The sequence below is a fragment of the Micropterus dolomieu genome, linkage group LG12 (assembly GCF_021292245.1).
Source record: "Micropterus dolomieu isolate WLL.071019.BEF.003 ecotype Adirondacks linkage group LG12, ASM2129224v1, whole genome shotgun sequence".
Lineage (NCBI taxonomy): Eukaryota > Metazoa > Chordata > Actinopteri > Centrarchiformes > Centrarchidae > Micropterus > Micropterus dolomieu.
In genome coordinates, this window is record NC_060161.1 from 16,736,379 (window position 1) to 16,796,607 (window position 60,229).

Genomic DNA, 60,229 nt, shown 5'->3' on the forward strand with positions numbered 1-60,229 from the left:
GGGGGGGGACTGGTTTTGCTGCTCCAGAAAATTCTACCTGTGTGTCACCAGCCAAACCCCCACCCACCCACCCACCCCTCCACTCTCCCCTGATGCTGTTTTAACGTGGAGTTCTACAAGGCACAATGCACTTCAGCTGACCTAATTCTTACCTGGCGCTCTTCCAGTGCTAAGAGTACATAAGGACTGCGCTGTCAAGGTATTCAGCCCTGCCTCTCTATTATTTTAGAAATCAAGCAACATCTGTTGTGCTCTGGGCCCTCCTCGTGACTCGCGGGAGGTTTTTTGCAGTTTGCAGAAAGATGCACCTAAATTCGCCTGTAGCCAGTGATGAGATCTCGTTAATGCATTTTTCACATTCCAGAGTTCAGTTTGACTCCTGCTGCTGTTTAGTTTTTTGAATTTTGTTTTAATATTTTAACATGCAGTTCACAATCCAAACGTGATCTAGTAAACATATGCGTGTCAAAAAAGAGTTCATTCCTTTAACGCCTGGATATTACCTAGATTACACTACTGCAAACATCTTTTACAGGGCATGGCTTGTGACTCACTAAGTTTGAGGATTATATTAAACTTCAAAAAGTGCCTTACTGGATATTCAGCATGACAACAAGCACTTCACTTCTTTTCATGTGCCCTTTCAGTAGAAAAAGATTTAACTGCATCTCCTCCGCACAAACTCTAGTTTCATTGCATGCGGCATCTGTTGGAATTTTACAGCAGTTTCAAAGTTCGGGGTTTGAAGCATTTTAAGCACAGGGTCTCAAGTCTTGTTTATGTATGTATGTTTGCAGCTCAAACCCTCGTGGTCCATAAATTTTAATAATCCTTGTGAGTGCTATACCCAAGCAAAACACAAAGTGCCTCACGAGCCCCTGCCCAGAGCGCTAGTTTAGCACAGTTCTCCACCAAGTCGCATTACACACCAGGCCTGTGCTCACAGCTCACCCTCTTTCTGCCACCCCGTTCCGCTTGCATCTTGCATAACTCGCTGGTGATTTTAAACAAGCCCAATAACAGCCCTACGACACATGGGTCCGACTGGAGACTCCGACTCGCATCGCCATGTGACCGTGATATTATTCATCTGTGGCGGGGTTGGTGGGGGGGCAAGGCTGCCACTTTTCCCCGGCTCCTCCAAAACAGAGCTGGAGTAGGGGAGGGGAGGGTGGAACCGTACTGTGTTGCGCCCCAGGCTCCTTTCTGTGTTTACCTGCCACTGCATGGGACTGATGCTATTTTCAGTGCCAAGGCTCAGCCATGGCTAACTGGCCCTAGCCTCTTCATGCTATTTGCCTTAATAATGTGGGCTGGACTCTCTGCGGGAAAAGTAGCCGCCATCCTGAGAGCTGCTAAATGACACAGTCGAGTTCATTGATGGAAAGGATTACACGCTTGCACACAGGGCGGCAAGTTGACGGGTTCTCTGAAGGGCACTACAAAGAGCAGTGATGTAAAGTCTTCACAGGGGGGAGAGTACACTAGTTCACTGTTTGTCAAAGGGCGAGCGTTGGCGTAATTTGTGGCGTCACACTATTTGTCTTGTTGTCTACAGTGCATGAGTTAGGAGCCTATGGAGGTCAAGTGAATGTATAGTTAGAAATTAAAAGGAGTAAAAAATAAATTTTTTGTTAAATATTTCAAATATGTGAACCAATTTCACTATGTTATAATTATAGTTTATTAAAGGATACATTTTAAGCAGCTCTGTGCAGTCATTTGACACCACATTGGAACCTTGAATTTGCACTGTGTATCCATTTACATTTCCTGTAGTCACTTTTGTATGGCATTACACATCCTATGTTATTGTAGAGCATTTGACTATTTCGTAATGTGACCGCTTCCTCCACTGTCCCTTAATAAGGAGAAAACAATATGACTTGTCAAGGGGAAAAATCACCGAAGCGCCACAGATCTGAAAGCACATCAAATGACAAGCGGGAGAACAAAGCGTAAGCCATCTTTTAACAGTCCTGAACAATAAATGAATAAATGTAGCACTCCGTTTTACCTCTGCCCTCAATTAATTCGCATGAATCCAGCCACCATGTATTAAGATGGCCAGATGCTAGGATAGATTCTGTTGGGAGCAATGACATGCAACAAAGTGATATGAATCATCCCTGTGCACTGTGCAGCAGCACACTCTCAGAGGGCCAGTGACACAATTTATGGAAAAAGGAAAACAAGACACAGCCACTTGAGTATGGATGGATTGTCAAAAACTGACACTGTTAAAAAAAAAAAAGACTGTCAGGCTGTATTAGAATTCAACATGTAAGCATAATTTCCGCTACAGGATCAACACTCATTCTGCTCCTTCACAGAAATGTTAATATCAGATTCAATGCAAATAGGAGACTTTGTGACATGAATCAGGCCACGTTGCATATTCAAACAAAGATAATTACCTGTGGATTAGCCCCATTTTGACATTGAGAGCTTCACTTGTCAATTGAGTCTAAAAGGAAAGAAATTGTTAAATCAGGAAGACCCTTTTGCTTTCTCAAAACTACCAGCAGCACAATCCCCGATTCAAGTTGAGTCTGATTGTTTTTTGCCTGCACGTGGACTTGGGCATGTTCTATGCGCATACAGAAAAGTTGTCACTTTGCATTATTTTTGAGATGTGAGCCATTTAGCAATTAACCAACAGTCACTTTTAATTAATTTGGGTTTTAATGGTTCTGTTTGTGAATGTGGCGAATTGCGGAGCATAACCCTGCAGACAAATATACTTCAGAGAGGCCGCAAGAAGTCAGGTCCATCATGACAACATGCTATGCATCAGTGGGTGTGAACAACTTTTCACACTACATCCTATAGATTCAGTCCCCTTGAGACGTGATATATATAAGAGCAGCTAAATACAAGGGCAGTGTGAAACGAGACCCGTGGTTATTCCTGGGAGCAGAATGATCAAACACGCAGTGATGTTAGCCCTGTGGCTGGCAATGCTTTGGCCCAAATATCTCCTCTGATGTGGACTACTCAACATTACCTATTTCTCATTCTGCACCGGCCTGTGTCCCCACACTTACCCATTCATTACAGCTCGCAACTGAAACAAAAGCTGTGGCATTTCAAAGATTACCTGTATTTGAGTAGAGCTGTAGACCGCCCCCCTTCTTTTTTTCTCCTCGTTTTGAAATTATTCCTATATCTACAAATCTCTACCACTGCATACATAAATATCCAGCTTCTAGCATGAATGTGTAGGGGGGAAAAGAATCAAAGGCCATTCAAGAAAGGAAATCATAACATTATGTCTATATTTAGCTTCCGTTGTCTCAATTGGCATGAAGAGTACAATCAGATAAGCCTTTTGACTGTGACTCACATGCCGCTTCAGGAGAGGGAGAAATAGCATTTACCAACATATATCTCCTGCCAAGATTATTTTTTCTTGTCTTTTTCTTCTTTTTTGGCAAGTCTGTGTTCATTATGGTGGTATTACTCTAGTTGTGAAGAATATGTCTGACCAGCAGCTACTGTACCTGCAGTTACCTACATCTGTTGGACACATAAGCACCATACAGAGACTAAGAGCTTATTTTCACTACACATTTTCATCACTGATGTTTAAAAAAATAAAATCCCTGTTGTCTCTGTAGTCACAATGCCAGCAACCACCAAGCTCCATGTTGCCCCTATATTATGGTCACGGTGGTACTGGTCCATCTGGGCTCTGTGAGGTCACTGCACACACCACCTGCTCCAATCAGGTTTCGCCTTGGCTTCTGGGTAGCTGCTCTGTGCAGGCGTGGAGAGGCAGATGTATAGATTGAGTGGTACAAATGCACTCAGATAGACACAAGAATAACACAGACACACATGTAGTGTCTTACCGCACACACAGCGGCCATACACTGGCATGCTCACACACACACACACACACACACACACACACAATCTGTACACTTTACATTCCCAGTCCTAGAACCTTTTTACAGGTTTCTGTGAAATTGTGTGTTTAATGAGACTTAATGTAGGTGGTTCACTAATTTAGGGAGACAATTGCTCCCTTGCATGCTCAGGTGGACTTAATAGGGCTTACAAGACTTAAAATTGGATTGGGGTTAGCATGCTCCATGGAGTGAGTTTCTTATTACAGAAATGTGTCAGACGTTAGGGTTAGGGGTAGTGCCAGGGTTGCTTCTGTCCTAATATAATGACAGAAAAGACAGAAAAGATCATCCTTTTTTACAAGTACTATTTGATGATAACTTATGAATAATGTGTGAACAGAGGAAATAGCCACATTTAGGATTGAAAGAGATTTCCTCCTGCTGTAAGGCTGTCAGTTTACCCGACAGAACCCCACTTTGTTTGAAATGTCCACAGAGCTTTGTTTTTTATTTCGCTGAGGTAGTGTTGCCTATACACGCTCTGTTGACACTGTATACATGTATGATACTGCCACCTGTCCTTTTTTTATTGCTTCTGAATGGACAAAGGAATACTGAATTACCGTCTTTGATACCCTACACGCCAAACACTGGCATTTTAGGTTACACTCTTGTCTGGAGTCAATTGGGGAAAGGGCCAATACAATGGGGACGAATTATCCTGTAAATGAGTGACAGTTTAATTAAACATAAATTTCGATGCTGGGTTATTAGTGCCGAGAAAAACCTGTAATTGAACTGCTGAAACTTTAAATGTGATTAGACTCCAATTGCAATCCTGCTCTTATAAACTCATTTTTATGACTACTTTTAATTTACATTGCTCTAGGTTTTTATAGGTCATGATCATTCCCACTTTTCCGCATTTCTGGAAAGACATCGGTGACTATTTTCTACCTTACATGGTGTGTTTGTGGGTGCAGGGATTTCAATACCTTATGCATTCTTGCAGAGGAATCCCGAAAGCTGCGGTAACTTTTTCAGGGGACCATCTTTGTAAAAGGGGTAACTGTCTTTTAAATTATCAAATATATTAAACTATTAATATTTCTTAGTGGGAGCTTGCCAAAAAAGACCAGTGATTCTGAATGTCCGTCTGTGTTGCCACTGTAATTTTTTCTAGTTTAAAGACTCAAAACTACAACACCAAATGTATGCTCATTTGCGACTATTTGACCGTTCACACTGCAAAAAAAGAAAAGGAAAAAAAACCGCCTATAAAAATTCCCCCCAATCATAAAAATGTGTTTCTTAAATATGTTACAACAAAGCTGAGATCAGAAGCTTGAGTTCAATTCCAGATTTTTTAAAGAATTTCATTCAGGGAATATTTTATGGTAGTAAATGGAGTCTACTTGTTTGTTGAAATTCCTGAAACAGTGTCTCACCCTGAAGGCAGAATGTCTTGCTTACTTTTGAATATAGCAGTCTAGATAGATAGACCTTGATGGTTTTAAGATGGACATTTTTTGCAGTGCACGAAGAGGATTTTACTATGTGCGCAGCCAGACCCCGCCTGCTCGCTGCGCGTCACTGGCGAGTAGTGTGGACGCGGAGTCACTCCCCTGCCTACTTTTAATAGCTTTGTCATGTGATGGAAAGCAGTTGTAAGACAGGTGCCCTCGGTTCATTCTCGGCGAGGGGCAGCAGTTGCCTGTGTGAGAGCGAGTGTGAAGCGTGTGTGGATTTCTTTTTTACTCGGTTTCTTTCTTTTTTCTTTTTTTTCTTTTTTTTGTAATTTTTCGGACCGTCATTCAGTGGCTGGATGGCGTGGGACAGGTGTAACCAGGACTCGGTGTGGAGAGAATTAGAGGTGAGCGCATCTAAAAATCCGACTTCTGTCATCTTCCCAAACCCCTGGACTTTCTTTTTGCACTGGAACGCTGGACAGCACTGACTATCCGAGACAGTGATTTCCACATAAGTCTACGCTTCCTCCGCTGCTGGTGCTGGCGGTGGCATGCCGGTGTAGTGCGCGTCTGAACGCAGTTGAGGATGCGGGGGATATACAACACGGGAATATATGACAAGCGGAGAGAATGTGCGGATTCTCCCTTTTCACCTCAGTTAAAGGTGTAGTCGTTGTAATGCGTGCACAGGCTCGGGACCATTGCTTTCCTCATAGGATCTCTGTTCAGTCGGAGCGAGTGTTTGCAAGCTGGCGGATCTCTCTCCAGCCGCGGACTGTATGCGCTCCGGGGCCGAGAAGGTTTTTATGCCGAAATGACTGAAATGTCTCAAAGTCAGGTATTTCGCTGACGCATGAAATCCATAGACGATAACAATCCCTTTGATGTGCTGTGTCGGGGTAGCGCATGCTATTTTCAAAGGCGAGAGCAAAGGTTGTCCACACTGATGGACCGCTATCTGGCATTGCGCAGGAGCATCTTAACACTAACGGTACCGGGCACGGCTGTTATGCCAACATCCCGGCTGGAGAGCTACAACGCATCCAGCCAGACTTAAAAATTTAATGTTTGTGCGAATTTCATTTTATGTTCTGCGTATTTAAAAAAAAATCTCTTTATCCAAGTAATTAGCTCCCATTCGCTCCCTGTCGTCTGTTTCATGTAGTTTACCATTTCCTAACCGTTCTGATTAAAGTGCATACAGATGATAAGGCACATCAAAAGGATACTTATTCGTCCCCTTTCCCCAGTAATTTACATAGTTCGTCCAGCTTACGGACATTTAAGTCAACCTGTCTATACTTAGGTACTTGTCTGCACACAGGAGCTCAGTGATGCTTCCGAAAGGTTTTCACAGTAAACCCATGATGTGACTGCAGTCTGGCTGCATAGATGTGGTTATCTAGGCTGCGTGATGAGAATGTGAGAAAGAAAACTGCCTTTACTTTTAAGTAACGAACTAAAAGTAAGGATCAGTTAATTCCGATCAATTCAGGGATTGCTTTTCCATCCCTTTGTACTTTAATCCCCGGTGCATACACATGCTCTGTCACTTTAGGCTTCTGGAGAGAGTTATTTTTTTCACCGTTGGACAGCGATAGCGTTTAGTTATCTGTCAATCTGTCTATCTTTTTCGACACATTCTATGCAATGTGTGCATGTAGACTCAGTAATACGTAATAAAACCGTACTGTTTTCCATGATAGAGCTGCCATCCAGGACCACAGCCCTTAATCTAATAATCTTCCCCTAGCAGGTGCTTTTATGTGCGATGTGTGCGTAAATCACTGGAGCGCTGTGGTGCGCCCTGATTGTCTGTCTGGCGGCGCTATTTCATTAGTTAACCAAGAAGTCCATAAGATAAGGGGCCATAGGACGTCCAGCCTCTGAATATCTTTGCTACCGTTTTTTTTGTTGTTGTTGTTGTTGTTTTATTCCGTGCCGTGTCAGACTAGATCACTGCAGGGGGAAGCCTAAGACGCAGTGAGTCTGTCCCCTTCGCTGTTGCGGTCGTAACATAACGGATTTGTCTCATCATAGTCTATGTCATCGTGTATTTGTGTTGGTGCGAATCCGACGACAGATGAACTGTGACACCGGTGTCTGGGCGGTTTTTCCTACTTGGCACAGCATCCGTCTCCCAGCTTTGCCCTAAGCCGAACCCGACTCTCATCCCTCCTCACTCTGCGGGCCAAATACCTCCTGGCTTCGCCCGAGGATATCCATCATGTATCTGTCTTAAGGCCATCCTGTAGCGTTACACATCGGCTGACGTGTTGGCAACTAAATCAGGAGTGTGCTGCCTATTAGACAGTAGACATAAAGCTGTTTTCTCAGGCTTGGATTTGCATGTGCACAGTCACAGAGTGTAAACACGCCTCGACTGTGGTGTGTTCTTGCCTTTTTAATGATCACCAACTGTAGATCTTAAAGTATGCATGGAACACAGACAAAGGTCTGCCTGACTTTTGCTCATTCCAGCTGTTGGTTTTCTTCCAGGGTGGTTGCATACTCAAATGAGCACGTTATTCATAATGATGAGTATAATTTAGCTTGACAAAAGTAATTGATACTGCGCAACATCAAGGAATAGGGCTTCTACATACACTTAAAATGATCTTGCAAAATTAGCTGAGCTTTGTGAACTTGTTGCCTCCTTCTTCCCCCTCCCGCTAAAACACCATGTCACATTACCAAATCCCTGTTGATTTCCAGTCCAACGCCCCTCACTTGCAGCCGGAACAGAGCTGATGATTTGTGTGGAGAGGAAGCAGGAATAGCTGCAGCGTACAGTAACACATTGGCTAGATTACATAAAAGTGGCAGGTGAATAACAAAATGTCAACAGGCAGCATTTAGCAGCGAGGAGGCCAGCACCAATCGCAGTGCTTGGGGGAGCAGTGGTAGGAGGACACGGTGTACGGCAGGTTGGATAGAGGCAGAATGGAAATGTGTTGCATGTGCCAAACGAGCTGACCTGCTGCCTGTCAAAAAGAAAACCCTCCTCTGATAATAATCGATAGAGTAATAGTGAGGGAAGTAATAAAGGTTTTATGAATTAATTATAGCCAGTAAGTGTGTCACATGAAAGTGGCAGACATGTTCAAATCACAATTTGTCATTGTGAGTAGAAGCTACTATTTGTGTGTTATACAAATGTATGGTTTTCCTTTGTTTAGGGCTCAACAGCAGGTTTTAAGAAGACTTTAGACGCCCGTCCAGATTGTGATCCCCCCATTGTTTTCAAACTTGGCACCAAGATCTCAGTGTCTTAATTAGCATATGAAAGCAGTTTTATCTGACTATATCCATATTTCCTTTTTCTCCAGTGCGCTGCCTTGGTTGGTGAAGACCAGCCCCTCTGCCCAGACCTCCCTGAACTGGACCTCTCAGAGCTGGATGTCAGTGACTTAGATGCAGACAGCTTTCTGGGTGGCCTCAAATGGTACAGCGACCAATCAGAGATCATTTCCGCTCAGTATGGCAACGAGGCGTCCAATCTTTTTGAGGTAAGTAAAGCTTTTTATCACAGCATCTATATATTTTAGTTTTCCTCACCTTCATCAATATTTTTTCTTATTGCACTTGGTCATTTATAACACGGCAAGCTGCTGTCTCCGAGCATTATGGTGCTGTGGAACATCTGTGCATCCACAGTGATTTCATTACATGCTCTCCCTGGGGTCAGGAGTGAGCTGGAATAATAACATGCCCTAGCAAACATAACACGTTATCACACTCTTGACTGCTAGCCAAACAAACTGTACAACTGTTACCAGTTTACAAACATGCTTTTACATTGCTCCGAAGTACAAAAGAGGAGATAACGTGAAGAACGATAAGCCCATGAGGACCTTTGTCCCTTGTTTGGATCGTGGCCGCGACGGAAGGCTCCCTTATCAAAACGCTGAGCATTTATTTCAGCTTAGAGGCAGTAATGCGGCACACATCTGAAAGAACACTCCAGTAGTAAACTCTGGACTGTATTGCAAAACACCTCTCAAAGGTTGGAGTGTAAAACTTTAATCTTTGCTTCCCCCTTTCTTCTCTTCCTTTTTGTTTCTTCTTTCTGTCTCCTCCTATCCTTCTCTTTCCATCTGACTCTCTCTTTCTGTTTCTCACCCGGCGACAAACGAAGTCCACAGAGGGTGATGATCTGGCCAGGGCCATAAAGCCATCAGTCTTGGGACTGAGTTCTAGTCCCCAGTTCATTATAAGCTGTTATCAGTGCCAGAGATAGACAAGAAAGACTGAGATTGGATGCTTTAGCTTCGCCTCAGTAGGAAAAATCCTGTCTGAGAAGGGTGTGTGTGTGTGTGTGTGTGTGTGCACGCGCGCCTTTGGCCCTGTTATGTTGCCATGTTTTCAGGGTCTCTGTGTTTGTGTGTAGGGTGGAGGTGTGGGTCTTGCAAGCAACAGTTGATAACAGACTAAATTCTTTCCACGTTTGACCTCCTCCCTCCCAGCACCACCTTTTTCAGAGTCTCTTTATATCCCATCACATTCTACCTCTGTGGACCACCCCAACACACACAGGAAGGGGGGCCTTAAGTACTAGCTGGTGTGACCGTGGCTCCTCTGTCGTCTGAGAGTGATATGGCTTGCAGCCACCGAGTGGCTCTGGGGATGGATAAAAATACCAATGAGAGTGTATGCAAGTGCGTGTGTCTGTGCTTGTGTGTGTGTGTGTCATTTTAAAACACAATGGAACTTAGCACCCACTGAGGACCCTGATGAGGAAAGTAGCTCTGAGCAAGAAGCTGTGTGTGACTTTCAATGTGGGAGAGCGCTTGTATTTGTGTGCCTGCATGGGCACATGCTCCTGCACACCACCGCACGTGTTTGCATCCACACGGATACTGTACATTGCAGTAAGCGGGTGATGTTTTCACAGCAGCTATTGTGTTATGCTGAGGATATGGAATGGCTTCTAATCAAGCAGTGAAAACTGGGGTTTCAAAGCAAGTAATACATTTCCCTGACCAGGGTTTTTTTTTGGCCATCTTTGGAAAATTTCAAGTCACCATATGAAGTGCTCAGTTCATCATACGGCAGGACCCAACTAATCCTACTTAATCTGACAGGGGAAAATTTGCTGCTCGGCAAGGATGAGAAAGCTGGGGCTGTACTTCCTGCGCCCCCCTGATTGGCCTCTGCAGGGCAGAGGAGCACCCAATCAAAAGTTGAAGATTAAAGAACATGTTAATGTTAACTAGCCATCGTATTCTTTGTTTTCTTGAAAACAAGCAGGTTATCAATGCTGCCCTGAGTAACGTGTAACAGCTGCATGCAGCTGTCACGCTGAGGCCCCCCTTTTAGTCCCCCATCAAACAACACACTCCCTGGAAGTTTGAACTGGCTTTCATTAGTTCAAGTATGTTAACTGTTGAAATGATTTGCAGCTAAGACAGACAAACACCTACTGTTTTTCTTGAGTTGGGGCTTTTATTCAGGTTGCAGTTCCATGAGACAGACAGTAGCAAATGAGTTAACAGAGTTTCACTTGGTTATACAGTACAGTTAGGACCTGAAATATAGTTGTCACATCAGAGAAAGTCTTATTTGATAATAAAGGAAACAATAAAAAATGTTTACACCCTGTATAAGGTGTGGGTGTGTGTGTGTGTGTGTGTGTGTGTGTGTGTGTGTGTGTGTGTTTGAATTCGAATAAGCCCATATTTCTATCTGTGTATGTGTGCGTTCTGTTCCGTAAGCAGCATACGGTCCTAGATCACAAGCTGTCCCCTGGCTGGCCTTCTGCTTCATTCCCTGCCACTGTCCAAACTGTCCCTGACACGAAATGTGGAGAATGATACACCACAACCCCGTCTTGTAACACACACACACTCACTCAGAGCAGCTATCGCTCCTGGCACAGCGTGTTTGACACCTCTTCAAAACGGGCCGACCGTGAAAGTCCGCGGTCTATTTTGGGCTGCAGTTGTTAAGGGGTGGTTACTCCAATGCGTTCCCAATGTACTGCCAAAGATAACGGCATAGACGCGTGACCCAATGTCTTTTTAACCGCAGGTCTCCACTTAGATTTCATGTCAAGCTTCAACTGCTTGATTGATGGAAATGTGTCTCGGTGGTTTTGGCTTATTCACATACCGATGTGGACGTCCCGGTGGCAGACACAATGGGACGGCATGGCCACATCACACGTCTACCAGTGAAGGCATTTACAGTTGTTGTAGGTTGAGCCGGTCTACGAGATTATGCAATAAAGAAATTGGCGCTGAGTTCACCACCTGACATGTTGTCACTGCTGTACTGTTGGGAGATACTTAGATGGACAGGTGGGACAATGGGACAAGGGCAGAGAGAGAAAAGTGAAACAAAGGGAGGCACAGAGATAGACTGAAAAGGCCAACAGATGACAAGACAGACAGACAGACAGACAGACATGGGACCAGATGGGTAGTGAAAGAGACATTTAGTCCAGGAGAAACTTAGACTTGTGCTAGCCCAAATTAAAGCCCATGGATTTGAAGTAAAAGGTTGTGGGCTTTGCAGGTAATAAAATAAGATGCCCAGGCTTAAAGCAGTACTCAAGATATTCTATAGTGAGTGAAGGCACGTGAGCGCACATATGTGGGTCGTGTCAGTCCTGCAAACTCTTTATATTTACTCTATCTAGCTTCAACAGGATGTGGTGTGTGATGGCAACAGACTTTGCGAGGCATTATGCCGCTTTGTCTTGCTTGTTTCTGCCTTTTTGGACAGATGCTCAGGCGCTTATTCTTAAGTAACGGCAGATTAGATTGATTGGGTCATCTTTAGCTTGGGCTTTGATGAAACATGCTGCGATGAAATGCTTTCCTCAAGGAGCCCTTCCCCTCCCTGTGAACACGTGTAAGCGTAGATTAGCACGCGCACTTGTTGGCGATGGCCGCTCCTGTGTGCTGAAAACAGGAGTCATAGACCCTCCGAGAGAAATTGTCATGCCCACACACACACACACACACACACACACACACACACACAGCAGAGACCCTTATTGTTCCTGTTCTTACTCCCTGCTGAATGCCGGTTGCGTTTATTTTGCAAATTTATGCTGACATTTGAGAGTACACCACCCGCACCAGTTCACCGCTCCAGCAAAGGGTGGATGAATTATCATATTCCGCTGTATAATATGATTTTCTCAAGTGAGTCTTATTAGAATACGCCATATTTTCCTCGTCTCGAGTTCCCTTCAGTTTTTACTGTGCTGATACATTGTTTGCACTGTCTGATGGAAGAAATCCTCCATCACTGTCGAACTGAAGGCAAAAAGCACGCTTTCAGACCCGCGGCTATGCTGTTTCAAGATACACAAATGAGAGGGGAGCGCAGACAAGTAGGCGCAGACGTATAGTACAGAGATGCAGACTTGGGCTGTCCAAGCCTGTGTCATCTTGGAGCGTCTGTCAGATCCACTCCACAACAAGAGCTCTCAACCCACCGCCCTGCAACACTGTGGGCTCTGCTGTCTGCCATCCCTTCTCTCCCTCCCTTCCTCCTTTCCTCCCCCTGTCTTTTTCGCTCCCAAGGCAAAGCATTTGTTCCTGGCTGATGGGAAGTTGAAGCTGCACTGGCTAAACAAATATATTCTGGCCTCCAACAATCGCTTCTGGAAAGAAAGGCTGGAAGGAGGAAGGGAGCAAGGGGGGGGGGGGATGGCCCAAAAAAAAAAGTCCCCTCAGGCAATGTTTGGAAAAAGAGCAATGGAACATCCTTTGGTCTGGTGGTGGCTGCTTGGCTGCCTGTCTAGCTCTCACACTCACTCACACACACACACTCAACCCACGTTCCCAGTGGGCTGCTGCTGCTGATTGAGGCATGGTTTGGTGTTCCTGCCCCAGCTGATCCCCTGCCCCCAGTGGATACCCATCTCTATCATCACACTGGAGCCACCACTGTGTGCGTGTGCATGTGCATGTGTGTCTTTGTGTGATTGAGACACCCTATACAAAGATCAGATAGTGGTCTTTTTTGGCTAGACACAACACTTTCATCGCGCTCTGTTGTATGTGTGTGTGTGTGTGTGTGTGTGTGTGTACTGGGTGGGAGTGACTATTTTTAGTACCTGGGGTAATCTCCCCTAAGAGCCTTTCAGGGCTATTTCACTTAAACCTAGCCAAAACACTAAGCCAATAATCCACCGCCCCCCTTGCATCATACTCTCACACACTCTGCAACATGTTGCAACGATGCCATGCGATAAGACCAACCTTCCTTGTATTATTTAATAGTGTACACTTTGGAGTGGGAGGAAGGCATAAAAAGTGGGTTCCTAGAATGCGTTTATATGCTTGCCCTTACGCAACGAAAAGAGACAGAGGTGAGAGTGCAAGATGGCGTTTGTGAGATGAAATTGATTGGTCAAAGTGACAGGGAGAGGGGTCCAAAGGCAAGAGTGAAAGCGGTAGCCAGTTTTGATTAAAAAAAACACCAAGAATAAGAGACATAAAAGGGGAAACCTTGACAGAGAGAAAGAGAGGTGAGAGGACTGAGAGAGATGGGTCTTCAGTCAGTGAGTGCTGTGATTCATGGTGAAGCGCTATCAGTCTTGGGCGATAGGCTGCTTCCCCTCTCCAAGAAAGGCCAATCGATCCCAGGTGTGTGTGTGTGTGTGTGTGTGTGTGTGTGTTTGTATTCTGTGCCAACATGCCCAGCAGTGGCAGTAGCCCCGGCCAGCCCCTCTGCTCTGGTAGTGTGCCAGATTTTCTGTCAATCACTGTGTGTTCGTAGCAGCGCTTCCAATGAAGTTTTCTGGACAATAATTCACACAATTGAAAGGAAAAATCTTTCTTTTAGCAGTGAATTTAAAAACAAAATAATGCAGTTACAGGCGGAGCTGGGAAATATTAAAAAGTAATTTAATGCCGGATTGAAAAAAAGTGTCTCACCTGCCCTCTGGTTAAGATTTTTTAAAGGTGGCAGGTAGTTGGGTGTGGTCAGAAGCTTGCTCTCTTGCATCTGTAGCCTCACCTGAAATACAGAGAGAGACTTCACACAGTAGTGTTGTTGGAAATTAATGATGGACTTTTGGAGACGTTTAAGTTGAGAAGACCTCTAGATGAAACACTAGAGGTCAGCAAAAACAAGATCAGAAGATTACTTGCTCTGCCACAGTCAAATTGAGAGAGGATAACTTATTATTATGAGAAGAGATTATTTAGGATGAGATTGTAAGGTAAATAAAATTTAAGCACATCTTTTTCCCTCCAGATGCTGTATTATTTTTACACTTGTTAAAGCACTTTGTAACTTGTTTTTGAAAAGTGCTCTACAAATAAGGATTATTATTATTATTATTATTTAGATAATTAGATTTTAACACATTTTTGGCTGTGTGCACTGCAGTCTTGCACTGTACATGTGAAAGTCCAGTCTTTCATAGTCCTTTCTAAGAGCTTTGTCATCCATGTAGAAAAAAAACTAAGCTTTATGATGTGCACTGCATGCTTATAGCTCCAGCTTATTTCCCCCTTGAAGCATTTAAGTCTGCACAGGCCTCAAATAGTTCAAGAGGCTCTCCGAGGCTCTGCTGAAGCATGAGTGACTGGATGCTTGGATGACTCACTTGCTGCCCAATCAGTAGCTCCTAAAAGCAGAAGCTTTTACAGACATTTGGTCACAGTAGATAGAAAACATTCCTTCCACTTGACTTTTTTTAAAACAAAAAACTTGCGTGTGTGAATATATGATTTGGTTTAGATTACGCCTAAAGGGAAAAGCAGCATTTATCTGCCATGACAGCACTGGTGCACTCAGGAAGTCAACAGCTCTAAAATTGTCTGCTTGTGAATCAGCTCTTTCCAGAAGACCATTTTCAGGCTATACCATGGCCCGCCAAACCTCTTTTCATATGGCGGTGGGCTGTGTTGTATAATAACTTGATGGGCAGATTGGGAGGGGATTTTGAATGTTGGACGCTTGTCATGAAGTAGTCAGTGACCATTGATCACTCTGCATTTGGCAGACATTTCACAGTCTAGTAGTGTGTGCAGGCGTGGTGGGTATGCTCAGTTAAATGTAAGCTGCGATGGCGAGCCTTTTCAAAATTGAAGGTAAAATGATCAGTATTCCACAGAGAATAGATCCTAGATTAAGATGAAATACAGCTCAACATTCGATGTTGATGCTACAAAGAAAGACCCGGGGAGCTTTCATGCCCCCCCCCACCTTTTCTCATAGTATCCCTGCCTCACAGCAACGAGTAGGGATTGTATCGACTTAAGTGCACAATTCCTTTGATGTGTTTTCATTTCTTTACTTGTAAAGAGAGGTGCATCACCACGTCGTTACAACTCACACAAAATGCAAAGGCTTGTGAAGTCCACTATGTTTGACCACTGCCGCTGCACGTGCAGCCAATACACATATGGCACTTGAAAGTGTGCAAGGCAAAGAAGAAAAAAAAACTGGTCAGATAACATGCTCACAAAGTCAGGACACAGATAAGAAGCGTACATGCTGCAGAGGCAGCCTCCTACCTGGATCCAGGAGCGACAAGGCACTCGCGCACACAGAAGTCAAGGTAAAAGATAATGCGTTTATTTAGTAATCAGCAAATAGCTTTTATGCAGTGGGTAAGTGGTGAAGCCTGTGAGGTCTTGATAAGATCGTTTGCTTTCAGGTGTTTCCCTGTCGCACCTCGTATGGCATTGAGTGCAAATTGAATAGGGTGACCTTTTTTGCAGCAGAATCAAATTGACTGCATTTCCCCCAAAAGATTCTGCCATTTCAATTACCATAAATTTGTGATATTGCGTCGTCCCCCCCCCCCCCCCCCCCCCCCCCCAATCAAATGCACACATGCATGTAGAATAGGACAATGACATAGAAACCTTTTTGTTTGAAACACTGTAGACCACTATATCTTGATCTTGTCCACTGTACCCCGGCTTTCCTTGCACTGGCATCTTTCCGACGAAGACATTACTGTGACAAATGAAACGCCACGAACCCTCGATGGGCTTGGCAGGGCCTGAAAGGTCAGGAGCTGCATTTGTGTGCAGGTGTACGTATTTGTGTGTGTGTGTGTGTGTGTGTGTGTGTGGGGTTGTAAGTGTGTAAAGGTGCTGTCAGCAGCGGATAATAATATTGAGTCCTTGGTGCGAAAAACAAGAAGTCCTGGTCCATTCTGCTCCCCTTGCAAATCTATGTAAATGTCAAAACCAAAGTGACCAGTCTTCTGTGTGCGTGTAAGTGTGTGTGTGTTTGTTTGTGTGTGTGTGTGTGTGTGTGTAATTGTTTTATGGATAGCTATGCTTGACTACTGATGGCAGACTTATATGCCAGCCAGGAAATGTGGCAGTGTGGAGATGGACATTGGAAACAGTCTCTGTGCTCCTTTTATCTGTCTCTCTCTGCACTCGCTCTGTCGCCCTCCCCATGTCCCTCCAACACCTTATCAATAGTGTAACAGTATGTTCAAAGGCCCCTTGCTTAGTAGTGCACATTCAGAGCTGCCGACTTAAGCAAATAGCTATTTGCATACCATTAGACGAAAAAAGCAGAGGGAAGTGCCATTCTTCATCTCTGCATCTAGCTGAATATTCCTTATTCGAGGCTCCAAATCTCTGTTTTTCTCCCCCGTCCTGCTGTGACCGTCAGAATCACAGCAATCACAGCAATCAGTGCTTCCTCGTGCCAAGCCGATTGGGAAGTAGCTGCCAAAACAAAAGAGTGAGTGTCCAATCATTATGATGGTGTGTGATTCTGTGGTGTTAGCAAACGGTTGCTTGGACCATCTGTTGGACGGCTGGAGTAGGAAAACAACAGCAGCTTGGGGCAGCACTGTAGATGGGCGGGCTCCACCAGGACACACCAAACCCCCCTGTGGTCCTATCGGTTGTTTGAATAGCTGTGTAAGGATGCCCCGTGGGCTGATATGAACACAAGTGTGCATGCTGTTTATGCTGTGTTTAAATGGAAGTTATTCGATTATTTTTTTTATAGATCTATAAGGATGACGTTTCGGTGGTGGTTTACGTCCTGCTGTCTCCGGGGTCATTGCAAATCTTTTTGATTGTGTATACTATTGTGTAAAGGTGCGCAACTTACTGCATAATTTTTGACCTAAAGATAGACACAAAGGGCCGCCTGGTGGGTTTGAAGGCATGTGACAGCCTCAGCTGATCTCAGCGGTTGTGTGACAGAGTTCAGGTGGTTAGTTTTAGCAACAGCAGCAGCAGGGTTACCGGTCAAAGGATTTTTCCACACAGAACTAGAAAGAACAGCACTGTGAACATCCCTTGGGTAGGTGTCTCAATCGGATCTAGCCTGTGTCAGGATGTGTAACAACAGTTCTCTTTGGCTTGCTGTCTGTCTCTCACACACACATACACACACGCAGATATCGCCTCTTCTCACTTTCTCTTTTCCTCTCTCTTTCCCCCATCAGCTCATCTGATAGTGCTCTAACAGTCTCAAATGGTTCCCAGGAGACGCATCATCTCTGCACACACACACACGTCCCGGTCCTCATTGATGGGCCGAACCATTTCCTCATTGATGTATAACTCACATAGCCTTCTAAACTGAGACAGACATCTGGCAAGTAAACAGTCAGCTCCTGCAACAGCACTTCTTCTTCACTCAAAGAGCTGCCATTTTTTGTTTAAATGGAGGCACAGAATAGTGAATTCCTGCCAGGGCGAAGGGATTATCACAAGGCCAGTTGTGGTATTATAGCTAAGTAGGATGGAGAAGCCTAAAATCAGCTGCCTGGTGCTTGGACTGGACAATCTTGTCTGCATTTAGAGGGTACAAGATTTAACAACTTACAGCTCAAACCATTGTGATAAACCAGAATGTTTACTGAACCCCGTGGCGACAATGGAAGAGACGTACCGCTGACTTCCAGTACTGATTTTTGTGTCCAGAACATGTCGACCCTCTATATCTAGTCCATATGATCATTTGCTTGGGAAATTCTTTCAGAATAAAAAGATGCTCTACTGACTGTAGTCAGATGGAAAACGATAGGAGCCTTGCTGTCCTCACTGCTATGTGTTACGTAGCCAATCACAGTCCTGGCCACGATGGAGGTTTAACATTTAGTTTTATGATTTGGAACACCGTCAGACTGTGTCGCCGCCGCCGCCTCACACACACACACACACACACACACACAGAGACAGACAACACAGGGACTTAACAGTGTTATGAATGGTTTCATCGCTCCGTATAGGCCATAATCACCCTCTCTCCATCTCAGTAAGCTCATGCTAAATGACCAGAAGTCTCTGGCGGCTGCCATGATTTGTCTCTCCGCCGTGCATCGTGCCGTACCTTACCCTCCCTGCCTCTCTTCCTTCTCTGCTCCCATATGTTGTGCCTGTGTGACCGGCCGACGTGTCAGGCCTGACTAACGCCTTAACGGCAAGGCTGACGTTGATTTATTTCCTCTGAAATCTGGGGGCCGGGGGTAATAACACAGAATGACATTATTTGTTTATCAAATCCAAGGCTGCTTTTCTTGGCACAGTCAAGATGTGACGACTTGATACTACCCCCGCACGCACGGCACACACACATACCCCCCACAATTTCTGATTGTGCCATGATTAGGTCTGGCTGGTCGCTTAACCTCGTCCAAAGGAATGCTTTGGAAATCTGACAGAGCAGAGAGCAGAGGGGGAAAAAAAGATTGAGATGAAGCAACGCAATTAAATTGTCAAGGCGAAGATTTAACCCCGCCACGCAATTTGGGGGCCAATTTATTAAGAATGTTTTCTGTCTGAACTAACTGGATGCTCTTCCTCTATCTGCAGAAGGAGAAAAGGAAAGAGACAGTGAAAATAAACAGTACTTTAAATACCAGATGACCCATTTAATGGGAGATATTTTATCTTCCCACATCCAGAGTGTCTGCCACATGTTCTGCCTCTCATTTGAAGATAACAGTGCGGCTGTTTAGTCTGTTGAAACTTCTTCATCTTGGTGTTATTCAGTGATCAGGTCTATCATTCTGGCATTTCACAACACATTTGGTTCATTTTAACACGTAAATGATGTATTGCCCCAAAAAGCTCATTGTAATATGATCCCTGGCAAATTTGCTCAGGATCTTGGATCCTTGCGAAGCAATTAGCAGATTTAATTATTTAATTACTATTTGCCTCAGTGTTCAAAAGTGAGTGTTTGTTTAAAACTTCACCTCCCGTTATCAGCTGTGTGAATAGTATCTCCTGGAACACAATGCTGTGCTGTGGAACTCAATAAAAGAGTTAAAGGCAAGGACAACCTCAAAGACAGCCAGCCTGATAACAAAAGGGCCTCACCTAATAATGAACAACTGGAGTTGGCTTTCTTTTCTCTGACATGGGGAGGATGGGGTGAAGGAGGGGGGAGAGAATCTCTGCCAGCACTTGCCAGCATGCTTTATGGCTAATTGAAGCATTTGGAATAAAACAGCCACAAAATGGCACCCTTTAGAATTGGAGCGGGGTTAATATATTGTGATCCCACAATTAGCCCAGGATTGTTAAGATCTCTTTAATTCGGTGAGGTCCATTAAGCGGGATGGGCGAGGAAGTGCTCCCACAGAGACAATTTTTCTCTTCTCTTTGTTCTTCTTGCCCTCTTTTCCTCTCACCAGCTGCTGTAGTAATCAGTATAAGTGGACATGGCCGTCAGCAGGTTATTCTGGCCCCTATTCACCCCCTTTGGGTGCCATAGCTCCTGAAGTCCACCCACACAGAGATTTTGTTTATAAATATACAAGGGGCAAGTGAGTCACTGGTAGCAGATTGACTTTGATGCAAAAACTCTGCAAGGTGTGGTCTGTAAGCTGGCACGGAAAAGCTCGCCCTCCTGGACAAGGTTATTAGATCACTCTCTCTCCAGGGTAGAAATGATCAGTGAGGTTTGCTCTTTACCCCAGTTTCTCAAATCCCCACTTGGCCTATGAGTGCCTCCACTAGAGCTGCAGCAGCGGCTACAGCATGATCGTCACGACTCAGGGTTTTACAAGTGTCTTTTTCAGAATATGAGAGTCCCTTCTGGGTTATCTTTGGGGATACAGTCTGCCTTGTGGGAGCTTGCCAATTGGTGGAGGGTTTTGAAACAGGATTGAAATCGCTACATTTGAGCCTCAGAAATTCCCCAATCCTTTCCAAACCATGACATAATGAAGCTTGCACAGCCCTCTCAACTTTTAAGGTAACTAGTGTCACACAGTGGCATAGACTGCAATTTCTACAGAACGTATAGGTTTGAACTTTGTTGAGAGAGGTGAGTAAAGCCCCACCCAAATACAGCATTGCATGGATAGTTGGTGCGGTTGGACCTAAACAGATGGCTGGCTCATTAAAGACTCATTTGTGATAATCTAAAATGATCCCACTTTCAATTTCTCATGCGAGGATGTATGTTTGGGCTAAGAAAAGAATCCGGATTTATCAGTTGTTAATACCTACCCGCTTAGCGCTCAGGTAATAACTTGGGATGCTGGAAAATGGAGAACATTTCAGTAGCATAGGGTTCCAGCACAGTGGATTTGAAGCAAGTAATTAAACAGCATGCCACCTCATACAGAGCAATTTCCTGCAAGGCATTTGCTTGCCAATGCGGCATGGCCCCTGTCTACGCCGTGTTATCTCTGTGAAATATGTCCCCTTTATCATTTTTTAATAATGATTGAGTGCTCATGTTGTAAGGAGAAAATCTACTCATTGAACATCAGATTAACATTTTCCTCACTGTTAGCTAGCTAACTGAACGTCTACGATATCTGTGTCATCTATATATGAAAATTGAGGTGTGTGTGAGGAGGGGGCATTAAAATGGCCACTATCTAATTTGTAAATCCAAACCTGTTCCGAAAGTGCCATCCATGGTGGGTGTGTAATTGTGTAAATTCAGTGGGGTAGACCGAAACAAGTGGGTGGATGAATTTTGTGCACATGGCAATCTGAGTCTTCTGAGGTATATTGCTGTATCTGAGAGGTTGGTGGCCCCCTTGGCATAATGATGGCCACACTCAGTCGCCGCGCAATGATAATCCTGCCATGTGCATAAAGGGATTTGTTCTTGTTGGGCTGGCCACAGAACACCCCGGGGTGACTATGCTGTTTATCTTTCCACTGTCTTCAGGTCCCCTGGGCTTTTATGGTCCTGGAACTTACAGTTCCTGTTGTCACTTGTCACTGTGCAAATGTACAGCCGTGCACACACACAAATACACAAACCCCTTTGTCAAGCAAGCTGCATTCATCTCATTCTTATTATTCATCTATATACAGTACATTCTCTCTATTCTTGTTTTTTTCCCCTACATACATGCATAGTTATTATCCCCGGTGAACCTCCCATGTTGATAGTTGACATCTATCTTTTCCCCTCACAGTCACTATCCTTCTCTAAATATTCATCTCTCTTCTCACACAGTTATAATCTCCACCATTAACCAGCATCCTAAATTCCTCTTGAACACTGCATGCTAAAGACTTTTGACTATTGAGTAGAGTAGCGTGAATTTAATAAATAAATGTGTCGATTCTCCTTTGCCCATTTGGATAGTATTGCAAGGTGAGATGTATATTGAGCATTGCATGGATATGAAGTTGTTTGCACACATTTTGTTTGGCTTCTTCGGGACATGGACCGTAAGTGAAGTCAGAATAAAGGCAGCCTCTCTCCACAATAGAGAGACAGATGGATAGATAGATTGATAGAGAGCCCTCATTGCACACAGGAACTGCTTTGTGGCATGGCACAACTAATGTTTCGGATAAAAACAGGTGGGAAAACGTAAGGACTTCTCTGCAATGTAAATAGTTTTTAATGTGTGTTGGTTAGAATAACTAAAATGGGAGAACAATCTTCAAAAAACAAAAATTCTCTGTGTGATTTGAATAAAGTTCCGGCATATTAAGTTTCCTTTTTCTCTTGCCTTTATGGTCATATAACTATTTATGCATTCATGTGACAACACTGTCTCATTAATATTCTGATAGCCTAGGTTGTCCTGAAATAAAGGATGGACCTAACTTGATTGTGCATTACAGGATTGAGGTTATACAAGCATTATTACACAAGGAAACCAGGCGAACCTAAATTTGGAAAAAATGGCTTAGACCCAAGGGGGTTTTAAACAGCCAGCTGCAGCAAGCACACAACTCCCTCTGGTACATGAAGGGGACCTGAGTGGCAAGAACAAGCTTCATTTTTCATGAAATGCTGTTGGTAACTTCCCGACCGTTGTGAACATCAGCTGTCATGCCAACATTTTAAATATATCACATTTATTTAGCATTAGCGGGTGGTAATTCGCCTTATCTGAGGATTGCTTGCAAACATCTTGTCGGCAAGCACGTTGTCTCTCAATTCTGTCGGGGGAGAGTTGACTGCCACTCATTGTTGCCTTTACCCCCACTAACCCCACCATACCGCAACACACCCCGACCCATTCCTGTCTTCCCTAGATGCTTGCTACTTGTCAGCCCTGGTAATGGGTTTCTTAGGGGAGATATTATTTTGGTCCAGTAAGCTGCGTGCTTAAAATATGAGTGACAGGCTTGACTCACTTGCACAGGGAGAGAATTTTGTTTTTAAAAAGGCTGCCAGAATACAACCAGCTCTGCTGCTGCGAAAAAAATAAGAAAAATCTTCCCACTCTATTAACAATGAAAGCTTGCATGAAACCACCCACCACCTTTACTTCCCTGGAAGAAAGAGATGCAACTTCCACTGACTAAAATGTCCTATTTTTCCTGTCTCTGTTTTTCTGTCTCTGTCTTCCCCCTTTCCCCCCTCCTAAGAAGATAGATGAAGAAAATGAGGCCAACTTGCTGGCAGTGCTTACAGAGACCCTGGACAGCATCCCAGTGGATGAGGACGGATTGCCTTCGTTTGAGGCCCTGGCAGACGGGGACGTGACCAATGCCAGTGACCGGAGCTGTCCCTCCTCCCCTGACGGCTCGCCACGCACCCCAGAGCCTGAGGAGCCTTCCCTGGTAAGACCAACAGCTCTTCCTTCTCGAGATTCTCCCACCACCACCAATTCAGGATCAAAACATATGTTATTCCTGAGGCAAGACCTCCAACCCTGCGCACATTGTTGCTTTTTTAACCAGTCCATGACAGACACCAGATAAGACTCTTCAACAAGACTGGGCACATTTGTCTGTTAGACTTCTATATTTGGTAGTGCCCAACCCAGTGTGTAGTGAGACCGTGCAGAGATGCGGATGCAGGGAGGAGGGAAGTAAATGGAATGGATCAGTGTGTTTGTTGCTCATTGCTAATTACATAACAGCGCTATTGTGGCGCCAATTCAATGATATGAACACTGTGGTGGGGCCAACTACAGTTGACACCATGCCAAAGGCCCTGAAATCAAACCGGCACACAATGAAAGTAAGAGGACAAAAGAAATCCATCTCACCTTGTCTTCTCTCAGTGGGTCTCAACTAATCCCCCTATGCAAGAGTAATTGTTTTGGTAAAAAGACAGGCCTCTCGATGAGTATTGTTACATTTGTGCTATTATTTTTATACATAACCATACCGTGTGGGCATTTCTCTAGCTTAAAGGCTTTGACCTAAAATGTTATGTTATGTTCAGTTATAGTCCATTATATTCCATTCCGGTCCCTTCCAAATGACCTTTAGCCACATGCCCGAGTGTGTTTATTCAATCACATGAGAGAAGCCTGGCTTTGTGTACACAAAAACACCTGCACAGGAAGAACAAAAAACTGACATCTTTCTCTAAACACGTCAGTGATTTTATCTTTTCCAACAGCAACACTGGTATCTTCTAGTTCTACATTCACTAAGTAAGGTCTGTCTGCTTGAAAAGAAATGGTCATTTGCATAACCCACACTCACTCACCCTCCTCCACCACTTTCTCTTGTTCTGTTTGGGTCCATTCGCAGCTGAAGAAGCTCCTTCTGGCACCCGCAAACTCCCAGCTCAGCTATAATCAATACACAGGTGGCAAGGCACAGAACCATGCAGCCAGCAGCAACCACCGGATCAGACCACCACCTGCCGTCGTCAAGGTAGGGACACACACCCACACACACACACACACACACACATACACACAACACAAATAAGTGCACTGCCTTGCTGCCGATTTCACTCCTGTACACACATTTTTTTATTAGTGTTTGTTTATCTCTCTCACTCTGTTCTTGCTGTGTCTTGTTTCTTGCTCTTTCTCCCTCCCTCTCACACTTTTCTTGCTTTGGTGGTCGCCTTAGAAGATGTTAGACTACTGCTCTAGTCTGCTATCCCAGGGGGCCATCTCGTAATGAAAACAGGCTGATTGCTGTTGGGCTTTCCAAGCGAGGCAGCAGCACCGTTGTCTCATTAGCTCCACCACTTATCCGCCTTGGTATGGTGCCTGTTGAGAAGAAAAAAAAGAAAAAAAGCAGCGACAGGCACTCTTGCGGCGAGATTGATGCCTTGAGACGATAAGATCAAAATATCAGACTTGATGTTCTCATTAGATGGCTCTCAAAAGGATTTTTTAAAAGGGGTGTGGTTGATTGAGATTAATTTCAGTCGGTGTAAGTATCATAGGTTTAAGAATGTGATTTCTGTAATCCGTTTGCATTTCATGTCAGAACGTGACATACTGTATGTTCAGTCACATATACAGCTTAAAGCACTTGATCATTTGCACTTGTATGGGAAAAATATTTGTTCTTTAGCTTATAAAAAACATCTGTATGTGATCATATTGTGTGGTAAACACAACACAGACAGCTTTGTGTCTGTTGTGCATAATATGTTTGCACATGCAGTGCGTCAACCTTCCTCACAGAGTCTATTTTCATACTGTGTCTTTTGAGTCATCCATTTCTGGAGCACAGCGAATGAGGACTCCCGGGAGGACATGGTGCGCGTACAGAGTGGTGCGGTGGTGCTCGGAGGGCTACGCAATTAAGATGATGGGCGGACCGCACTCCCACCATCGACTCCCAGACAGTTGGGCAACCACTGTGCTCAGGCTGTTTGAGTTGCTCTTTTAGCCTCTTTCTGGCTCCATCTCTTTTATTTTTGTGCCAAATAAAGAATTTAACATTCCTCGCAGCTGTATCAACTGCAGTAACAGTGAGCAAAACTTTATATTTAAGCAAACACAATAATCGTCTCTGTCTCTACCTTACTGTGTTTCACAGACGGAGAGCCCCTGGAATGGCAAAGCAAGAGGGGGCTCCAGCCAACAGAACCGCCCGGTGAGGCGGCCTTGCACTGAGCTGCTGAAATACCTAACGGCCACAGATGACATTCTGCTTCACACCAAAGCCAGTGAAACCAAGAGCACCTGGGGGGGTGCCAGTAGCAGGGACAAGAGTGGCCTGGGTCTTGGCGCCTCTTCCTCCTCCTCTTCGCCATCCTCGTCATCCACGTCCTCGTTCTCCTCCCTCTCCTCCACCTCTTCGCCCTCTTCCACCACCTCCAAGAAGAAGTCAGCTGTACCATCTCAACAGCAGCAGCAGCAGCCGCTGCAGCATCACCAGCGAGGTGAGAGCCGGGCTGCAGGCGAGTGTAGTGTGGCTGGTGTTGGGGCTGGGAAGTGGCAGCGTTGCAGTCACGATGACGGGGTTGAGGAGTCGGAGGGTGCTTCTATCCCTGTTGGCCACAGAACCTCCACCTGCGGCCATGCCCGCCCCAAACTGGAGCACGGGCCGCCCAGTGAAGAAGGAAGGCCGCCAGGCGATGTGGGCCGCCTGGCCGCCGCTAGGTTTATTAGGTATATGCATTCTTATTCCCTCCCTCCCCGAGAGGTGAGTCACAGCTGTGAGCATTGCCGAGAGGCTGCGGGCGCCACTCAGGCTAGTGAGGGCTTTGGCAGGCGAGGCCGTAGTAACAGTAGTGGGGCCGGCCATGCGCTACGTAGGCACATCACAGTGACTATTAAGAAAAGAAATGAGAAGCCGGGGCACCCCTTACTTAGCCAGCTGCTCACCTCCAAACAGAGGCCTGCTCAGTATGGAGCCCCCTTACTTCCACCTAAGATCACCCCTTTACCCAGCACTCAGAACAAATCAGCAGGTAAGAGGTCTGAGAGTCCAGCCCAGGCCGTTTCAAAGGTGGAGGAGGAAGAGGTGGGCGGGACCACTGATTGTAGAAACCGGGCTGTAAGTCAGGTTAAAGAGCCTGACTCAGGGTCCCTGTTGTCACCTCTCACCTTCGACCTAGAGAGCTGGGCTAGCCAGCCAGATTCAGGGCTAGATATGGGCTTTGGACTAGAGCTGGGGTGGCTAAACCATGGGGAGGATGTTGACCATGATGATGATGATGATGGTGTTGGTGATGATGATGATGATGACCGTGTCACGGGCAGCCCCACAGCGGTGCTCTCACAGGGCCCACCAAGCCCACTCTTCCCAGATACTAGATTTGCAGAGCCCGCCCCTCCCTGCATCATACAAGGGCAAGGGCACCCACACAGGCAGGCACTCAGCGAGCACCCCGACGACCAGGGCCACCCATTGTTAGGTAATCATGACTGCATCCCCCCCACTAGCCTTATCTCTGCTCTCTCTTCTCCCTCTCCTGCTCTAACCACTTCCCAGTTTGACTTCACAACTAACCCCTATTCTAATAAGAATCTAACAAGTCATTCTGAGGATATAAACAACAATGACAACACACAGCCTGCTAGCCAATACTTTTTGCTAGTCCCGGAGGCATTCTTTTAATATGAAATAAAAATTTAAAAAAGGAGGGGGTGGGGAAAGGGGTGAGCCTTGTCTTGCTACTGCACATCTTGTATTCATAAGGTCAACCCTTGAACCATCTTTAGCTGATTGAGCTGAATATGTACATTTAGACTCAGAGCTCGGGTGCTGCTCTTTAGCGTCATGCTACTAAAGCCACGTTCCCTTAGCTGGAGCACAAGTCGGCCAGAGCCTCGGGCAACTGCACAAGCTTCCTTGACTCTCCTTTCTTCCTTCTTTTTTCCCCTCGTCTGCTGTTGGTGCATGCGATTATGACTTTATTGTCCAGGAAGGGGCTCACCCACTGTCATGTGTCTTGTTTGTGGCATCGTCTCTCTATGTCTTTATTCCATTTCAGTCTGTTTGTTGTTGAACGGGTATGTCTGTGTCTAGACACCTGTGAAATACGCACCATCACTTCATCCTGCCTCACAGAGTGACCAGTCTATCCTAAGAGAATATTGAATAAATTGTTAAAATGGGGTCAATCTAAAACGATACGCTTTGTACGATAGTGTCCATACAAAGACTTTTCTAATGGGTGTTTTTGTAGTAATAATTGCATATAATGAGCCAATTTGAGATTAATTGTTGCAGAATGTGGGCCTGTTCTCTTATGCCTTGCGTGTTATACGTAGATCAATAATTACCCATGCTCCTTTGTGTTCTGCAGCCAAACCAACCACCTTGCCACTTCCTTTGACCCCAGAGTCTCCAAAGTAAGTGTGAGAAGTTTTTCCACATTATTCCAGGCAAAAAGCAACAACAAACTACAGAAGCCAAAGAGAACTATATAAACTAGAATCCAAGTTGAGGCATTTTTGTGACTCATTTCCATTTCTTAGACCACAAAAGCTTTTAAAATCTTATTTTCACCAGAGAAGTAAAATGGTGCACTTTTTTTTTGTCTTCCAGTGACCACAAGGGATCACCGTTTGAGAACAAAACCATTGAACGCACATTAAGTGTGGAGATTGCTGGAACCCCAGGTAAGCACACTTTTCTGATTTATTTAAAACACACATTAAAGCCAATGGATATTCTCACCTACCTGTTGTAGCTAGTAATGGGTTAATTCTGGCTCTAACATCTTGATAGTCCCATCACAGTTCAGAGTTCAAGGTGAAGGCATAGGAGAATATTTTTATGTGCCTGTGTATTGATTAGGCTTTCCAATCTCTTCAGGGTTTATTAGCAAACCCCTCCGATCTTACACCACCTCCCCTCCGCTGCTACTGAAGAGTTAATATGCTTTTCGCCTTCCTCTATCAGATCCTAATGCTCTCTGAATGACAGCTTACTTACCCTACACATCATAGGAAAACTGAAGTGGCAGTGTTATTGTTTTATTGTTTAGATCAGCTGACTTGGGAGTCATTTTGCTATGTTAAGGTGTTTTTTTAATGGAGTCAGTGTGAGGGATTTCCAGCATCATTATTGACATCATTCTTTTATGTTACTTAGTTATATAATAATCTACAGCAGAGGTAAGCTATAGGCAAAAAGTAACTGCACGAGTAAAATGAAGAGAATGTAAGCAATAGCTGCAGTATTCGGGTGTCATATCTCTCTTTCTCTCTCTGTGCAAATGATATAAATAATTTCCCCCCTTCTCCCCCAGATTAATCACAAAAGTTCGATAAAAACAAAATGGTTGCCCTTTAGCCTCTCACACTGTATGACGTTACACTGGCCCCTTCGGGTATTCATTTACCAGCAGGGGAAATGGTCCTCATACATACCTCATGTCTGCCCCCTGCACTTTCTACTTAGCTCTTGTTGGGGGGATGGAAATTTGTGGCACATCAGACCCCAAGAGGTCTCCCTGTGTCCCTGTGACCTTGGTTGAAGTGCTGTTTAACCCTTTTCTGTAGATAAGCTTTCGGGGTCAAAGGGGATACCTATTGAGATCAAAAGAAGGGAAAGAGCAAGGCTGCTTAAGCTCTGGGGCGATTAAGCACTGTTAATATTTCTTCCTATTTTACTGCACGTGGGTGAGTCTGCTGACCTGTGGCCAAATCTGGGCGTCCGTTCTGTTTCACCGCATCCATTTTACAAGGACGGTCAAAAAAGCCCTTCACCTGATTTCACCATCCTGTACAAATTTAGGATTGAATATTAGCAGGAAAGTCATTAGTCCAGAAAGCTCCAGGTTACTGAGCCCCTTTCCAACTTAGGGATTAGATTTTGAGTCTCTTGCTGTATGAGACGGATGGACATAGATCCCAGTAAGTGGAGGTGAAAGCTTATAGGTGACATGTCCTTTGCTGATTTAGAGTAACATTCATCTACAATAGATATTATGGTGGTGTTACTGATAATCAGATGGAAGTTAGCCAGGTGGGTGGTTCCACCCTCCACCTTTAATGGCAGGTCGACAACTCTATGATGGAATTTTCCATGTATTGCTGGAGGTAACATATTATTTTATGCCTTTATGATGAGTTGTAGTAGTACTGGTTCCAGTTTCACAGAAAGATAAATTTAATTATCAGTTGAACATAGACCTGTACACCATGTACCGAGCCAAATGATAAATGATTGATTCTAAATAATCATTTATCAAACAATTTTTTGACTGTTGGCTCTATGTTTTCTTGATACTTCTCGGAGAGGTACAGTAAAGGCGACAACAGGCAGCCCCCTGGGATGTGACTGGCCTAATCTCTGCCAAGCTAATAGATTTAGCCTGTGCTGCCGTGTTGTCTTTAATTACTGTATCTCATGACACTGGGGTTGTCTGTGTTGCTATTTGCATGGCTTACCGTCGAATCAACTCTTTAAGCATGGAGTTGTTATTCGCTCCGAGGTCCCCTCGCAATTTGCAGCGGTAGGAGAGAAAAGATTATAAAGCCCTTCTTTTTCTTTCTGACTTGCTCACTTGCTCTCTCGTTTTCTCTCCGGTGGCTACATGATTGGTGTTTGTGTCTGCAGATCATCCATCACTAGCAAGTTTGACTGAGAGGCACATATTTATCTAATTCTAATTTATTTCACCCCCATCGCTAATGGCTCCTAGTTTATGACCCCACGCGCACATTGTTTTGGACAGATGGCGCTTCATTGGTGAAACAGAAGTTCCTCAGGCATTGTGTAGCTCCCCCTCGCCCTTCTCCTTTTCATAGCTCATTTCATTGGGGTAATGCATATATGTGTGTGTATATATATATATATACTGTATCACTATCAGAACTGAGAGAAGGAAGACAAAGAGGGGAGAAAAAGAGGGAAAGATGGGAGTGGGGGCTTGCAGTCCTACTTACAGATGCATCTAGATAATAAGTAGGATGATAAGCCGTTAAGGCATTCCAAACACAGCAAGTGGTTTCAGAAACTTGCATATGTATCAGGCTCCCGCACTTTCTTTGCCAAGCTGTCTTCCCCGTGCATACTCTAACACTGGATTTGATACTAATAGCTGTCATTTGGTGCAATTCACCAGCAAGGGAAGAATGATGTGCATTATAAGAAAGGCAAAGAAGAGGGGAGAGCGTAGGTGTTTCAAAGTGCCCGAGTTTGACTCCAGTGAGAGACGAGTGTGTGTGTGTGTGTGTGTGTGTGTGTGTGTGGGCACATTTGTTCTGTGCAAGACAGAAACAGTATAGGATGCCGAGAGACAGAAAGGGAGAAATAGAGATTGATCCAGGGAAGATGGCGGACAGGAAAAGAGAAAAAAGGGGAGAATACAACGCTAGAGGAAAGGAGGAAAGAGAGAATGCGAGTAATGGTGGCGGCTGTTTGTGTGAGTGCATTAACAATGCTATAAAGTGGGCTCATCTCAGGACTTCCCATATAACTGCCATCTGTGTGGTTGTAAATCTGTAGGAGGTGGGACAGAAGATGTGTTGGGGGGGGGGAGCAGTAGGGACATGCCATCTGAGAAGAATGACAACCAATTTGCCAATACTTCCTGTGCTTCCATGAGATCTCACCATTGCGACATTAACAGACATGCTAACATGTACATTAAGAATAGTGACATATCTTCCTATATTGTTTCAAAGAAAGGGAGATGGTGCTGGATAATCTTGAAACACTCACGGTGTCATGTCAGTGATTGTTCTTTTAGACTGGCAAAAAAAACGTCGTTTTATTCAGATGAACTGGCTGCTTTCCAGTACGGCATTTATTTGAGGGAGGTAGCGATATGATACATTTACTTGAATTATTTTCATTGGATGCATTATGTTTGTCCTCTACAGGGTTTTGTCTCACGCTATTTTTTCATGAAAAAGAATCTTTCCAAGGTCAGAGAAGAAGGGAATGGCAAGTCATCCATATTACAGCACCACCGTATTAAGTTACACCAAGCATTACATTAATCTGTCAAGATTGCAATAAAATTGAGATCAGGATTAGGCCAAGTGAAAGTGAATATTTTAATCAGGCATGTATCTGTGTCCACTGTCCATAAACTGACCCCGGAGTTTATGGATGGGTGAGGGGAGGAGGGAGAGGGGGATATTTGGGGAGGTTTGCATTATGGTTCCATTTTCATTTTACTGCCCCCACCTCTCCACCAACCTCTGTCTTTTCCTCCCTCTGCAGGTCTGACACCACCTACCACGCCCCCACACAAAGCCAGTCAAGAGAATCCTTTCAAAGCATCGCTCAAAACCAAGTTGTCTTCATGTTCCTCCTCAGCCTTGGCATGCAAAAGAGCCAGGTTGAGCGAGTTGGGCCCCGGCGCTCTGGCCCCGGCCCCAGGTGCCTCAGGCGGGGGCCCCACCAGGAAGGGTCCCGAACAGACTGAGCTTTATGCCCAGCTGAGCAAAGCGTCCACCGCCCTCCCTTACTCCGTCACCCAACACACAGTGGGGGGTGGCTTTGAGGAGCATCGCAGCACTTGCAACAATAAGCGGGTGGTGCCCCGTGGCTACAGTGACCATGACTATTGCCAGGCGTCAGCTAGCACTAAGAAGGACGGCGGCACAGCCACTGTCACCATGACTACAGCAGCAGAAGTGACGGTCACATCAGGTGCCACTGCTGCTCACATGCCTACTGCAGGCAAAGTGGAGGATAGGCATGTTGAATGTAAGGACTCAGCCATGCCAGCATCCTCTTCATCATCTTCATCTTCTTGTTCTCCATCATCAGCTTCATCTGGTCCTCTGGCTAAGCAGCAGATTTTTGCTTCTGTGGATGGAGAAGCAGCCCGGGTCCAGGGGTTGGGGAAGCAGACCCTTACACAAACCACCCACATCCCTTTACAAGAGGCCACTACTGACAGGGACAAGCACCCTTCTGCCACCAGCCGGAAGCTCCTGTGTGACCAGGAAATCAGAGCAGAACTCAACAAGCATTTTGGCCACCCCTTACATGCCCTTTGTAGCCAGGGTGGCCAGGAGAAAGATACAGGCAGCAAACCAAATACATCTGCAGCCCCACAGTCCCTTAAGAAGGGGGAGGATGGCTACTACTCTCAGAAGCTACCTGGTTCCAGCTACCTGCACCCAGGGTTCCTGGCCTTCCACGATGAGCTAGAGCTGGGTGAGGGCCGTGAGAATCGTTTCCTCTATCCATGGGAGGGCACCCCTCTGGACCTACTCTTTGACTGTCCTCCCTGCTCTCCTTCCTGTTCCCCACCATCCAGCTGCTCCCCTTCACGAGGCTCCGTCTCCCCACCTTCCTCCCTCCTCCTCTCGCCCAGCAGGCCTTTCTGCTGGACCAGCAGCGAATCCCGCTCCCGTTCTCGTTCCCACTCTGGCTCCCGCAGCTCCTCCTCGCACTACCGGAGGCGCTCCCTTTCCAGCTCACCTGACAGACGCCCCTCCTCCTGGTAAGTCATCTCTCTCTCTCTCTCTCTCTCTCGCTCTCTCTCGCTCTCTCTCTCTCTCTCTCTCTCTTAGACACACACAAACACACACACACCTCCCACCTCTTATGGAGTCTTGACTTCTCCCCACACATGCAGTTTAAACAGGGCTCAGAGCTGGCAAAGGGGTCTAGCTTAGGAGTGTGGAAATGGGCTGATCAGCCTTCAGAGCTGGTGTCAGACAGGATTGATCCCGGAAACTGGGTTTTTGTCCTCCTGCTAGTTTTAGCCTCGCCTGGTCTAAATGCAGTCGGACAGAAAGAGATTTAACAGGTGAAAGAGAGGTGGAATATATTCTAACCAAATCGCCTGCAGTTGTTACTAACCAAATTCTGCCTATTAAGCCTGGTGGCACATCAATTTCCCTGAACTGACAATGGGGAAAAAGATTAGTCGAACGGTGCGATCTCCCTAAAACAATGCACAATGAGCAAAAAAGAAAAAACACAGAACATGAAATGTGCCAGAGGCACTGGACTATTGAACAGTATGAGTTTTAATCTCTAGGCAGGGAGTTTCATTTGAGTGTCTTCCTTACACTCAACCCCCTCCTCACTCACTCCCTCGCATGCTCCTGTTTTTTGTTTGATGCCGGGGCTATTGTTTTAAGCGGCAGCTGTTGTTTTTACTGAGTGGCAAACCCTCCTCTTTTACATCCCCAGAGATGAAAGCCAAATCCAGGCTGTGGGAATGCAGTCTCTAAACCCCCCTCAAAAGAGACTCCTATCATCATAGCTCTGTGTAAGAACTACATTTCCCATGCTTCCCTTTGATCAGAGCCAAGGGGTTTTCTGTTGGGGTTTTTTTTGGTAGAAGAACAGAGGCAAGCCGTAGTTACTGAGAAGGATGAGAGTAAATTCACTTTGTCAGTAGTAGTTCATTGAGTGCCTCACAGTGTAGGACTCCAGTGCAGTGACTCAGTTTGTTTGCCTGATTACTTAAAGGTCAGTTTTCTCCACAGAGCCAATAGAATCACTTTATTCTGTTCGGGCCCTTGTTCTTCACCAACTTGCTCTCAAATTATACAGTAATAGTCTCAAGGCAGTTGATCAAAATCTGACACTGACAAGCTTTCTGAAAATACCGGGTAGGGATTGGAGTTTTGAAAGCGACAGCACAAGAAGCGTGTTAGTATTTAATGCAAGAAAAGATATGTAGAATTTGTGCAAAATCCCTCCTCCCTCCTCAGATTTCAGTAGAGTAAGATCCTTCATCTTTCCAAACTGGCAGTCCTTTGCTTTACTGAGCTTCCCAAACGTCTCTCCCTCCATAATTCAGGTCTTCCTTCTTCAGCAACACTTCAATAATTAAGCATCAGAAGCTTAAGGAGTGCAGAGGTACACGATCTACAGTCAGGCCACTAGAGCCTACAGTATTGACCATTTCCTCATACAACACAGATAGCAGGTGCTTGTACTGTATATGCTAGCTAAGGTGTGCACAAAAGTTCTGTAGAAAATTCTGCACACTTTCTGTGGCCATGGGTGAGGACAAGCCTAGGAGAGTACAGAATGCTTTTATCTGGAATTAACATCTAAATGGGTCTTGTGAATATCAAAGAAGTTGAATTGGGTCCCAAAGCTAAGAACACATTATCCAGGGCAAGTTTCACAAGTATTTAGATGATTTTGTTTTTCATGTACAAGATGAACAGCATCCCTAGGTGTCACTAAAAATAATATTTTAACATTTTCTGTTTTCCCACAGGTCTTGTCACAACACAGATTCAAGCACTTTTCGTTCCAGGACTCACAAGAGCCCTCACCCTCAGTCTCGTTATCCTCTTAGCCGCAGGCCAAGGTGATTATTTTAAATGAATTATTTACCCTCCAATTTTATATGTCCTTAACCTTTGTTTGGTTGCGTACTTCAGATTGGGACAAATGTTTATTCTTAGTAACTGCCTGCCAAAATACCTCATTATGATGTGCAAGGAAGGCTGAAATAAAGCAATAAAAATCTAGCATTCACTACAGACAAATCCACTGAAAGTAACTTTTCCCTGTCAGCACTCAGAAATAGTCTCATTTCTCTCTCACTCCCTTTTCACATCAAGACCGACGCTTTTCCGCAGTCTGTCCCATCCACACGGGGGCCCCATGACAAACATTCAGGGCAAATATGTTTAATTGATCATGTTTTATTGGACTAGTGACAAAAGAATCCCCAGTCATACTGATGCACATTCATACTTCACTCATGAATTGACGCCCCCAGCTGTATAATGACGCTTATTCAACTAAGTGCCTCTGTAGTTTTCTGTGAGCCACTGCAGAGGGGACCATTTCATATGCAGAGAAGTACTGGCACAGTGCAGAGAGAGAGAGACTGACACCATCTCTGTGCTCCGAGCTGATTTGGCACCCACAGGCCTAATGACACCCGACAAGCCCGAGAGTCGCTCATCAGTCGAAAACTTAACGGACACGTCTTCTGCTAGTCTGGGGTGGGGGAGAAAGTTGCACTTTCCTTCTTGATGAAGCCCTAACTAAGCAGAAAGTAATGACATGTGAAGTTGTGCTGACAGTTGCAGCTGCCTAGCTCCCCGACCGCGCTGCTCGCCGGCACTCCTGCGGGCCTATCCCGCGGGCTCCGTAATCATAGCGATAGCGAAGAGACATCTTATTAACATGTCCATTTCCTTTGCTTTGCAACCCCCTTCTCAACCATCAGTGTTGAAAAAAGTGTGGACTACCCCTTGGTGAATCCTGGCAGATGTTCTTCATAGACATCAACAGGAAGGGTGAATTTAGAAGACGAGCTCGGACAGTTATGTCATAAGTATTCTTTCCTCCGCAGGTATGACAGCTACGAGGAGTACCAGCACGAGAGGCTGAGGAGGGAGGAGTATCGCCGAGACTATGAGAAGCGGGAGTTTGAAAGGGCTGAGCAGCGAGAGAGGCAAAGGCAAAAAGCAATAGTGAGTCAACTGACAAGTGCCACCTAATTTTCTCTCTCCTTGTTTTTTCTATGCTTGACTTTACATCTTTCCTAACAATGCTGATTAAAACCCCCCACATGCAATCACTGCTGTGGCACATGTACAAATTCCTAATACCTTAGGATGAGACAGCCTCCAGCCCAGTGCCATGTGCCACAGCGTATCCCTACTGAAAGAATACATACAAAGTGAGTTCCTGAATGATTCAGGCGACAGGCCCTTCCTCTTTATCTCCGGGTTGTGTATTTTTAACGTCTCTGTCGTCTGGAAACACTGTCGACTCTTATTAATCACACCACAGGGGTAAAATGTGAAAATAGTGGAACAGAAACTAGGAGAGCAAGACGGGGAAAGGACAAAAAAGGAAATAGCCACTGATTCTCTTTAGCTCTTTCCCTTCTTCTGTATCTATTTCAAAATTCAGCCTGATGCAGGGACTATCCCATTTCTCCCATATCTCCGCTCTCCATGTCTCAGTGTGAAATTACTCAGGTTTCCAGCGGGGTAACGCTCCTACCACCCGTTGATAAAGCACACATTAAATGATGCAGTAATGCAAAGCTGGCTTGGCATGCATACATTTTCAGAGATGGAAAGACAAACAATTACGAGCAGTAAAGCCCCAGCTGTCAAACAAGGTTTGGGAGGCCAGGGATGTGAAAGCGTCCCGTCCTGTCTGTCTGTCTGTCTGTCTCCTCTCTCTGTTTTTGCCTCATTCTCTAACTCACTCGCTCACCCACACACACAGGCAGCCCTCAGGGTGCCATCAAGAAAAGGCCTGCCTATTTATCAGTTGTCAGCAACTAAACCCCTAATTCAGCAAATACTTTTTTTTTTTGTCTCAAACAGTATGTAAGCATTAAAAAGAGTTGGGGGGAGGGGGGGGGCATAGAAAGAGTCATCTGTAGTTAATTTGTATTTTTCTCGGCTACTTTATATAAGTCTAACGGGGCAAAGGTGAACTTTGGGTTTAGCACCAGGCAACTAATTTACATACATGTTACTACTACCCTCAAGAAAGCATTCAAAATTTCAACGGGCCTCAGTGGGCTTGCCCTAGTAATGGCAAGTAAATGAATGAATAAATAAATAATACTAGTGATATACCATAGCCCCAGGCTTGTGCTGTATTATATGATTAGCAGATGCAATTAAATTACTCAAAAGCTGTAATTGCAGCCTGGTGCAGTTTGTTCCTAAATTATTCCACTATGACCCCCTTGTCCTCTAAGCTTCAAGGAAATCCATGTTTTTTGCCCTGTGGCTCTCTGCTGCCGCTCTTAATGTTCCCTCTCTCCTGGAAATGAATATCCTTACAATGTTAACAGGCCACTCATTCAGCAACCATGCCTAGTTTGCTGCGTACTGTGCATTGGAAAGAAAGAAACAGGCTTTTCTGACATACGGCTGAGTCACCCCACAGCGTTATTTTTAGACTTCACAAAAGGAAGAAGCAGCCCCAAACTTAAGACATGGCATCGTTTGATAAAAATCACTCTGCCTCTAGTTGATGAGTTGCAGAGAGAAAAAGGAATTGTAGTGCCAAGGCAGACTGAGGGCGCTCTATCTGCAACTCTATCAGATAACGCGAAGCAAGCTGAACCAATCACAGAGGAACACAACAGACAGGCAGAGAAGAGGGACAAAAACGGGGGCCTAAAGTCAGCTGCGGTATCCACAGGAGTGATCAAGACCAATTCATTAGGGCTCGGTGAAGAAAGAGATGGGGAAAAGGAAAAACAGACTCCCCCTTTTAATCTCCTTCCTCTGCTCTGTCTTTCCTCTTAACGAGCAGGAGGAGAGACGGGTGGTTTACGTGGGGCGACTGAGGTCCGACTGCACCCGGACAGAGTTGAAGCGCCGCTTTGAAGTCTTTGGCGAAATTGAAGAATGTGCAGTGAACTTGAGGGACGATGGGTAAGGCCTCAGGACTTTCTGTGCATGTGTGTGTGCATCTATAAGGTAGTCTGCTGTTAGTGTGCGGGGAAAGGAAACTGCTGTTACTGTTGAACTTAAAACAAAGGCAAGTGTTGAAGGTCTAAGACAAAGACAGAGATTTTGCAGTCTCAAAGCGTCTACCCGATCCATCCAGTTCTAGGCCTATGGAGCCCCAAAGATACACTTTTATTGATTCTCTTTTGCATATAAATAGCGTGATCTTCATCTAAGACAAGGCCCCCTGTTCAGTTATTGTTGCCCCACAGCTTCACTCTGACGTATCATTTTCTATTCTTGACCAGGGACAATTTTGGCTTCATCACGTACCGCTACACTTGTGACGCCTTTGCCGCCCTTGAGAACGGACACACCTTACGCAGGTCAAACGAGCCTCAATTCGAGCTGTGCTTTGGCGGGCAAGAGGAGTTCTGCAAATCACATTACACAGACTTGGGTAAGTGCAGCTTTGTTGTTCTCTCCATCAGCCCCCTGCGGTCATGCAGTATATTTGCATAGCTGTGAGGACTGTCAGTGAAAAGGGTGGGGGGAAATAAAACAAAAGGCTTGAGTGATGCAGATCAAAAGAGACCCATCTCTGTGCTGTCAAAAATTCCTACAGCCCTGAATGTGTCCACCAGGCATTTGCGGCTCAAAAGGGCAAAGAGAGGTTCAGAGGTCAGTCTATGAACATACCAAGAATAGAGATTAATTTCCTCCTTGCTAGTAGCTTCAGTATCTTAAGGAAAACAAGTCAGACTGCATTACTCATGTGGACACGGGATGCTTGTTTCTACTTTGTTCAAATGAAACGCAACACGCTAGGGAGAAAGCACATGTGCTGTACACATGATGCATTTTCATCTGCTGTTGGATATATGTGCGTGGCCGTGGGAATCACTTTAAGAGCAAGGAAAAGAGGAGGGAGGAGTAGAGATGAAATTACGTGGAGTAAGAAAGACAAGAAAAGAGATGAGGCCCAAAGGAGGTAGAGTCTTGATGTGGCACTGTTTATGTAGAGGGAGGGGCCATTGTTGGAGCATACCTAGGTATGCCTACTTATGCATACCTACTCCCTTTGTTGGGAGCCAGGAGGTTGTGGCAGACTGCAGTAAAGCAGAATTCATCAAATGTAAGTGATTCCTTCGAGTAAACATGCGTGTATGTAGCCAATGTATATACGTGGCTTCTATTTTGATTAGATACAGAATCTGTACTGAAATGGATGCAGCTGAGGGTTGAATGATGCATTTGATAAATAATGCAAGATATCAATGAAATCAAGGCTTTTTCTTCTGGCAAGATGCCCTACTTTTGACATGTTAAGGGGAAAAAAAGGTACTTTCTTCTCTTCTGTTAGTTGCAGTTGTTGGGTGGCGATAATTGAGCGGCCATATTGAAACCTAAACGAGAGATTGCCCATTACATTAATTGTTGCGCACCCACAAAAGATTATCTCCTCCTTTTGACGATGCCATGTAAGATAGGTATTGACTCATGCATCAGGTTTTCCTCTGACACTTGTTTGTCAGCAGCTGTGAGGTCAGGAATGTAAAATGCCCTGATGCAAGAGGGTCAATGGGTCACTCCAGAGAAAAAGAGCACTTTCCTCAATAAATGAAGCATTTACTATACATTTTCAAAGCACATGCTTGAAGCCATCAGCTTTTAAAGGGAGGACATGATGAGAAATTGACACACAGGGAAACAGTTGCTAATCCTAAAGCCTTGAGGATAGACATTATGCCGAGATTGACTAATCAGTCTGCTGAAATGGAAAGGGCTTCAGTCAACCGCCTCTGTCAGGAATAGGCTATTTTGGCCGTCCCTATACTGATAGCACAGGATAAAGAGATTGAGAGGAAAGGAAGACTCTTATAATAGTGTGGTATCTAAACCTCTCCCAGTCTTCTCAATCTTATAGGCTCGCGCTTCTTTTTTGTGTGTTTTCTGAGACACTGTCCATTAGTTTTAAGTAGAGCACCGGGGTATTTTTTATCCCTCAAGGTGCGCAGCATGACACAATCCAGCCCTTGGCCATTGCATTAGATCACGACTGCTGTCTTCGAGCAGCCATGGCCATTGCCATTTCTCAAAGCTCTCGAAATGTGTGCTGCTGGGCCCTTTGGGGACCCCATTTGTGAAGCTGTCTGTTGGCAGAGATAAAATACTCTTTATGTATTATCAGGTTGATCAGGAAAAATGGGACATTCTGTATGAGAGATGGACAGACAGAAGGCTATGCTTTCACATCTGTTAAGTCTTTGTAAAAAATAAAAAAACTTACTGTTTAAATTCTTTGGTAGTAGTTGCTATGTAAACATGCAGATGTGGATTGATTCATTATCAATTTATTGTGGCCAGCCCCTCGTAAAACTTAAAAGTCTGACTGCACATTCATGGACTGTGTATTAGCCTGTATTTCTTATCAGATTTTCACATTACGAAATTTGACAACACTACACTTAATGTAGTCAAAGACAGGGACAAAGTATCTTTTTTAGGAAGATGCAGATCTCAAAACTCTCCAGCTCAATAGCATAGGATCTATCAGATTAATACTGAGCTACACATGACCGAGCATCAAAGGTGTAAATGCAGAATATTCTGTGAGCTCCGACCATAATGTTTTTCTGAAAACACAAAGGTCAACCTCTTGTTTTATGTGCATATTCAAAGAAATCCTGTTCTGCTCAACACTGACCACAATCCACCTTGCCTCTTTCAGACTCCCATTCGGACGACTTTGATCCAGCCTCCACAAAAAGCAAGTATGACTCCATGGATTTTGACAGCTTGCTGAGGGAGGCGCAGCGCAGCCTGAGAAGGTAACCGGTTCAGCGGCACCTGCTGTCTGTCACAAAGAGGGACTTCTGATACCTCACTGTTGTTTCTCGCTCCTTTGACGACGAGACTACCAGAAGTTTTACACTCTGTCCTAGAGTATATAAGAATAAGTCTATAGACATATATATCAATTTAAATTAATATATCACAAATGAAGTTTACATGAACATAGCTGCTGAAGAGCTGGAAAGAGACGTTTCATTCTGAGAAAGCCGGTGAGCCCTCAGAACCCGGTGCACACGTTCGGTGCACTTTACTGCTGTACAACCATCAGTGAAAGAATAAGAAAACAAAAAACTTTAATGATTTTTTTTCCCTCCAAGCTCTACAATACCCACAATTCTTTGGGAGTGAAAACATGGAGCTTGTTCAACCAGATTTGTTTTCTTTTGCTGTTTTGATTTTTCTTTCATTTTCTTTTTCTTTGAAATCTGGTGTTTGGATCGAGTGTTACATTACAAACAAGAGGATAGGGAATTGTATCTTGGAGGTAAAATTCTCAAGGTAACATTGTTGTCTACATTTTAAGGAGAAATGTAGCCGTGTATTTACAAATACTATAAAAAGGAATATTTTTATTTTATGTACATATAGGATAAAGTTCTTTATTTGTTACAGCTATGCACTGTAAAATGCAGCCTTTTTTAAAAATGAGGAGAAAATTTCTTAATTCAGAATGTTGATCTGTAGTCATTACAATACTGTAAAACATATTGTACACCTACATGATGTTTAGCAGACATGATATGATTGTAAAAAAAGAAAAAAAGATGTGTCCGACTGCTCATTTTGAGGGAGCATGTGAACAAACGTCCTTTTTTTAAGTTATTTTGTTGGGGAAAAAAACAGTCAACCATGTATAGTTTTCTCTGTTTATAAAGTTTCTCAATCAGTGTTTTTGCTTATACAACCAGTGTAAAATGCATTTTTAACGTGTTTTTCATGATTGTAAAAAAAAAAAAAAAGGTACCCCATTTTTTATTAATTATTCTGAAGCAACTCGGTTTGATTTCATTGCTTTGTATTGTTCTCGTTTTGATTACCTTAAGTGAGAGAGAATACTGCATTCAAATCTTTTCAATCAGTACAAACACATATTTATCTATTTATTTTAATATTTGAATCAAGAATATTTATGGGCTCCATTTTACATGGCGTGCCTCATGAAATTTATTTACTGTTTATGTTGTCCTTCGATCTGTGTTATTTAACTTACAATCACTAGACAGGGTGTACAATACATGGTTTGGTGGGGGATAATATTACCTTCTATGCCTTTCCAAAACAATCAAAACATTCAGCTAATCACTCCAGCAGTCAGCCCCTCATCATTTTAGTGATTTCTGTTTCCACTACTAATACCGATCTGCATCACGTTGCTGGTTTTTCTTTTCACTCAGAAGCAGAACATGAAGCAATAAAATGATTTTGCAGGAATTTTGTTGTACCACTGTAAACACTTGTTGTCGTCTCCACTCACGCTTGATTATGTGAATGCCAAACAAAAGTTTACAATTTCCTTTTTCCTGAATTTTTTAAAGCTCTTGTATTTGATGTGCTCTATATATATATATATATATATATATATATATATATATATATATATATATATATGATGATACTACTATTATTATTCACAATAATTACAAGATTATTAATAATTATAACAATGATAATAATATAAATGAAGGAAAAAACTATATAAAAAGCAATAAATTATTTTTCAGAGTTGTATTTTAGCTCCTATTGTTGTGTGATTTTTGGACTTGACCCATTACCCAGTCGCTGTTAGCTAGGATGACTCCATTTCAGTATCTTGGCATTTCATCACCGTGACATTTCCCTGTGCGGTAAACACTTGATTGTCCCTGTTCCAACCTTCTGCTCTTCCCTTTAAGATGTAATTGAGTCTATGTGATTGTAATGCACGCATTACCTTGTGACATCTGTGCAAACGTGACTGACTCTTAACTCCACCCTGTGTGTAAAATGTGTCGAGTTGAAACTGTTTGTTGTGTAGTGCATGGCTATTACAGGATGACAGTCGGTGCAGTATATACCACTTTGGATATGTGCCTCTCAGCTGTCTTAACTGGCAGATTTTAAATGACATTCTATAAGCCTAGGGAAAACTACTCAACAATGTATCGCATGCCGCACCACTTTCCATCGCCACCCCACTTCTCCGCACACCACCCCCACTCACAGTCCAGATATCACAGCGCTGTCGACATGACATAAAAGGTAACCTTGTGGTTTCTGGTTCAATTAATATCCCGTTTCTAGCACGAGCGAAGTAATGAGAGAACCAGCTTCCATCACAGGAAGGAAAAGTCTTTTGTATGAAAGCTTTGCTGATCACAGGCTTCCTTTCATGGAGTTTGACTGTGGAGACAAGAAAACGGCAAATTTTTATGATGCAAAGCGACAAAAATTGGTCGGGGGATGGATTAAAAAACCCTTTACCTGTGTTTTAGGACATTGTTTTACTTTTTTGCTGTCTGTATAGCGTTTGGGTAATGGTGTCGTGTCCCATTTGATAGATGTGGCTTTAATCATTGTAATGAAAAAAAAATGCTTTGTAAATTGCCTAGAGTAGCAATATATTATAACACCTTATGGTTCAAATTTCAACTTGTGGCGGACTTTTTAATAATGTGACCTATTGAGGACTTTGCCACTGCTTAAACGTTTGTTGGGTAATCATGTTTCTTTTGGAAGGACAATATGTGTATGAGCAAATGTACTGTATGTATGTATGTATGAGTTTGTGATTTTGGGCAGGTACGCGTGTGTTTCTGGAAGTGTGTGTGTGCGTATCGGGGGGGTCGCTCTGGGTTGTTACCTGTTTGTGTCCTATCCACGTTGCCTTCTGCCAAGTCCTTACCAATGCCTTTGTGGTTCTACCTATTGTACGACTTTCTTGTGAATTTAATTTTTTATGTGCAATTCTCATCAGCCTCACCATGCCAATAAAGGGAAATGTGTTTGAAAAAAAAACAAAAAAACTTTTTTCTTTCAGTGGCTTCCCTATTATCTTCCTTTCCTTGTGATGAATGTACGCTCATCAAGCACTGTTGTACCAATTTCAGTCAGCGCTGTGGAATGATTATGATTTGTGCTCTCTCTGATTACTATCAAGGAGACATCCTTGAAGTTTTTTAAAAGGAAGATTTAAAAGTTACAAAAACAACGCATGCTGCAAATGCGGATTCACAATAAATTCATCATCCCTCCCTCCTGCGCTTATATATCAAAGTGTTGAATGAAAGCTGACTGACGCAGGAGGAATGACACAAGCCCATCCTCAGCACATCTGTCTCTCTCTGAAGTTTCTCCCCTGATAAAGAAACTCAGCTTAATTCAGAGCAACTTCCCTCTTTGATATTCATATCACCTGGGAGAGAACACAGTAGTCTTTGTCTGTGTCCACAACTTGACTCCACACCACGACTCTGCAAGTTAATTAAAAAGTTGGGGGGAACAATTTCATTAACGCTATGGAGAGCTATAGTGAGTTGATGGTGTACTTGATATTCAATGGAGCTTCATTATGACTATAACAACCCCCCTTTTTTTTTCTTTAGCACACACGCACACATCTTAGCCTGGGAGCTGGGATCACACGGGGAGCTTCCACCATGTCCCTTTTTACTGGTGCAAAGAGAAATATGGGAAGAATGTGCATTAAACTTTAAGGTTGGGGGTCTGATTGTGTTTTTTATTAAGGCCGCTGTTTAGCCCCAGAGAAGAGAGCGGCTGGCTTTCATTTCGGCTTGGCTGCCGCATTACAGCGGGAGGTCTCCCTCTGCTTGCCCTTTCCACAGAATGAAACTGTCCCTGGAAATCTCTCTGCTCCCTGACGGCTTTTTTCTCTCCCACCTCTCTCTTTCCATCACGATAGGATGGCTTTTTTATCTGTTATGTGTCTTTTTTATTATTAACCAGTAGATAAGCAGCTATCTCTACTCCAGTTGGAAGTAAGTGGTAGCCTTGGAGATAATGGGGTTTGAAGGGGCTGGGCTCTCTGTGGGACAAACACTGAGATGTTGCCGCTGAGTTGTGTAGCCCTGTATTTTATTTGGCATCTAGCTGTGGCTGCTGTGTCGGATGCTGTTGAAATGCCTGAAAATGGCCCTCACTATTCAGCCTTTGTTTCCAGCTATGTGACAAGAATGGGTAAATACTTAGTATTTTGGTGGGCAAGCAGTCGAGAGCAACTTGAAAATGAAAAGCCTGCACAATTTCGCCAGCCCTTTTATGAGGATATCACCCTTCTACTGACTGTCACAATATCATGTAAGCAGGTTAGGGTGTGGAAAAAGCAGTCTTCGATAATAAGATTAGACTACCTGAGACTAGGTAATTAAAGCCTGTGAGGTGGAACATGAGCAGTCCTACCGGTAATTTACTATCAAGAACTCTTTTTTTATTTTTTATATATATATATATATATATATATATATTCTCATCCTCACACGAGATACATCAAGAGTACAAATTTCCCTTCTGTTTCAGTAGAGAACAACTGACACTGAAGCAACAATTTATCTATGATTCTATCAGAATAATTAAAGTTAGGTGACACTGATTATCTCTGACTACAAGGCTGGCAGAGAGAATAAAAACAAGATTATAGTGCTCCAGAGACATAGGATTAGGGAGCAGTTGACGATGACAAAATAACATCAAAGAAATGATGCCAGGGATATGATGCCGTGTTGCTGAGTTCCTGCCTCTATTGTCCCTTCAAGGTTTTGCTTTGCTCAATCCCCCAAACTCCTCTTCACTTTGTGTCGCTCTTCTGCCCTCGTTCCTTTCTGTCCTTCTTGTAGCCCTTTTTTATTTTTAGAGGAGTTCATATAAGCTGAGCGTGTAATACTAATCTGTTGCCAGGCAGAACTCGCCACTCCTGGAGTGCTCAAGTGAAGCAAAAACCCACTGGCATTGCCAGAACTGGAGGAAGAAGCAAAATCTTGAAATATCGGGACTGCCTGAGCTGCAGGCAGGAGGCTGTTATTCCAATCAGACTGCATGTACAAACTGGGGATCATTAGTTATGTCACATGGCCTGTGGTGTTTTCTTGTAGTGGTCATGTGACCCACTGGCTCTTTTGATCATAAGAAAAATAAGTATTTCCTGCTGCGGTTTCTGGACCCATCATCTTGAAAGAAACTGAGCATGATGTCCCCATGATGTCTCTGAAAGTGGTCTTTGATGAATTTGAATAGAATGAACCACTAAATGTTGCTTGGCTTAATGAAATCATTTCTTTCTTAGCATCATTTTTTTTTCTACAAGCCTTCCATCGTATGCCACCTTATGGGAGAAGATAATGACTGTGCTATTAAAATCGCAATCTCCCTATCCGGCATTCTAGTTTCAGCAGTTTCTCCTGTTAAAGAGTAATGAGGAACAGAAGGACAGTATTCTTCTTCCCCCCAAACTATCAACTTTGGGGACTGAATGTATTCTTCGCTAGATAATTAATGGCTACAGACAAATGGTGGTTGATTGAGCGACTCATCCCTCTATTTTCAATCACCATCTGCTGTGTGTAGCTGGCAAAAAACAATGTTAATTACCTCAAGTGTGCCCAAGACGTGGCGTATTAATTAGAACAACAAAAAAAAGGAAACCTAAAAGATTCCAGTGTTTTAGTATCTGTAATGATGTGTATGTGTGTGTGTGTGTGCACATTTGTTTCTATGGATTTTTTTGATGGATTAGCATAGGAATCAGATCCGGAAGGTAATCATTTGGTAATTTGGCCTTTTGATCATTTACTAACAGATCAGTGTTGCCTTGACGTACCTATGTTTACCTGCTTCCGTTGCCTTGAGGCCATGGCAGGCCTTTCAGAATGCTGGGGCTGGCAACTCTCTGCCACACAGAAGGGACGTCAGCAGAAAGACGAATCTCCACTGTGACCGCAGGGACAGCCAGCTGACAGAGAGCGTTAGGGCTCCGGATGCAGACGGCCGGGCTTTTTCTGTGCGTGCATCACCTGACCGAAAAAAGGAAGACGGAGAGAGGAAAGAGACGAAGCGGGACTGACTCGACGTGACAAGGCTGCAACGGCGCTCTTTGGGCCAAAGCTGTGATGGCACCCTGCAGATTATCCCTCCCAAAGCTCCCAGACTCCAAGTGTGCAGGTGGTGAGAGTGGATCCTGATAGGCCCGGCGTCACGGCGCCGTCGCTAATGAGCTGCCATTGAGAGCAACATGTAAATGTGATAATGTGAGCAGCATATCATCGGTTATTATTTGGCAATCATGGAGTGGCATCAATAACAATTAACATAATTTCCATGACTTCAGCACTTAATGACTTCATTCAAAATCCTGACAAATCAAATATGCTTATTTCCTTCATACAAATGGGTCATTTAGAGTCTGTTACAGACTGGTTTAATAACATCAGTTACTTGCAAATACAAAGTAGCACGAGATCAGAGTTACAAAATGACTTGAGCTTCAGTGTACACAGACATAAACGCCTCTTAAACACTTCACCGCTGCCATCATTCTTTAGATCAGTGGGTCGAAACCTTTTTCGCCTGTCACCTGTTTAAATGAAACAATGTCTGAGTTGTGTGCAGTTTAATTGAAGAGTGATTTCCTCTTCTCATACATTTATATTTCATTTTAATAATTTTTAAGAGGCCTTTAGATGTAATACTATACAGAGGCACAAACAAAACATTGAAAACTGAAAGAATTAGTGTTATTTCCCAAACCAGAAATTATCGCAAGACCGCTTTCCAACCCCCAGCTTGGAAACCACTGCTTTACAAACTATAAGGCTAGCTATCTAGTTCTTATTTTTATAATTTAAACTGTCCCATACTAGTCTTCACAATGGCTCCATTCAAGCATTCTTGGCAAGATGGCTTGGAAAGAAAGAAAAGCTGAGTGCTCTCTCCCTCTCTATGTATCCTCTCTCACTGTCTCTATCCCTCTCTCTCTTATCTCCTCCTTGTATTTTTTGCGGAGTGGTCCTGGCGGATCGCGGAGTTGTGTCTAAATCCAGTTCCCAGCTACTTAGCCCCCACCCAACCCACTCAGTCTGACACAAGGGCCAACGAGAGCATCTGTCTCTTAACCCCGGCTTGAACCCATGTATCACACAGCAAGGCATCACAATACAGAAGAATAGGCACATGGACAGTTATTGTTTGTTTGCACTATTTATGTCAATGTACAGTCTGCTGCAAATGGCTCCGTAATACAATAATTCATTCTTGCCATCCTGCACTCCCGTCCATTAGGCTAATGATATTCTGTAACCGTCCTGGGTTTTCTGGCTGTTGAAATCATGAATGTGAGAAGTAGGAGAAGGTAGGGAGACCACTGCTTAATTGGAGGCCATGATCAAATTCCAGGGTCTGGAAACATCTTCCCTGTAGTGCCCTTGAGCAACAGACAGAATTACCAGCAGCTCCAAAGATACTGCTGTATAGCTGTTCTTGTGAACTGACAAACATGTAGACTGTGGAAAGTGGGTAGCAACAGGGGATCAATAAAGTATCAAAAGAAGATGTTTGAAGTGGTCTGCGCTCCTTATCATTTCAAAACGCAGATACACCTTCAGTGACTGATTAACTCTCCTAACTGTTGAAGATTTAATTTAACACTATTTCAAAAGTCAGAAGACAAGCAAAAGTTTCATTTGTGCAACAGAAACAGGGCAGAGAGGTCTTTTTGTCAGTTGACCAGGAGCCTGCACAATCATGCTAGCATCTCTGTAAGGCTATACTTTAGCACAGTGGTTCTTTGAGCTAAATGCTAACATCAACATACTAGCATGTCACAATCAATCACAATGACAATACTAACATGCTGATTTTTATCAGGTATAATGTTAACCATCTTAGTTTAGCATGTTAGCATGCTAATATTAGCTAACTGGCACTGCATACAAAGTACAGCAGAGGCTGATGGGAATGTCATTAGTTTAGCTGATAATGGCATTAGGTTAAGTCTGATGATCACTAAGTCTTTAGGATTCATCATCTGGGGATGATGAATGTCTGTCTGTCACGTAGATGCTGAGGTATTTCACAAGGCAAGAACTTTGGCCTGCTGGTGGCGGTAGAGGAAATTTAATTGAATTTATTGAGGGATGGCCCCTTGAGATGCAGCATCTCATTTTCAAGGGGGTCCTATAACACAAATACATAATGAACAAATACAAAACAGAACATCACAAAACTACATATATTACACATTTATAGATAACAGGCACACCCACTCTCACCAACACTCAACACCTCAGTTAATACCAGTGGTGGAATGTAACGAAGTATAAGTAGCCTACTTCGTTACTGTACATAAGTAATTTTTTTCAGTATTTGTACTTTACTTGAGTATTTTTAGTTGCTGCAACATTTTACTTTCACTTTGCTCCATTTCAAAGCCAAATATCCGACTTTTTACTCCGTTACATTCTGCATGAGACCTCCTTCCATTGTTGTTAGTCGCCTATGCAGCACACCTGAGTGGAGCAGCATTGAAAAACAACTGTGAAACTGATAAAGCCAACTTGGATCAACTTCTCCCAGCTGATGTGACACCTGCATACGCAGTGATAGAAATCAGGTCACCCCCGAGCAGAGCTGGACGGCCCCACCTCACTCTCATGTCAAAGGGCAAAGCCAGTGTTTACAACTATGATGAGGGGATGAAGAGGGACTATCCTTCTGGGAACGAGAAAAGAAAAAACTCAGTGAGAGTGAATTGCGTGAACGTCAGGTAAACATGTGTTATCTTCTCTCAAAGTCTGAGGTCAGCAGACAACATGTAGCCAAATATTAATGTGCAGCTGCTGTGAATCTGTCTGTCCTGCTAACCTGCTCAGCAGTGCAGCTCTTGTCTCTCTGTGTCTTGGTTGCTTGTCAGACTGTGAGTGAACAATGTTGAGTGAAACATAACTATTATATACATAACTATAAACGCCAAGGACCACGGTGTTTATAAACTAGTTCAGAAAAAGATGACCGCGTTGGAAATGCAGCAGCACTGTTTTTGCACTGTGAGTTGCAGACAGTTTGTGACTGAGTGGTAACGTAGCTGGTAGAGTTTTGGAATACAAACATCTGAAAACTGAAGCCAACTTTGCTCTGTTTGGGACTGTGAGCTGCACTTTATGAGAGGTGCTGAAGTTAATGTGTGGGTTTTTGGTGAGATTGTGAATTGAGAACTGTTTCAGTTAGGTTTGGTTTCCGCCTCCTTGTCTCGTCTTAACATGCCCAAAGTCCCAAATGGGGTTCTATGTCTGTCAGACGGTCTGAAGGGGATACTACCACAACAGCAGAGCAATAACGCAGCCTTATCCTACTTGTCCTCTTGCAAATCAGTTGTGATTCACTATAACTCACAATGCTGTATTCAAACCTGCCGTGAGTGAATATAAAAAGATAGATTACGTTTTGTAAGCTCAATAGATTTTGATGTGTAGTACTTTTATTTTGGATTACTTAAGTGTTTTTAAAACCAGGTAATTTTTTACTTCAGTATGAATGTAAAATCTGATGTTGAGCACACCCATATCACCAAAATGGTATGATCTTCATTTCGCAGCAAAGCTTCGACTGTGAGATTGACAGTCAAATTAGGCTCTGCCCATCGAAGCATCGAATCTTCGACTATTCAGGGTCAGCCCTAAATTATACCAATTGAAAATCAACTAACATTCAACCCAAAAACAAATCAAATTATTAATTACTCCGAGTGTAAGCGTTATGTATAACAAACCAACATAGTTATACCTGATAGCATTTATAACATGAACATCCTGTTTTAAGAGACAGACTTAAAGACGACAAGAAACAGCGAAAAGTGCTGATAGATCTTAGGGAAGAATAAAGATTATTCCAATCACATGGTGCTTTATATTGAAATGATTTCTGTCCAGCTACAGTAAAAGTTCTTGGTACAATAAAAAAGGGATGTCTGAGTCTATATGGAACTCTACAAAGAACTAAAAATTGTTTCAAGTATGGAGGACAGTTAAAGTAAACACATTTGAAAATAAACTTTATCCAGTGAAATTCCCTTCTTGCTTTAGGCTGTAACCAGTTAAGCGACTCATACATAGAGCAGTGATGAGTGTTAAATGGACACCTCAAGACAAATCTACAAAGACAATTAAAAACAACATTAAAGAGGTGGTATTATGCTCATTTTCAGGTTCCAAATCCTATTCAGGAGTTGTACCAGAAGAGGTTTACATGGTTTAGTTTTCAAAAAACAACATATTTTTTGTCATACTACACATTGCTGCAGCTCCTCTTTTCACCCTGTGTTGAAGGCTTCGTTTTAGCAATGGAGTGATACATCTTGTCTCTAAATGATCTTTGTTGGGAGTTGCACAAGCGCAATTCCTAGTTAGGACTACTAGCCAATCAGAAGCAGAGAAGGGCAGGTCAGCGAAAGGCCGGTAATAGCCAATCAGAAGCAGAGAAAGGCGGGTCAGCGAAAAGACGGTAAACAGCTTTGATTCAGCTGTAGGCTACATGTTGCCGACCAGCTTGGCAATATGGACTGGAGCAAGAGTTTCAGTGGTGAGTTATAAATCTGTAACAAAAGTATCTTTCATCCATAAAGTTTTAACTGAGCTCTGTCTCTACATCACAGTAACAACTTTATTAACTTTATTTGACTGCTCGGAGGGTAGCTAGTGTTTGGAAGGGAGAGTAGAGGTGTGCTGCAGCTCAGTGTTTTTCCACCGGTGTTTTTGAGGGCGTGGACTACAAACGAGCTGTTTTCCAGCAGTTCAGAGCAGTGTTTTCTGTGGGAGCTGGGAACTCCCTTTGGGGTGGACTTTGGGCTTTTTCACTTTGCAAACCTAGTACATCCACAAAAAAGATATATAACTCAATAAAGGAGAGGGGGAAAGCCAAAAACCATAATACCACCTCTTTAAGAGCCCTAAGATTGGTGTCAGTGGTGTTCATATAGATAATATCAACATAATCAATAATCGGCAGTATCAACTGAGAAATAATTCATTTCTTGACTTGAAATGTAAAACAGTGTATTGATCGGTAAAGAGAACAGCCATAGATTTTTTTTATAATGAAGTCAATATGCAATTTGAAATTGAGTTCAGGGTCAATCCAAAAGCCAAGATATTTAAAAGAATCCATTTCATCCATGAGAGACCCATCCACGAAGTTAATATGCATATGTAAAGTACTAAGACGATTACGCCATCATATTACAGGACTTCTTTTTATTTAATACCAATTTATTCATGTGAAGCCAGTTTTGAACCAAATTGAAATCCGTTTGTAAAGAGTTCTGTATTTTTAATATATCTGAGTCTGAGGTGTATATAACTGTATCGTAAGCATACAGATGCACTGAGCAATTTTTACAGATTTTGGATAAATCATTGATGAAAATAGAAAAAAGGAGGGGTACCAAAGTGGATCCTTGGGGGCCTTCCTGATCAAGCAGAAATAATCTGACTGGGAACCATGGTAAACAACACACTGATGCCTCCAGTAAAGATAAGCATTAAACTAGAATAGAACATTTTGATGCAAACCAATGGATTAAAGCTTATCAAACAGCAGATAGTGATCAACCATATCAAAGGCTTTGAAAAGGTCAATCAAGATAGCAGCATTATGTTGGTCTTTGTCAAATTCTACGAACACATCATTAGTGAACTTTAAAAGAGCTGTGGTGGTTGAAAAATCCAATGTAAAGCCAGACTGATTAGAGGATTATATATTGTACTGATTAAGATATTGTGATAATTGATTGAAAATTAATTTCTCAAAGATTTTGGCCCATTTCCGAATTGAAGAACTGAAGAGCTGTATCATGGAATTTACTAATTGAAGAAAAATGCTGATTGAAAGCACTAGAAATAAGTAAAGGATCCAAAATAATGGCATTACCAATTTGTATTTGATTCAGAGAGTTTTTATTATTTTTATTGAGTATAAGGTTCAAATGATTCCAGAATTTTCTAGGATTTTGAAAGTCCTGTGAAAAGCTATCTCTATAATAAGTAGATATTGCATTGTCCTTGTCTTGGTCTTACATAAGTTCCTGAGATATAATAATAATAATAATAATAATAACTTTGATTTATATAGCGCCTTTCACAAACCCAAGGACGCCTAACAAACAAAAAGGGGGGGTATTAAAGCCCATAGGCCTCAGTGAAGAGCTGGGTTTTAAAGGTTATTATAGAGGAGGCAGAGCGGATGGCAAGAGGAAGCTAGTTCCAGAGTGATGGTGCACTGACACAGAAAGCTCTGTCACCAAATGTCCGGAGCCTGGAATTAGGGACAGCAAGCAGGTCCTTGTCAGAGCACCTCAGGGACCGTGACTGAGTGTAGGGATGGAGTAGATCTGTGAGTTACTGAGGTGCAAGTCCATGGAGAGATTTGTACGTCAGTAGGAGAATTTTATATTTGATCCGGGACTTTACTGGCAGCCAGTGGAGCTTCTTCAGGATGGGAGTGATGTGAAGTCCAAGTTTTGTGTGGGTGAGCATCCTAGCCGCAGAGTTCTGGACATACTGGAGTCTGTCAGTAGCCATTCTTGGCAGACCGAACAGGATACCGCTACAATAGTCAAGTCGGGAGGTGATGAAGGAGTGGATGAGGGTCTCAGCTACAGAGTTGGAGAGGCACTGTCGGAGTCTGGAGATGTTCTTAAGATGGTAAAAGGCAGTTTTAGTAATGTTTTTGATGTGCTGTTGGAAGGAGAGGACGGAGTCCATGATGACGCCCAGGTTGTGTACTTGAGGGGATGCAGAGATTGAGCAGCCATCCACATCCAGTGAGATGTCACCAACCTTTTTGAGAAGTGACTCTGGGGCAAACACCATGAGTTCCGTTTTGTCTTTATTGAGTTTGAGGAGGTTACTGTCCATCCAGTTCTTGATGTCCTTCAGGCAGTTGATGCTGATGTAGAGCTGGGTGTCATCAGCGTAGCAGTGGAAGAGGAGTCCATGTTTCCGGATGATCATCCCAAGAGGTAGCATGTAGATATTGAACAGTAGCGGGCCAAGCACCAATCCTTGAGTCACGCCGTGTGAGACTGGTGCCAATTCAGAGCAGATGCCCTTAAGGGTGATGTATTGTTGCCTGTAGGTGAGATAGGATTGAAACCAGGAATACACAGTACCAGTGAGGCCAATGATTTCGGAGAGACGAGTGAGAAGAACGGAGTGGGAGATTGTATCGAAGGCTGCAGAGAGGTCGAGAAGAAAAGATGCTGACATGGCCAGAGTCAGCTGCCATGAGAAGGTCATTTGTGATTTTGATGAGGGCAGTTTCTGTGCTATGATGTGTCCTGAAGCCAGATTGAAATGGCTCATAGAGGTTGTGATGTAGCATATGATGGTTGAGTTGGACAGCTACAGCTCTTTCCAATAACTTGCATATAAAAGGTAGGTTGGAGATTGGGTGGTAGTGGTTTGGATCATCTGGGTCCAGGCCAGGTTTTTTGAGTGTAGGGATCACCGCCGCAGTTTTAAAGTTGGTGGGGACCACTCCAGAAGACACCAGTGTGGGATCCAGAGTTGGAAGACATGCTTGACCAAGGCAGTCGGCATTGGATCCTGTTTGCTGGTTGTGGCCTTAGCTTTTGACACTAGCTTAAGAACTTGAGCTGTATTAAGCAGGGAGAAAGAGGAGAGGCAGTGCTGCAGTGTGGAGACAGTTGAAGAGTTTATGTCCAGTAGCGATAGTGTGGTTGGGTGGGAGGAGCTGGACAGCTGCAGTTACTGGTGGATGGTTTCTACCTTTTTCTGGAAGTATTCCAGGAACCTGGAGCATAGGCCAGCAGCGTCAGATGGTTGAGGAGGGTCAGGTGGGCAGAGTAGGCGGTTGATAGTGGAAAAAAGCTGTTTAGGTTGATGTTGTTGGTTGCCAATGAGTGTTGAGTAATAGTTAGTTTTCGCACTGGACAGAGCATATTTGTAGCTCTTAACATGGTCGTTGTAGGCTTCCTGGTGGACAGTGAGGACAGATTTTTTATAGTACCTCTACAGCCTCCGCCCTGTGGCCTTCATGAGTTCAGCAGTGAACCAGGGAGAGGGACAGGAGAAGGAGACAGATCGAGTGATGAGGGGGGCAACAGAGTCCAGACTACGTTACAGTGCCAGGTTGTAGTGATTAACCAAGTCATCAACTGTGCAGTTTGGGGGATCGCTGGTAAGATGGCCTGCAAGGGTACAGGATAGTTTTGGTATGCACACTTGTTTGATTTTGCAATATGCAATGGTCCTTTTCACACACTTCCTGTGTGTGCACAGAAACAGAGAACATGACGGCAAGGTGATCAGAAATAGCCAGGTCAACAGTTTGTAGATGGGTGGGGGTTGTACCTGTGGAGCATACCAGGTCCAGTGTATGACCTTTAGCATGTGTGGGGCCGTTGACATGTTGTGTAAAATTAAAGCAGTCCAGTAGTGACACAAATTCTGCAGTGTAAACATCTCTGAAATCAACATGGATGTTAAAGTCACCAAGTAGGATGGTAGCTGGAGAAGTGGGGCAAATCAGAGCAAGAAGGTCAGAAAGCTCAGGCAGGAAACTAGCAGATGACTTAGGCAGGCGATAGACAAGGACCACCTTTAGCTGCAGAGGCCCAGACAGAGCAAGGTGAATGCACTCAAATGAAGAGGCGTGTACTGGAAATTCTTTTATCTGGATATCTGCATGATGTATAACAGCCAGTCCCTCACCACGTCCAGAACTACGGGGCTTTTGAATGTAACTATAGCCTTGGGGGGTAGCTTGGTTAAGCGCAAGAAAGTCCATTTGGTTCTGCCAAGTTTCAGTCAGACACAGAAAATCCAGTTTCCTGTCAGTTATGATATCGTGTATGAGTGGCGCTTTATTATTTAGTGAGCGAGTGTTCAGCAGCATAAATGTGGCAGACTTATGGACAGATGTATTGGCATGGGGGATGACATCAACAGCCCATTCCAAGGGCCGTAGGTTAAATGAATGTAGGCGCGGCTCACTCTGATGACATCGTCGCTGAGTAGTGATACACCGAATAGCAGAATATCTTTAAGCTTCCCAATCAGTGGCATTTAAAGAATAGCGATATTTAGCCCAGGCTTTATCCCTTTGACCTTTAACTCTAATCGTTCTAAAGGGGACATGTTTGTCAATTACTTTAGTGACTTTAGTTTAATGTCAGGGGAAGACCAAAGTTGTTTGGATCCCTCATTTTGGCACCATGGCTATCTGTACCAAATTTCATGGCAATCCATCCAATAGCTGTTTAGATATTTCCATAGAGCTATGCCACTAGCATGGCTAGTATTAATACTTTTTAATGCAATGCATCTTTGTGATGTAACCAATATTCCGCTGCTGAGGACTGGATGAAGATTCTTTAAATATATTCGGTGGTGGTGTTAAAGGAGAACAAAAGCTAGTTCCCAATGCTGACATTCAAAAAAATTACCACAGTGTATTGAGTCTCATTGATTTTGGCTCCTCTGATTCTTTCCACTGATACATAAATAGCATCATATCAAGGCGATGTCCTGTCAAATTAATTACTCATTATCACCATATATCCTTTTAATCCCTATTCTCTGGGCACCATTACAGCTGAAATGCCAGTGTTATCCCAACGTATTACAGATGCATTTTGTAATGGAACTTTCCTTTTGTTTGTCTGTCAAAAATTTCAGCCCAAATCGTCCTGACTAAAGTGTATTAAAATGCACGGACAGTCAAGCTATAATTACTGGGCAAAAACACCCCATGCCTTAATCCACATGGTAATAACGCAATTAAAGTGGTGTTTCTTGGACTTGGTAATCTTCTGTGACAAGGCTTACAATTCAATTAACCCCGTTTTAACACTTTGTTTCAACTTCCTGTGAGGCTAATTTGCTTTAAACGTACTTCACTTGCTATAATTATGCCTTAAGAAATGTCCAATTTCTGAATTATCAGTTGTTTATGTCAGTGAAGCATTGATTTTCAGTGGATAGGATCTGCTTATATCCTGCCTGAAAGAGAAAGAAAAAGTCTGGCTCTTGACAGAATGATAGTTTTCTCATTTATTATAATGTTGGGCTGGCTTTATTGATTGCTACTGATGTGTTAGACTTGTTGCATTCATACAAATTGAGCTGAACTTGGGAGCTGAAGACGGAAAACAATGCTCAATCACCTCTGAAATCAGGAATGAAATATTTTTGGAATTAGAAATACTCTCTTTGTCTCTGATTTTCTGCTCTGTAAAGTTGGACGCCTCCATGATGAGAGAGTTCAGCCTGATACAATTTCTGATAATCTCATAGTACAACCAGAGCTGCACTCCTCCTGACATCTACCAAAGCCAGCCACAGATCTAACCCATTTAATCACTCCTTTCTTGTTCTCTTTCTAAGCTCATGCTGGCTGTGACATATTGAGCCGGCAAACTTTCCATGTTCTCTGAGAGAAGGTCATTGGGCCAGGCCCAATCTAGCCTCTGAAAGTGAGCCAAGATTTCCACTGTCGTTCAGATTAGTATTAGACGTGAGCGCCTTTCCTAAGCAAATCAGACAGTGTGAAGGACAGAACCATTCTTCCATTCAAGCACGCCTGCTTCTTGTTAAAGAGAGACAAGGCTATAAGTTGTAGGACGAAGGGAAGTTTGAGGGAAGTCTTCCCACTTCATGAATTCTTATTTTTAAATGTGACAAGCCGGTTTGTGTTGAGGAACAATTGTGTTACACGCACTAAAACTATAGGAGCTGTGTATGTGAAATGTGGCGATACATATGCAATATATGTATTGTTGTGAGTGTGTTAAGAAGGCTTTTAATGTGCAATCATTTCAAGTAATTCTGGTCACATGCTTGTTCCAAGAAGTGAGTTTTTATTAATAAGTGTCGATTGAGGTTTGCTTATATTTCCCTTTAGGACAATTTCAGAGCAGACCGTCAGAATTACTTGTTCCACAAAGCATATTTGCATGCTCTGGGTGACACAGGTGCAGCCAGGCACACACTGTATTGAGTGCTGACACATGATACAAGGACAACGGGATCTAACATTCACTGCTAAAGGACAATGCAGCACACACAGTGTAGGGCGCAGATATGTGAGCACAGCACGTTATGTCTGCCTTGTGAATCTGACGCTGTTCGGATATAAAAAATGAGACATACTGTAATTCAAGAGTTTTGCTGCGAGCGTGAACAAATTTGGTGGGTGAATTGGTATCGATTCAGCTCTGTAGCGCTTGGAAGGACAAACTTGCACCTGGACTCAATCAACGTTGATTGGAGAGTGGCAACATGCCCGCATGCACACAACACAGCTGATCGGACACACTATCCTGTTCTGCAAAGGACAAGTGATCACACTTCCAGACTTGCAACTAATGCTTTCCCATCATGATTTCATTCAATTTCAGTATAATATGTCTTATCTCACACATCAGTTGAGAGCTAGAAGTCCCTATATGACCAAGACCCTTAAGTAAGTTCTGCATTTATGTGATGTTCCCACAGTGGGTAGCCTCACAGAGCGCTAGGCACTGTTTTGCAGATTTGTGTGGCTTAATTGGAAATCTTGTGTCAGTTATTCAAGTCCCCTGTTGTTTGTTTGCTCTTGAATTGCTGCTTTCCCTGATTTCACTGAGGGGTTCAGTTCAAGGTTTTTGCTTCTATTTTTTATGTTTCAAAACCCTCTTCATGTGTTTGCTCATGTATTATTATACCCTCAGTCTGTAAATGCTAAGCAGTAAAAAGAGCAAGGACAAATATTTGGGTTGCAGTCTTTCAAAGACAGGTTGGTTTAACCCCTGCTTCAATATTTTCATATTGGCTTACTCTAAAAGTACAATGACATAAAGTTTAAAAAAGTCAATCAATGACATTTTTAGCAAATAAAACGACAGCAGACTCCCATTTGAGATCCCTTGTCCTCGGACTTGTTGGCATGCCGACCGGATGGCTCAGTTTTGGGATTATGTCGACGCCTTCAGCAGATGCTATTGCATTACATAAAGAGATATGCCATGCTGGAAAGCTTCCACACACTCTTAATGTGTGCATTCTGGCCACAGGCAACAACTTCACATCCAGACCCATCACTGACATGGCAACCAAGGATTCTGTGAGCGTTCCCAAAGCTGTGTTGCATCACTTGTCAAAGGTAAATTCTGACTGTAATACTTGAAGTTGTATTAAGCGATCTGTGAGAACTGGGGGCAGAAAATTCACAGAAACAAGCTTTGATATTTATCACCTTATCAGGTGCTTAGGGCTAACACGTTAACAAGAAGATGTCTTGAACGTTCTTAATACGTGTCACATTTTTGAAAGTTTCTATTCTAAGTTAAAGCTCCATTATGCATTTTGCATGCTTGTACTGCAGATCCCACTGAGAATCTGGCAACCCACCCATCTGCAGCTCAATGCAGCTTTGGAAACTCTTAGCTCACTGGTATGATTTGCCTGTTGGTGTCCCAACAACTACATAAGTTGGCAGGCGGACTACTACTACGTAAACCTATGTTATTTATTTGAGTATATAAATATTTCTAACAATGTTCAAACTAGTGATGTACGGATTGATACTAAAGTATCAATATTTCTGATACCAACATTTCCTGCTCTAGGATCGATACTCATATAAAAGGATCTAAATCTAAACTCCGTAATTAGGAGTGAGTGTGTGTTTATCATAAGTATCTTACTGTCACCAGGATGGTCTAATTATACTCGGTTGATAAGAAGTACTTCTCCTTCCGCCTGTCAAAGTCATGCTTGTGCTATGGCTCTGTGACAGAGCTTCTTTGAAATGAGCCGCTGCAGCCCTTTACATTTCCCACGATTGAATACTGACTATGGCTGAATGTAGAATTAACGTCTGGCTGTATTTTAGCTGTGATGGTAATAATGACGCTGTGTGTGTGCAAAGACACCAAAAAACTTTGGCAACACCGCAAATTTTGCTAAATATATGAGATTAAGTCTAAACAATATGATGATGTTATGAAGCGGCAGTTCTGAGCAGGATATTTTTATTATAATTAAAGAATAAGACAGTAGTTTGATGTCTTATTATCCATCCATCCATTGTCAACCGATTATAGCTAGTGAGCGTGTATAGGAAAAATTTAAAATGTCATCAAGTACGCTGTGATGAATTTAACTCCTTTGAAGTTCTCACTCTTAAACTTGGAGGGCTGCAACATCATATTTGTTATAATTTATCGCCCCCCAAAACCGCCTGGAGGATTTTTATCAGAACTTCCTGAATTTTTATCTACTCTGGCTTTAAATTATGACAGAATTGTTCTTTGAGGCAATTTTAATATTCATGTTGATGACCCCACCAATGTTAATGCAACTGACTTTTTAAATATGGCCACTTCTTTTAACTTCAAACAACATGTCAAAGGGCAAACTCATAACCGTGGTCATACACTGGACTTGGTTTTTACCCCATTAACTCTGTGGAATTAGTGGACATGACCATATCTGACCACAGATGTATTGTTTTTAGCTGCGATTCGCCTGTTACTCATGCCGCCTCACCAAAGCTCCGTGTGTTCTCGCATCTTTAATGAAAAAAGTGTTTCAAAGTTTTGCGCATTCTTTCAGAGCCAAAGCCAACACCTGTCTGATTCCAACACCAACAATCTGGTCGATAACTTCAATCATATCTGCTTGTCGTCACTAAATATTACT

The 60,229-nt window shown here is 43.5% G+C and overlaps 1 protein-coding gene across 3 annotated transcripts; it reads left to right on the forward strand.

Annotated features, from left to right (window-relative positions):
- The first annotated feature begins 5,533 nt into the window (after positions 1–5,533).
- ppargc1a (peroxisome proliferator-activated receptor gamma, coactivator 1 alpha) lies at positions 5,534–41,978 on the forward strand. Of its 3 annotated transcripts, none has more exons than XM_046064600.1 (13): positions 5,534–5,727; positions 8,653–8,832; positions 23,083–23,277; positions 24,202–24,327; positions 25,456–25,801; positions 27,674–27,719; positions 27,916–27,989; positions 31,549–32,782; positions 34,526–34,618; positions 35,618–35,738; positions 37,555–37,676; positions 38,000–38,151; positions 40,423–41,978. In XM_046064600.1, the coding sequence occupies exons 1-13, from the start codon at positions 5,680–5,682 to the stop codon at positions 40,524–40,526; spliced, it is 2,841 nt and encodes a 946-aa protein (XP_045920556.1). In that variant the 5' UTR covers positions 5,534–5,679; the 3' UTR covers positions 40,527–41,978. The 3 variants fall into 3 exon arrangements, with proteins under 3 accessions (XP_045920556.1, XP_045920557.1, XP_045920558.1); XM_046064601.1 differs by having other exon boundaries at positions 23,086–23,277; XM_046064602.1 differs by lacking the exons at positions 5,534–5,727; positions 8,653–8,832; positions 23,083–23,277 and having other exon boundaries at positions 25,456–26,030.
- Positions 41,979–60,229: the final 18,251 nt, after the last annotated feature.

What these genes read in the sequence shown, in the direction of transcription:
- ppargc1a (XM_046064600.1), top strand. Translation starts at nt 5,680, where the DNA reads ATGGCGTGGGACAGGTGTAACCAGGACTCGGTGTGGAGAGAATTAGAG. An exon ending in CCTCTTAGCCGCAGGCCAAG is followed by an intron (nt 34,619 to 35,617) that starts GTGATTATTTTA and finishes TTTCCTCCGCAG; the next exon opens with GTATGACAGCTACGAGGAGT. An exon ending in ATCACATTACACAGACTTGG is followed by an intron (nt 38,152 to 40,422) that starts GTAAGTGCAGCT and finishes TGCCTCTTTCAG; the next exon opens with ACTCCCATTCGGACGACTTT.